This window comes from Tinamus guttatus, unplaced genomic scaffold (genome assembly GCF_059628265.1).
Source record: "Tinamus guttatus ecotype Peru unplaced genomic scaffold, ASM5962826v1 Tinamus_guttatus_pri_ptg000367l, whole genome shotgun sequence".
Lineage (NCBI taxonomy): Eukaryota > Metazoa > Chordata > Aves > Tinamiformes > Tinamidae > Tinamus > Tinamus guttatus.
In genome coordinates this window covers 304952-375802 of record NW_028288901.1, presented here as the reverse complement: position 1 = coordinate 375802, position 70851 = coordinate 304952, and the positions used below count along the sequence as shown (strand labels likewise).

Below are 70851 nucleotides of genomic sequence, written 5' to 3'. Positions count from 1 at the left end.
CAATGCTCCTATGATTTCTTCCTCCATTCTGTTTTCATAGACACAGATTGAGATCCTCATCTTCTCATGGTGCTTGCTTCAAAGATGAATGTTTTTTCAGGAAAGAAAAAGCTACATTCAAAGAAAAACACCTAACAAATCCAAACAGAACAAAATTGCGCAGCTCCAAAGGTTAAGATCTCCCAGGCTCTGGGATCTGTCAGCTCCTGTGTCGCTCAGGAAGGACAGAAAGCACGGTTCTGTGGTGCTCTCAATAAGAAATCAGGAAAACTCAATGTGAGAAATTGTCCTGATTGAGGGTTTATTAACGCATGGAAGCGAGAGCATCGCCTTGTGAATGCCGCAATCATGAGCAATGCAAAGTGATGAATGAGGGGAAATGAGGAGCCCTGAGCAACGTTTCACACCCCAGCCCAGCCACCCTGACTCAAAAACATGGCAAATGGGTCCGCTCCTTTACATGCTGTTCTTCCTCTCTGTAATACTGATGCATTTTTATCCTTTCTTGCCAGCCGCTGGGAATGTCCCATGGGTCTGCCATTCGCAGACCAGCAGACACATCAGCAGCTCTTTAAGGGGAATTCAGCATTCTCTGTCCTAAAACATTTCTCTGAAGTTCTTCATCTCCCAAAACTTCAAGCAAATAACACTTGGCTAAATAAAAGCGGGCAGCAATGATGATGCAGGATAGTGAAGTTTTGTCAGGGTGAGCAATGCTAATAGCTGTTTTTTGGAGACATTCATTCACCTAATGGCACCTGAGAGGGACCCTCTCTTGATTGTATATCAAAGCAAATGCCTGGTAGGGTCAACCCTCACAGAGTATGTGGCAATAAAAGGGAGCTGGAAGACTAATCAGCTTGGGAGATTGTGGAAATCCCTCTAAGCGGTCTCCCAGATCTCTGAGCCTCACAGAAATCTTGGAAAATCTATCCTTGGGCTTTTCAGAAACCCTTCCCCGCTATCCTTCATCAAAGCTGTCCTGTGCGACAGAAATTACTGGAAAGTTCAGAGCTCTCAGATTTCTCACCCTGGCCATGATGGTCAAATATAGGAACCCAGAAAAGTGAAATTTAACAGGATGTGAGTTGCTAACCCTTCGGCTTGACCTAGAAAACAAGTGATTGTCTCAGAGAGAAGAGAAAGGTGGATTTTTTTTTAAATGAAGTAGTATCTCATCCTCCTTGTTTTTGTACCATGCAATGTGCTAAATCTCAGCAACAGAAAAAAAGGGGCAACACCATGATGATGCCCATTACAAGCTAAGATTTCCGATGATAAAAAGCAGGAATTTCATGGATCTACAAAGGCATCCCGAAGTTTTCAATGCAGACTGAGAGCCCATGATCCTGGTATACGTAGTTATTTCAGAAATGCCAACAAAAAGCTTGCCTGTAAATGAGGAAAAGCTCCTTTGCCAGCCTCTCCCATTGCCTATTTCTGGACAATTCTGGTACAAATCTATAGGGTCCAGGTGCAAAGAGCATCCTGAGCAAGGATGCAAGGGGTCCATCCCCACATTTGCCCTGGACACCAATGTCTCTATTAGCAGCAGTGCCCTGCTCCGAAGAGGGAGCTGAAGCCCGGGAATGTTGCAGCAGAGCAGGAGATGCTCCCCATGGGCTGCAGATGCTGCTCAGGCATCATCTGCATCTTGTAATGGCAACACTGCCACATCCATGTGTCTCCACAGCACTTCATCTCAGAGGCATATCCTTGCCTTTTTCTGTCACCCATAGCTTTAACAAACTGCCTATAGCTGGCAAAACTTGGGAAAAAATGCAGCTGGGCAGAGCACGGATTATTATCGTGATGAGGACAGGAGGACCTCCAAGAGTTGAATTCTTCATGTTCACTGGTGACCAAAAAGAATCCACATGGAAGATTTATATCAGCTCTTGTTTTATAGCCTGAATTGCCCAAGGTCCTACAGCACCATGTGCAACAGATTACCAACTACCCCTCCAAATGCAGGAAAACAATACCAAAAAAAAAAAAAAAAGAAAAAAGAAAAAGAAAACCTGCTCTGATCACTCCCTTCTTGTCAAGATTTATTTCATGTTTTAAAAATCTGGAGCACCCATAAACATCCCCTATACTTCCAAATGTCTAAGGAAGTCTGAGGTAGCTCCAGCATCTCTCCTGGAGATGATCTTGGAGATGGTAGAGCACCACCAAGGCCCTTAGGAAAGTACTGAAAACTCTGTGGCTTGCAGTGCAAGAGGACACAAATGTGCCTTTCTGGGAGGTGGGAATCCTGACGGAAGAGCCAGTCCCAGGTGCATTTAGCCTTTTGCCACAAGCCCAGCTCTCTGAGGGAAAAAATACTGCTCTGAGTACATATAAATATTTGCCTGCCATATATTTATATAAATCACCTCTCTACCTGTAATTCACAGCTTTAGGAATCATCCAAAGATTTGCAATGTTAGATACCCGCCCAGCACAGATGCATGATTATAATTCGGTACAGCAACTGAATAGTCAAAGTAAACAGATTCCTATGGGTAAGCAATAGCCTGTTGAGTGCATGAAATGGACCAGTAATGCAGCTGAAGGTTCATATCACAACCTATAACTCTGTGGTGGATACAGGCTCCAAACTGTTTTTTCCCCATCCTAACTGAAGAAATGAACTTCCTTATGTGTTGCACTAATTTTACACTCACGCTCTCTCTCTCTCTCTCTCCAGAAGCACGTGATCTTGGTTTTCTGTTTTCTCTCCTAAAATTGCAGACAGAGAAAGGAAAGAAGAACAGACTGCTAATTTGCTCATGGCACCCAAGAACGTAAATGTTGTTTCACTTGGGGGTCTGCCATGTTTTCTGTCCAAATCCTACTATCTCACTGATGTTACGATGACTTTAAATACTCACGTGGTCTCTGCAGAGGTGAAATTTCATCACAGCCCTGTTAAATGTGGTACAGGTCCTCAATGCACATGGAGCCTCCAGCCCTTGCAGGATATTCCAGCCCGATGACAGAGCACCCACTAAGCCAGGAGCTGTCCCGATTTCATGTCCACCAACAGTGGGTTTCCCCATCTAATCACCTCTTAATCCCACTTACATCTGTGTTTTCCTCCACATCCTGCAGCAGTGGGTTGAATGATGCAGTTATAAGCTATGAAGGAAGTGTTCCCTTGCATTGGCCTTAAAAATCACTCCAGGAGCCTTTTCCAAAGCCAAGGGCAGCTGCAACTCAGGATTTCTGTGATTCATCCTGATCTGAAATGGTCTGGAGCTTTCGTCAACCCCTAAAGCTTCAGGCTCACTCTTAATCCCCTTAAAAACGTCCAGCTTTGAGTTATTTACACCAAGCTCCCTTTCTAAGGCACTGTCAAAGCGGAGGGGCTTTCCAGGAACTGGAAACAGATTTTAGGCTGCTTCCTGTTTTTTTTTTTTTCATATTACCACAGCAATGGAAAAGACTTTCACAGTCAGCCTTCTCTTTTTGAAAGGCTGATAGGCATAATTAGAAACAAAACTCCAGTCTTCACAGTGCAACACTTTCTTGCTTAGAAAAAAATAGTGAAGAATACTTGCAGGAAGACAAGTTGCACCACTTCCTACTGTTCTGAGCCACAAGCACTTGAGGCAAAATAACAGGTATTTCTAAAGCTTGCAATTTTGATATTCATTTGTGAAAGTGTAATTTATGAGGCAGCTGAAGAGAAAGCTGCTGACTTAGGAAATTCATCCCCAGTCTCTGCAATAGCATAAGTCTACTGCACTAAATCCAATTCACATGCAGGCAAACCCAGCTCTGGGTGCAAAGGAAGGACTGACTTTGCTATTTACCTGCTGCTTGTGCTCCTGTAGCCAAGCAGCACCAACCCAGTCTGCACCCCTGCTGTCCATAATTGGACAATTTCCCTCTACTCCAAAGATGTTTTGGAGTAAACAGTTGCCATGAGATGTTTACATGGTCAAAATACAGCTTTGTTCGACTGCCAGCTGAAGTGAGAACTCAAAATTTATCAGAGCCAGGAAAAGCTCCCACGGGACAAGGCGCTGTCTTTGATTGAAGAAGTCCTGACAGCAATTTGTCTCCAAATCTCTATTTCCAGTGGAGGAGGTGAAAAGAACCCAACTCTCTGGAGGAACTAGAGAACAGGAAGGCAACTTTAGGAATCCCACAAGGACTCATCTGGCCTGTCCTATCTTCCTCCAGGCCTGGACAGCTCCATAGCAAGGCTGACCTGGTTCACTACCTGCTCCTCACACAGGCTCAGCAAGACTTGGACAACTTTTTGGTACAATATTGAAATGTTTTTAAAAATGAACTAAAATAACCCAACCAACACTTCTTCCAACAAACACTTCTTCCTAGAGAAAATTATATTGAGGTGTATTTTAGTGGAGGCAGGAAATGATTTTGAAACTGAGATCTGCCACCCTATGACCACCAATATGGGACAGAGAGAGAGCTGCAGCCTACATCTTTAAGCAAAGATTCCCCAGAAACTATTATCTCTATAAATCAGATCATTTTTAATTCATTGCTCAAATGGGCTTCTAAAATGGGAAACTAGGATCTTGCCAATTCTGCCCTAATTTCCACATGTTGAGATTTCTGAACATGTACATATACAGCCTTAAGCTAATTCACCTTTAATTCATTAGTATTTACACATGAACTGAAAATAATCCAAGCACGTTTCCAAATAACTATGGACTATTGTAGTATGTTCTTCATATTATCCATCCTTAAAATGCTACTTTTAGAAGCAGCATAGCCTGTAACTTGAGTGTTTGATTTGAGATGTTTGCAAGATATTTATGGATTCGTTTTTTAATGTTGGAATTACTGTCTTTTCTGGATATTGTATAAGTCAATGAAAATTAGCAGTGTCTTTCGCAAGGACTCCTAGCATAATTTCTGGTTACCAAGGAGTTTCCCTTGGGGAATTTTCTGTTGATGAAGAGTAAAAATAGCTTTAAAAGAGAAATAAGGCCTACAGTAAACTGCCTGAACGCAAGGGTGTTTCCACACCGAATGATTTGCAGACATTCTGTTGCTAGTTGCACTTTAAACAGAAGTAATGGAAAATATTTGCATTCAAATTTATGTTGTCTTGGTACCTGCTGGGCGCTTCAAGTGGGAAAACTCAACATGACTTTTTTTCTTGCAGGCCTGTCCATGACGTACGAGCACTACAGGGTGCGCGCAGGAGCCCGGGGAAGCACTGTTTGCTGCAATTTTATGACCCAAAACTTTATCAGGTTTGGGGTTTTGGAGGGTTCAAACAGCATCCCCGAAACATTATCAAAAAGCCAAATGGCCCCTGAAAAGTCCATTTTGAGACAGTCCCCCAAAATCCACTCCATAACTTCTGCTTGTGCACCCTGGGAGACATTGCAGGGCCTATGAATAAGGACACTTTCATATAGAGCTAGTAAAAATTGTCCCCAAAACAACCCTCTTTGGCAATCATTTTCTGATGAACCCATAAATCACAAGGAATCTGGCAAAAGTCCCTGCTCGATGAATCAGGCAGGAAAAGGGATAAGAGGTTGTAAGAAAGTCTGAAGCTGTAGAAAAGGGGACTAAATGAGCAGCAACTTACTCATCACTCATGAATGTTGCTCCTCAACATTTATAAGCACTTAAAAAAAAAAGAAAGCTCTTTTTTGCTAAATAAGGTAATTTTCAGCATTTAGGAAAGAATAAGAGACATTCCTTCTGACTTACAACTTCATCTATTTTGCGGACTGCGAAAGTGAACCAAGGCACTAGAAACCATCCAAGCCATGGCAAGCAGAGAAGCAGAGCCTAGGCTGAGAGAGATGTTTTTCCTTATGGTTTACTACAAGCAAGAAGAGTCCAGGAACAAGAATAGACCCCCAATTGTACTCAAAGATGGAAAAAACTCTTCTGCAACATATGTGACCTTACGCAAGCTAAAACTGCACGTAGTGGTCAGATTTAAAAGCAATACCAATTGTTAAAGGCAAGTCTAATGAAACCTTTCTAATTGCACTGTCTACTCGCAACTCTTCCAAATGCAGGTGTGTGGCCTGCCAAATCTTAACTTGAATTTCGCTGAAGTAAGGGTGTAATTTTGAACCCCATTCTGTCTCATGTTGAATGATTTACTAAACAATCAGTCCAAATCTCCCTGGAGAGTCGAGTCTGGGCTGTCATAAAGAGAAGGAGAAAGATTTGGGCACCTTCAAACCCTTGGAAAGCAAGTGGAACATAGAGAACTGTATGTGCCTTACAGGATCTCAGAAGCCAAAACACCACAAAAAAAATCCTTGAGAGATGATAGACTGAACAGGCAGGGTATTTAGAAATATTGCAGTGGATATATCTTCACTGGGGGGTGGTACCCTGCCAAGAGGACAGCAGCCTGGATGAACATGAGCTATAAAGGGCACAACAACCAAAGGCAAAGGCTGAACTTCTGCTGTGATCTTTCATCTCCCCCTCCCTGAAATGTCCTCACTTTCAACACTCCACAGAGAGCAGTTTTGCAGTCTGATGCTTCTCAGCTCTTATTCTTTGCTGGTAGGTTCCTGAGGCTATTCCACCTCTGGTGACCCTGACAGATATGTCACCAGATGCAAGGCGCAGTGTGCAAGGCAGCTGCTGCTCTATTTTGCTGGCCAATGTAAAATATCCAAAAGGCTCGCTGGGTTTGAAGGAGCAAAAACTTCAGGACAGCAAGATAACTTCAGATCAAACTCCCCAGAGAGATGTGGATGCTTTGCATAGGGGGTGTTTCTTGGGTTGGTTTTTGGTCCGTATCAGTTGCACATTGCCTAGGATAGAGCATGTGCAGCATGCAAACACAAGCAGGCAGTCACTCATTTGTTTAATAAAGTATTTCCTGTTTTTTTTTTAGAGCAGGAAGGTGCACTAGCAGGGATTACTTGTGCTGGGTCATAAAGTATAAGAGAGCAGGACCCCAAGTGATTCCTCTGGTTGATATGGAACAATTCAAATTTGATTGCAATCCAATTATTAAACAGGTACAGTTCCAATCCAATTAATGAGTATTAAAGAGGATGCAGCCCTATATTCCCACTGGCTAAGTGGTGGGAAAACTTTACCCAAATCCTGCCTTTTCCTGCAGGTTAAGTGCTTGAAGGATGAGGAAATGCCGGTTCTCATATGGAATTTAAGCATGTCTTTGGCTCCCAATGCCTGTTTTATGTTCTCAGGCATGTTGAAAGCATATGGAAATAGTCACATAGCATCCATTTCAAATCAGATAGGACAATACACTCTGCTAAGACTACCTGACTGCCTCTAGTAAAGTTGCTTTCCATGTTATTGAAGGAAGGAAGCCAAGTTGCACACAGGTTGGCATCTCTTTCCCATTTTTCAGAGAAGAAGGTTGCAGTAAGCTTTGGGGACACTGTAGATCAAAAGTACTTGAGTAACTACGGACACTTCCCTTGTGCATTTACAGTTTTCTAAATTCAAAGCAGCCATAAGAAGAAAAAAATCAAATGCCACAGTCCACGGCAACCTAGAGGCTGAAGCTTGCAAAGATAATATTTGAGACTCCAAAAACATGAAAACCAGAAAATAGGCCAGCTTCCCTTGCACTAAAAAAAAAAAAAATTAAGCTACTGCAAAATAAAATAAAATAAAATAATTAAAAAACCCAGCTTATATATGAAGGCAGTGAGATAAGGAGAATGTATAATTGGATGCTGTGGTATTACGGTGTAATTCTTAACAGCTATGCGGAGCTACCCAAAGATAAAAGAGCTGTCAGATAAACTTCATGATTAATATCAAAAAAAGCTTTGCATTAAATTCTATTGCTCTTACAGGAGACCAAATAACAAATGAGACTGCAAACCAAAAATCCAGAAAACTTCCAGAAAAATCCAAAGGAACTTTGTTCCTTTCTTTTCCTACAATCCTTTCAAAGAGAAATAAGGAAAAAAAAGGATTTCACCGCAGTTTAACCTTTGACTCCAGGAGATTTTTGAAAGCAGAAATTTGAAAAAGTAAATCCACGTGGTGTTTGCTTTGAATCAAGAAAGATGAAGCAGACAATGCGCCAGACCATCGGCTCCAAAAGCTATACAGATCCAGCTTTTGAGACAAAATTAAACAAGGTGAGCATCTGAGGTTCAATTCCTAGTGGAATCCATTCCTTTACATCCACTACTTCAAAAACTATTGCTTCAAAACTAAGGCCAACCACAAAATTCTTCAGAAAAGCTTTCTGCCCCTTGCCATCACGAGGTGCAGCTCAGCAGATTTCCCTCTAACCCTGCAAAGATGCCTAATGCTTTTTGAAAGGACCATGGTCTGTAACTCTCAGCAGCTCAATCATCTTCTGAAGCCATTTCCAAAACACCCTGTTGATGAAGAGGAGTAGCCACAAGATAACGCTTCATCCAGTGATCCAGCACCCAGATGGGCAGGTTGCAGGTGAGAGCGAGGATCAGACTGCTGGTGGCCCAAGGTGGTCACCCATGCAAAGCAGATAGAGGAGACACCTCAGCACACCAGCCCATACGAAAGTGTTTTAACACAGGACACCCATCTTCATTTTGAGAGTATTACTGGGGAAGTGGAACAGGAAAATTCTAATGATCTGGATCCCACCAGAGATGACATGAAGCAATGGAGCTGTGGAAGCATGTGGTCCTCTTGGTCTGTGGGCACTCAAACTCTCCCCAACATTTTCTGTTGAATTCCATCCCACACGACCCAGGGCTCTGAGCTGGCACCTCAGCTATGGTGGTCTCATCCGTTCCTTTTGTCCCTTTGCTTCTTTGCTGCCCCCTCGCTCACCCAGAGCAGGACCAGCAGATGGGAATGTGTGCCCATGTCCCAGCCGGGCCAGCTCAGGGTGCAGGGCTTTGGGCCACATTTGCCACGGCAGGCTCGGTGGTGATGGGATGATGACCTACAAGAGCCAACGTATCGGGCACACGTTCCCGACACCGGCGCTGGGAAGGGATGGAGCAGCATCGTAGGCTGCCCTGCAAGATGCACCAGCGCTCACCGCTGACAAGCACCCAGCAGCAGGACTGCTCACCAGGGCGATGCTGCTTTACGCCTTGTTGCTTTAAACATTGACTCAATGTCAGCTCCGCTTTGGGGCCGTAGGGAGAGAAATGCCACAAGAATTCTTCCAGCATGGATTTGTTATTTTCAGTTACATAAAAAGGCTGGTTTGGCCTCTCGAAATGAGTCCCATCTCTACCACAGGGCTCGCATGAGAGGCTCTCTGTGCAAACCATCTGCGACTGGTTCACTCACTAACTTTTCCATCCACCCGGAAAGGAGAGATTAAAAATACTGTGCAGCACCAAGGAAAGTACCTTCTTGTCAAAATTAGGAACCAAAATGGGATGATCCCGTCCTTGCTGTCAGCATCCTGGTGTCCAGGGCCAATAGAGCAGAGAGAAATGAGTCTGATTAGAAATTCTTGAACTTACAGCAAGAAATAAGCATTGCTCTTAGTGCAGAGTCTGGGTCTTCTTGGTAAACGGCCAATGGGCCACTCACAACCTGCACTTGGCTTTCTCTTCTGTTTCTGATGAGCAGCCCTCTGCTCTATATGTATCATTTGCATTTATCGTATGCATATATCATATGCTCATATGCATCTATACCCTGCTGTCCTGGGAAACAGTCTCTCACGAGCAAAGCTTTGGAAACCAGGCTGGACAAAGCCGGACCAGCCAAAGCCTCTCCAGCAATACTACACTAGAAGGGAACAGGACCCGATTTGTCAATGGATCTTCTCTCACTTCTCGTTGATGGTAACAGTAGGTGCCAGATCTTTCCAACCGTGACTCTGTTTTTCTGAAAGAACCAAACACCCTTCTGTAGCAGCAGCTTTGCTAATGATTCACTCGTTTTCCATTCAACAATGGAAAAATTCCCCTTAAAGAAGCTCAGACAAAGTGATATTCACTTAGGAATATTTATTACTAAATGAAGAACGAGGAAGGCATATGTGTTTTATCAGTAAGTCAAGGAGAAACTATTGCTGTCATGAAATTCTAATGTAAACTATAATTGTAAGAAATAGCTCAGAGTGTTTATGGACTGTGGGAGAAGCAAGAGAGTTCTTTGCTATAAACAGAAAAGCAAACAAGGTAATGAGAATGAGCATCTTGCTTTCTAAGCTATGTTTTTTTACCTATCCTAAAAGTTTTCCATGGACACTGCACAGAACAGCCACCTTCGATATGAGCAGTTTAATGCAGATATATGCTTTTTAAAGTCCAGAAAGTCATACTGCGTGATAAACAGGATGGGATACCACTCATAGATATGTAAACAAAAAGAGATAGCATGCACTCCCTAAATGACATAATCCATCTGAAAAGCAAACAGGGATGTTTTTATAAGATGAGCCAACATGTTTCATTATGTGTTGTGGTACTAGTTACTTTTCTTTTGTCAGCTGTCTTTTATGTGGAAATTTCCAGACTTGCTTCTGTAGATCACTGAGTCACCTATGTTTCCAAACAACAAATCAGACAGATTCCTGTGATCTTAGAGGGGAAACTTTAATATAGAACAAAATCCATTGGTCTTTTTTTTTAAAAAAAAAAAATTGCAATACTTCAGGATTTGCAAGCTTTAGCTTTTCCACCTAGATCTGGAATTCTGAAAGCAGCAAAATGCAAAACCCTGAGACTGGAGAATACAAGCTACAAGTCAGATAACCTTGCAAAGTCAGTTCTCTGGCAGGTAGGAGATGCTGAGTTCAACTGCAAGAGTGTTTCTAATTCAGCTCCCATCCACGGCTATATCAAGGGCATGGAGAGGGCACAGGTTTGCTCCAGGTTATTGCACAGGAGCTACACACAAACAGCAAGTGACGTGGGCGAAAGCCAGCAGCGAGCACGCTGCCTTGTGCTCAAGGAGCCTCTTTAGGAGCAGAGCTGGATTTCAACTCTGACTTCACAGAAACTATTGCAACACATGCAAAAAAAAAAAAAAGAAAAGAACATCCAAAAAACAGTTAGGATTATATAAACTTCATAAACTTTACCATAGTAGCTTCAATACCAAGAGTATTTGACTTCGTGACCTTAGGGTTTTTTTTCCAGCAGAGTTTTAGTATGCAATAAATTTATTAAAAAGCATATAAAATCAATTTTTGTATAAATCAAGTTTTTTATTTTCCAACGTGGTTTCAGAAAAACAAAGGGGTACCTCTGGTTCTCCTTGTTAGAAAACTGTTCCTGCAAAGGCTACCCAGAAAATGCTGTGATTTATCCATCACTTGAGCCGCTTCAGCATATGCGTGTAACTGCTTTCATGATGTGCTCATCATCATTTTAAAGAAACCCAGGCTGGAATTCTGAGGGAATCTGAGGGAAGATATTTCCAGCAGTACTTTCCATTGCTATCCTGCTAAACAACATCTGCTGTAAATAAGCTTGTTCCATCAATAATACATAAAGAATGTATTCAGCAGGGGTTGTAAAACAGATGTATACACTGAACTATTCAATAAATATGAAATTTCCATAAAGAACAAATGTAGTCAAGTAGCAGTGAGGCAGAAACTCAGCCCTTCATCATGCATTCTGTGAAAGCCACCAGAAATAGTTTTATAACTTGGGAATATATATATTTTTTCTCTGCTTAAATATGGCGTTGTCCTTGTTTTCTGACGTTTTTGTTATTCCTTTTTTTCACTCGATCATTTTCTGTGCTTTCCACAGAAAGAACGCTTGATCACTTCTTCTAAAAACCACCGATAAGAAAATTAAATCCCTTTGGCATCACTGCACAGCGTAGTTGCATAACAAGCTGAGTATATATAGAAATTGCATTCCAAGTGTTTACATAAGAGCTCAGAATAACATAGATGCAAAAAAAAAAGCAAACCCCCAACTACTCAATTTGTAATGAACCCTTTAGTGCTTTTCTGTCTGATAACTTTGAGCAAGGGAATCAGCTTACTAATGGTACATGCTTAATATTATTCTTATGCTGTTTACATAACTGGGAAAGAAAGAGTAAAAATGAGGAAGGTAAATGGAAAAAGGTGATTTACTTATTTAAGATTTGCTTCCAGGCCAGAAAGAGTTGCTGGTGCTTTAAAATTTCCAAATCTGAAATCTTTCGTAAATACTTGTGTTTGTGTAAAGCAACTATCTTCTTAGAGCAGGCTTCTACAGATAATTTTTCTTCATTATTTTTATCATTATAAAAAAATACAGATAATTTCTTTATTATTATTTTACGAATAATCTTTATTTAGTGCTTGTGACACAGAAAAGGCAAACCCAAATCCATTGCACAAAGTTTGATGTACCTACGCTTCCTAAAGCAGCTGTCTGGGGCAAAACGTCCAGGCTTCCAAATAATGTAAAGCTTTTTGCATTGCTATTGCAAAAAGCAGAAAAACTTGTGATGCCCTGGGCAACAGAAAGGCAGAAGCTTGCAGTGGGGCAGGTATTGGGTGTAAAGTTATAGGAACTGAAACCTGTTGTTTAGACCTGTCACCTGAAGGCAGGTAAATTGAAAAAAAAAAAAATCAGTAATTGTGAAAAACACATAATCTCACTGAGTACATTTTTTTTTTTTTTTTTTTTTTTTTTACTAACTCAGAACCACCCAATTCAGTGCTGCTGCCATTTGATGTTACTGCTACTACCTAATTCCTTCTTTGCTTAGAAGCCGTTTCATCCCTTTTGGGAATAAACACCTTATATTTGGCCATGTAGAGAGATAAGGATTGGGAGACTCTACATCAAACCAAGTTGGAACTGTGGCTCTGGCCATAGGAACCAAAGGGGAAGGAGGAAGAAAAGGAGGAGGAAGAAGAGGGGAAAAGAGCCTGCTTGAAGGACCTCCTGAGGTTACCAAAAGAGGGAAGACAAGTACAAGCCACTTGTGCCTTTTTTCCACATGCGCATTGCCAAAAATGCCCAGCAAGGGTGGTCAGGTCTCGGGACAGCAAGGTTTTATGGCACTAGCCTGATGCCACGTGGCTTCTGCCCTGGAGAAGCAGTTTAAGGGAAGATTCATGGACTCAATAAGCAGCCTCGGGAAAGCTGCAGAGAAGATGAATACGAGGGAAGGTTATGAAATGGTGTGATTCACTCTGAGGAGACTTTCTCTTTCCATGTATTTGTTTAGTGCTTCCAGTAATAAGTCCCCAGAGCAGGACAGCAATAGCAAACACGCCATCGCTTAGGTAACAGCATGCACCGTTTCTCTTAGCTGTGCAAAACTATCCCTCTGAGAAAGGGAGGAATGCTCGGCAGCGTGAAAAGGTTGTGCATAGCTGGAGAGGGGCATCAGGCAGGGAACGGCCTCTGGGTCAACCCACAGAAGAGGGAAGAGAGCGGAAGAAGGATGAGATGAAACGGGGACTGGTTTCCAGAAAGCTGCAGGGGGTAAACGGGGAGGAAGAAAATGATATGGTCCGTTCATCCATAGGGAAAATAGGAAGCGTGGGAAGGAAGAAAAAAATAGGTGGCAAAACAAATCTGAGGACACCAGGGAGAAGTGATCTGCTGCAGATGGAGCCTCTTGCCATCAGCCATCTATCATGGGCCAACAGAGATGCCCATCTTGGACCGCTTGGACGCAGCCCTGTGCCACGTGCTCTAGGTGACCCCGCGTGTGCAGGGGGGTTGGACTAGATGGTCTCTAGAGGTCCCTTCCAACCTTAAGCATTCTATGATTCTATGATCTGTGCCCCAGCACAGTGGGTGCTGTAACCCAAGGCAGAGTCCATCATCCCGCAGAGCCAGTTAAGTCAGTTACCACCACTGCTTTTCTGGAGTCTGAAAAAAAAATCGCACCTCTACGTCAATGAAGCGGTAAAAAAAACCCTTCCAAATCATTTAAAGGTGAGGGCTCCAAAGCTAACCCCATATCCTCTCCATGCTCGCACGGAGGAGTCCTTGAAAAGGCAAGCGGAGCGTCCAGAAGACTGCGAGCCGTCTGCCAGTGCCCTACAAAGAAGCCACAGAGTAATTGTAAAGAATGACAAAGCAAGGGGAAACGAACTTCAAGAAATCCCACTTCACGCAGTCTTTTTCTTGGGACTCCCTGGGTCATCTGGCTTTTTGCATTTTAAAGCTCTGGCTAATAATTGTCAGCAGGGAAGTCCACAAAGGGAAGCGTAATGTTTTCTCCCTGTGCCCAGCGTGGTGTCAACAAAGTCCCCAAATAGGACAAATATGCAGAATTGTTTTCCTTCTCTAATTAAAAAAAAATGGAGCAAAATCTCATATGATTTCAAATTAAATGTTTTAAAGCAAAATCTTTTACAGACTATTATTGGGGTAGATGAACAAACTGCTTCCAAAACAATATAATTCATAGATCTCCCAGAAAGACCAAAATCTTTTTCTCTTCTCTGTCAACTCAGATACAGCACCAGAATATTTAACCAAATCCTTCTACTCCTCACCACAAGAAAACTTTGCCAAAAAAGAACAACCCTCAGTACTCGTTGTCTTCCACACACCTACCCAAAAAGAAGCAATGAGATGGGGTGGCCTTCTGGAGACCGGCTGAGATGCAAAAGAGGGATTTCCCAAATACAAAATTCCCAAATACAAAGTTTTCCCAAACACCTCTTTTCCTAGGTCTAACTACTTCTTCATGGCAAGGCTCTGTTCAACAGAGCAGCTGGTGGACCAGCAAATGACAAGTTATTCCCCTCAGCACCAACCACCAGGATGATTCCTGCATCCCGGTGTAAGGCGAGACAGGATGTGGGGACATCTGTGTTATTTTGGCTCGCAATTCAAGGGTCTTTTCAGAGCAACAGGGGCAAAAAGTGAAGTGGGAAGTAACAAACCAGACACACAGAAACAAGAACCTGGTAGACATGGGGCAAGGAGGAAAATGGCCAAGAGCAAGTCCTTCAGTGTGGTGGGCTGTCAAGGAAGTGCAGACATGGCCAGCCCATGGGTGGTAAGGACAAAGTGATGTGACATAGCAGCTGTCCAACCTTCATTTCAGTTAGAAAGTGGCTGAAAATGCAAGCTAGCAAATGATTTTAGGCTGCATTTCTTCATGTCATCTCTCTCTATAAAACGAAGCCTTCAGGTCATACTCTGGTACTAATTGCACATCTAAGTTTACTTAGGATGAATAATAATAAAATAAAATGAGCAAAGCCAGCTTACAGGGTTTTGCTAGTAGTTTACATCCTCTGCCTGTGATACAGGGACATAATTTTAGACTCTTATTGTTCTTAAAACTCCAGATACCCAAATGGGTTGCTGTGGGGTGAGATGTTACAACCGCTGCTTTTCTGGAGTCTGAAAAAATTCACACCTTTAGGCCAATGACAGGGTAAACAAACCCTTTCAATTCAGTTAAGTGTGCTGGTCTTGTCATCCTGTTGTCCCTCCTGTTTCAATTTTTGCTGTTCAGACATTGTTTTCCCCTCATTCTGGTCCTCTCTGCTGGTACCAGGCCAAATAAAACCATCATAAGCATTAAAATAAGACACAGAAGGAAAAGTACTATTACCTAAAGAACATGTGAAAAGCAGGCTCTGTCACTGCTAGAGACAGCACCAAAACCTCCTCCTTTCAAAAGCAGTGCACAGAAGGAGCAGAAAGATATATATATTTTTTAAAGGCATGCGACTGTGGCCTTAATATCCCAAGCTGCTTCAACCACATCTCCGCCTGCAAGGCAGCGTCACGCAGAGCAGCTGTTGGGAGCTGCCGCGACAGCCGCACGCTTTGGAAAGGATGCAGATTGCAAAGCTGGAAGAGAGCCCGTGAGATCTGGGAACGCTCAGCCATGGATACCTGGGCTATGGAATGAACCTCTTCCAGCTCCCCATCTGGCATTCTCGGTGTAAGCAAAATGCCACCCATGATGTTCACCCTCCACGGCTCGGCTAGCAGGAAAATCAGGAATGGGGTGTTATGCTTTCCATAAGGAATGACAGCTTTGGGGTTCTGAGCTCAGTTCCTCCTGGAAAAGGCCAGGAAAGATGCACGGGAATCGCTTTCAGCCTGCAAACAACTTTCATCACCATGTCGGGTGTATTTAATGAACCCAAGTGAGGACCATTGTGGTTCAATGTGGAGAGGCAGCAGTGGGCAAAAACAAGGGGGGAAAATAAAGGAAGAGAATGGATTTAGCAAATTCCGTCCTCAAAAACTAGCCTAAGAAGTTTCCAGTGCATCACCAGCACTGCTGTGATCAATATCTTCTCACATTTGTAGGCAGACAGTTCTCTTCCCCCATTCTCATCCTTTATTAATAAAGCTTCAAGTATGATGAATGTGCTTCTTGCCTCCAAGATACCATGCATATGAAACATCAGAAAGCAGAAGGCAAGTAATCAAGATAATTACATTTTAGGTTAGTTCTATATTGTAAAATATTTTAGACCAACTGCACCGGCACTGTGCAATGGATCACATCATTCCAAGACAATCCCGCATTCCTCCCTAAAGCAAAATTGCAAACTGAAGCAATGCCATCTTTGGGGAATCTAAATGCCTCCAGCAAGATTGCATTCAAGGTGTGAAGTGACAGAAGAATTAAAAAAAAAAAAGGTGTTGGTTTTCTTCACCTTCAGCAGAGAAATTGGTCTTGCCTGCAAAGTTATGAGCACTTTTTTAAAGCTTAAATGAATATTCATCTGGAATTCATTTAATGAATTTGCAATAACAGAGATCCTCCTGCCATTTAAAATAAAAATCAGTTAAATCTCGGTCTTAAGAAGATCCTCTCTCATTCCAAACACTGGTCACTGATAGTCCCAAGGAGCATTATATTATTATTATTTATTCCTTTATCATACCGAGCATATACATCATGCTTTGCAGGGCAGCTGAAGACAGGTTCAGCTGCAAAGACCTGTTCTAATGTTTCATTCTTCTGATCTTTTCTACTACAGTGTCCAGTTCTAAAATATGGTCTAAAATAGAATTTAATTTATTTCCTTCTGAACAGTAATGGAACTAATGGGCCCATGGAGATCAGTTCAGCCTTCTATTACTGTACATGCATTAAACATTAAAACTGCTATACTCCTTCCCTTAGCAGAAGTATTAAAAATGCAGAGAACATTCCCAATTTAAATTCCATAGTTATCCATAATGCTTTCAAAGGTTTTTTTATTTTTGAATAGATACCATGTCACCTCCTCACGCACCCTCTAAAACCTCCTCTCCTGCCATCTCTGTCTTACTTCTCCAAATTCCTTCCAAACAGACCCTTTCATCGGGCCAGTCTTCCCCGAAACAGGATATAAATGTGCAACAACAAACTTTAATGAGAGAACAGAGAAATTTGTTGCTTTTCTAGCATTGGCCTCAGCAACAGGTGATTTTTATCAGTTTCTTGAATGCAGGTTCTTTATGGGTGTCGGTAGATGACATTTGCATACAAAAGCATATGCAAAGGATAAGTTCAAGCAATAATGGAATGTTTCATTATTTTATCTCTTAGGTCTTCTGCTCCTCTGCCCTGTCCTAGAGAGACCCTTCACAGCTCATCAGCACTCCCTGTTTAAAAGCCACAAGAAACATGGAATACAAAACTAGACCTTCATGACTGCCTTACATAGTCGTGTATCTTTACATTTGCGTATGAATTAAGAAAACAAACGGACAAATAAGCAAAAAATAAGACAATACTTCTCTCTCATCCAGTACACTGAACATATCTACACCAGGATCAGACTAGTAGGGCTGTACTGACCTGCAGCCAAAGACATATCATCAAATAGTCTTCCACACAGCAGAACTATCCCATATCCTCCTCCTGTGTCACTTCCCTACTCTTTAAGAATGCAAGGGGTACTTATTCACATTAAACTTGTAGGAACTTAAACCCTTGGAAACCTTGACCTGTTGCCAAATCTGACTGAAAGCAGTTTGCCTGTCCACTAGTTATTGAGGGAAAAGCTCATTGCCCAGAGAAAACAGGCTGAAACAGTTCTCTCTTCCCCAAACTGCACCATAGGTATGTTTAGGGTGACCATCAGATGAGAGAAACTAGATGATCTTCTCAATCATCTAACTTAATTGGCTGGATGATGCAGACCCAGGAATGCGAGTATTTGTATTATTTCTACAGGTCCTGGTTTTATCTATGAAAAATCAAGTACTGCCCAATATTACCCAAATGGGATGCATCCAGCTTCAAAAAGGAATTCTCTGAAATTGCTTCACAAATTAAAGTTAGAAACTGTAGTGTTTCTGCTTTGTACTAAACTATTAACAAATACCCTTCTGTTTTCTCCATCATAACCAAGAATGAAACAGAACACCTGATCTACCCCCATACTCGAAGACTATTTGTTAAAACACACATTATTTTGAAGTTGTCCATACGGCTATTGCACATTCAGCTGATTTACTCATATTCTCACGAAGTGCTTCAATTAATTTCCTTAACAAAGTGTATTCACTATTATCAAGCTTGGAATAGAATCACTGCACACTCATATTGGCCCTTGGCAATTTTATATTTTTACATTTCTTCCTCAATTTCTAATCTTTGGTTTTATTTTGCCTTTCAAGCAACATTCTTTGTATGAAGATGTGGGAAAAAGGTGTTTTGACACCTCAATTAAAGCTCAATTAAATGTCATCTCTTTTTGTATTATACCATTCACGTTATAATAGATTTGCAAATCACAAGTCTTCACAAAAGGCTCATCATTCAGCAGGTCCTGATGGTTTGAGAGATTTCTGTTTCACTTTATATATTACTTTTCTAATCTCATTTTGTCAGCATTACGTTAAGCAGTGCATGATGGCTTATTTATCTCTTCTTGTTTAAGTAGAAAGCAGAAATTTCTAAAAAAAAAGCAAAACAAAACAAAAAAGCTCACTGTTGCTTTAATTCCCACCCTACAAGGAAATCCACGTGTTGTATGCTAGCAAAAAGAAATAAAGTGGGGAGAGGAAAGAACGTGACAAGTTTAAATTCAGTTCTTCTTCATCCCACATCTTGCCTGATGAAGGAGAGATGGTGGCATGTGTCAAATAACTTTGAGAAAGGAGCTCTGCGAGTGTCATAAAGAGCAGTGCCTCTGATGCTACATGTTAAGGTCCCAAAATGAGCTAGAAAAGATACCCAGCAAGAGTTAAAGGAACTGCTGTTTCAGGTAAACAGGGTTCCTGGAAGTGTGGCATAGGGAGAACAGGGTCACAGACTAGTTGAGCTTGAAAGGGACCTCTCTGTGGAGACCATCTGGTCCAACCATCCTGCTCAAGCAAGGTCACCTACAACAGGATGCCCAGGACTGTCCCCAGTGAATATCCGCAAGGTTGGCCACTCCACAACCTCCTTGGCCTGCCCCAAGTCTTACAGTTAAGGACAAATATTTTCAGTGTATATTCCTCTGTTTTATATTACTTCTGATCTCTTGCAGAAGCAGATAAACTAACCATTAATAAAACACAGTTTATGAGAGTATTCCAGTGTTTATCTCCTCTCAAGAGCAAATATTTTATGGACCGATGTGATCTACAGAAGTGGAATGAAAACACAAATACTATAAATCCCTCCTAAAAAGTAACCTATAAACAAAAAACAAATAAAAGCCAACTTCAAGAAACATAACATGCAGAATTAAGACCCAGAAAACACAAAATATGTTCTAAAAAGATGTGTGTGTATATATATATACACGTATATATAAAGACTGAAGATACAGAAATAATGGCATAGAGTACATTTCCAACAGCAACTGCTCCTAAGTTGGTTGGCCCTTCAAATCAGTCACAGAAAATTGCACCATAAAACAAGCGTCATCAGGGAACAAATATTTATCTCTAATTTTACAATGGAATCAGGTCCTGTTTTAATAAATAATTCTATGAACAGGACTACTTTTCAGTGGTTGTTCTGAAATGAGTTCAGCCTAATTCCCAAAGTCTTTTTTCCTTTGTGGATTCCCCACTGTCTAATAAAAGACGAGCAGAGTTTTTTCCTTTGTGGAAAGGGAAGCAGAGGGGTTTTTATTCAGTGGGGTGTTCCTCCTGTTTTTTTTTTTTCCTCTTCACTGCTAGACTTTCTCCAGCAGGAAAGTTTCTTCTCCATATAATCTGGTGATAAATCTCAGCAGGTCAGGTGAGAGCCAGGAGGATTCTTGGGTTTCCTAACTTAAAAGTTTACATCCTGGACTTCTTCAGAAATGAGGTAAACAGACATAAAACAAACGGCCTAAAATATTTTAACACTTATTCCAAAGCACAAATCAGAGAGATGACAGAGGGTACCAGAAGTCAAACAGAAAAGCATCCAGTGCTTCACACTTACATAAGACATTGCAGGACACCTAACACTGGCGGCCAAGAGAAGAAAAGCTGCAGAGAAGGATGCTTTAGCAATAGCACAGCTTGAAGTCTCACCAGCCCAAACACAAATGGAGTATTTGCTGCTGCATGAGATGCATAAGCAGAGAAAGGATCTGCTGTGATATATATGAGGAGAAAGGAGAGGACCTTTTCCCCTCCCTTCCGTAATAAATGTAATTAGAGAGTTAAATAAAATGTGGAAGAGTGTAAGGCATTTCACTTGTCACATTATTTTTCTTATATGCATATGTTAACTAATAAACTTCAGCGAAAAGCAGATTCCGTGGATAATAACCTACAAAGGAAACAATTCAGGCACATTTAGTATTTATGAATTTATACCTTGAGAACAGAACTCCAAAACAGAAGAAAAATGAATCAAAGCAGCACCACCAGGCAGACTTACAGTATAGGAGAAAAAAATAGGAAGAGAATGACTTTTCTCCCTTTTTATGGATTGGAAAGGCCACATATTTTGAAAATACTGCTGAGTTCAAAGTGCAGAAGTCACTGTTGAACTAACTTGGGTGCCAGATTTTAAGCACGATTTGATTAAAAAGCAATAAATACCTTTTCACTCCTGCATATATACTGAATGTTTTTAAGACAGACCTCACATCCTCTCCTTGCTACAACCTACAGTTCTCCCTATAATTTTATATTTAGGCATACTCATCTGGAAGAAATCCCAAAGATATATCCAAAACCCACCTATTTGCTCCTGTGAATATGTTGCTCTGCTATTTTCCCCTCTGTTATTGCCTTGCTAGTTTGTGAAATTCAGGTCATGGTTTTTGTTCTAATATGCAATTAATACTCCATGAGGTTGTCTATAAACACTGCAGAAATAATTTCTTGCTACATGCAACCACAGACTGGCCTTGCACTGCAGAACTCATCTCCAAGAAGGAATATTACCATCTAAGGAGCTTTTAGCTCTCTGAGCTAATTGAGAATCTCAAATTCTTGGCCAGCAAAGTGCCCTCTGAAGAGAAGGACGCAGCATGCCCATAAAACAAATGAGCAATGAAGAGAAAAGAAAGTCTTAATAAAACTAATCAATATATTCTTTCTATATTTAATGAGAAAAGAAGGAAAACCAAGTTCATTTCTATTTGGAAATGCGTAGGAGGACCTCAGATGCTACAGTAGCTTGTGGGAAAGGGAATGGCTGAGCACTGCCTCATCAAGGCATCTATAACTAATGTTATACAGATCCAGGTCTGTAGTTAATTTACAAAAATGTATGTTACAACTAGCTGGACATTATATTCCTTTCTAAAATTATCCATGCTATACAAGCGTGTGTAAAATACATACTACATATTATATTAAAATCCATAGTCATATGAAATCAAATAATTACAAATAATTGTAATTAATTATATAATTCATATATATGCATACACACAGCAAAACCCTCCACATTTACTTTTCATGTGCACTTTATAAGGACAGAAGTGGTTCTACACATCCTTCATATTCTCAATGAGTGTCATTTATCATCAGAGCAAATTGCCACCAAAAGATGGTGCTGGTGGTTGATGCATCCTCTGAGCCTGTGTGGATAAATCTCTGCCAGTGTTACCCAGCAATGACTTACATCTGCTTGAAAAACTACCTGTTTAAAGTCTTTTTGTGTTAAATTTGTCCAGTAAGCAAACGTTATCTTTTCTGATAACTTCAAAAGAGGCAAGAAAAGAACAATGTTTTGGAAGGAGAAAAATCTGGCTCAGTATATCTAGGCTAAGTTGGCCAACACAAGCTGCATATTTAGAGACTTGAACAGCTTGAACAGAAGGTCTGGCTTGATGCACAAAACATTGACTCAGTGTCTGGCGACACTGGGCTTTGTGCAGACTCTCCCTCAACTCCGGATCCTTTCCGAAAGGTGGATTTTGAGGAGAAAGAAGGGAAGAGGCCACGTGACTGGTACCTTCACAGGCCTTGGTGCCTTCAGCGCTGTGACACAGTGATGAGGCTCTGCTCGAGTCCACATAGAATGGTGACAAGAGAGCTACATTCAGCAAGATAAGAATAAAAATACCAGCAACTATGCATTGCTTTTTTTTCAGTGAGATTCTCAAGGAAAACAAACAAACAAAAAAATCTCAACCAAATTCATCTCCCAAAGCATTTAATGTGCTATACATAAAATCAGTTATCCATCTATTCTGATGATTTAGCAGTAATTTAGCCCTACTTAATACCCGGGACACAATTGTAAAGTACCACTTAATAAAACTGATTTGGGTAGGGATAATAACCTTCAAACCATGTTTAGTTATTTTTCAGGCAACAGTCCTCCTCTTAAGGTTCTAAAATCACCATCTGCACTGTAGCAGGTTTGCAAAAGTTAAAACGAAAGTTTAAAAATAATCATAAAGCTAGATTTTTCATTTTCTTTGAAAAGCATGGAACAGCACATCACTGCTTGTCATGTCAAACAGGGAATAGTACAGGTGCTTTGAAAAATTAAAATGTACCTCTTAATGATTTCACTAGCGCTAATCCTCGTTTTCCAAGACATTTTCCAAAACAAGACTTTACTAGTACAACAGAAGTTATGAGACACTCAAAATACTTTCCGATTACCAAGCTATCCAAATACCGCTTCGGATCTGTTTAATGAGAACAACTGCTTTTTTTCTGACTGCTTCTGCAAGGGTTTAGTCTTTGTGCTTGTGAAGGGTTTCGTCTTTGTGGTTTGTGCTCCTCCCTTCCTCTCTTTTTCCATGAAAGTTCATTTCACAGGACCTCTATGGAAAATATAGAAATTTCTTTAGAAAGGTGATAGTTACTATGAGCTCTCCTATCTCCATATGCCCATCCAGTGACAGCTGTAGCACATGACAGCTTTGGAAAGAAGAACCTTTCCATTTCCATTACTTCTCACTTCCTTAGTTCCACTGCAACACGAAGTCACCCTGAGTCCAGCAGCCCCCACCGCTGATACTCCACAGCACAGCATGATGTTTCTAAATGCCATGGTAGCCACATTTTCATTACTAATTTTGAAGGAATCAAGTACACAGGTTCTAGATTATTCTTAAGAACAGAGCTTCCAGGAAAATGACATCTCATGTGACTTAGAAATTGGGGTCAGGCACTTCAAGTTCTAGAAGGTCTGATTGGAAGAATGACCTGTGCAGGTTAGAAAGAGCTGAAACCTGTCATTTGAGTCTTCCTTCTAGTGGAGCAACAGGATTTCCCCAGTGGGTGGCTGCATCATTTTATTCAATCTATTTTTACAAAGCCTCTCCAGCTAGAGCCCATTCCCACAGTACTCAGGGTGAGCAGGGCAGATCTGGAAGTGGTAGTTGTGCTCAACGAAGAGTCCAGATCATCAGGCAAGTTCTTAGTGATGAGGTAGGCCAAGGTCATGCTAGGAAGTCAATCTGCAGGTCAAGCTAAAGATTGAGTGCAGTGATGCTCAACAGGGTCAGACACAGCCCCTCTGGGCAGGTAGATGGTGAGAAGACCAGTCTGAGGTCAGGTAGTCAGTCCATGGGTCAGTATTAGATGGATGCTCCTACAGCAGAGCTTATGCAAGGACTGAATGCCCAGGACTGAGCTCCAGGGGAGCCCCTAGGCCGATGGTTGGGTTGTGAGTGAAGGCTGCAAGGGAGATCAGTCCAGACAAATAAGACACTTGAGGCTCTGTCATCTTAACCTTTCACTGCTTATCTACAGGATGGATGTATTTCCAAAAAAAAAAAAAAAAAACCCAACAACAAAAACAAACAAATAAGAGCAGATGCTAAGCATCATTCAAGGTCTGACAAACTGTTAAGAAAAATAATAATAACAAAACATATTTGAAAATTAGATGAAAATACAGATGGAATAAGCATAATGCAAAACTGCAAGTCATGGATATTCTTTTGACCAACCATCCAGCTTTTACCAATTGATTAAAACTTCATTAATTAAACCACCATTGATTAAAACAGCAATTTTGGTGCAAATTTCACCAACAATTATTTGAACTACTTCTTTACTTCCCTTCAACAGAAATCTGACCCCAATTCAGTGATGTAAAATTGATGGGTTTCCTCAATTCTCTCACAGGGGAATATCACAGGAAAGAAACTAAACCACTGTCTTGTACTGGAGCATTTAAAACAGCCAAACAGCTGTCAAAAAAAAAAAATACAGGTCAAATAAGGGATCCAAATATGCTGGGCAGAGGGCATCTGAGTCCCTGTGAAGCTAGATCAGGAGTGGGTTGGCACTGGAAAACCTCACGGGAGACAGACATATTTTTAATGTGCTATTTAACTCAACATCATTTTTTGACATGTATGCTGTAATTTCATGTCAGACTCATTTCACAGGGCACTTTGCAAAGCAGAAAGAAGCAGTGGCACTTGTCTGGCAGGGGAAAAGGGAGAAGGCAGGGAAAAAAATTGAAAAACTAGAGTCAACTATAAGCAAAATCTTGAGTATTAACTTGGCTTTTGTTCACTGTGCCTCAGAAAAAGCTACAGCAAGAAATCAAGAAGGCCAGAAAGTGGAATAAAACTCACCATCCTGCAGAAATGCTCAGAAGAACAAAAAACATTCAACTTAAGGAACTGAATCAACCAAGAGCAGCAGCACAGTGAGATACAGGTAATGTAATGAATTTGAGGGGAAAGCGTAAAAGTGGAAACTTTGCAATTCCTAAGGAGCAGCATCATTAAATGACTCCAAGTGCCTTCCAGGCACCATTTGGACGTTGTCGGGACTGCTCGTTATGGTATTACTTACAAAGACACATGCCATGTCCAGCAGGACCTGACATCTATGAGGATCTCAGCAGTTATTGCCCCGACATAAGAACACAGACTTACCTGCTTCCAATGACTGAAGCATCCTTGGTACAGTGCAAACATTTGTGGGATTTGCAAAAAATAAACAGATCTTTACCAAAATAAATAACATAGAAGTTAATCTTGTACGTCAGAGAGGTTTCACTTATGTAAGTCAGAGAGGTTTCCACTTCTCTGTGGAGGTTGACATCCATTGGAGTTTGGGGAGCTGTACAGAAAGCCTCAATGCCGTGTAAATTATCTTTCTTCTATGGAAACCATGATGTTGGTTATCACCCCTTCACCTAACTGAAGAGCACAGGTATGGCCAGCCTCTTTGCTTGCTGTATTGCTGTTTATAGCTACTAAAAAGTGACAGTCCTTGCAAAGTGCTACTCCCAGGGCCATGGCTTACCAAAACACAGAACTTCAAGGTCTTCAGATCACAATGATGGAATTAAGAGACATGATAACCATAATACGTCATCGATAAAACAACTATGGTCCTGTCAACAGATTTTAACAAGTCTTCTCAATCATCAAGCAATTAGTAGGGTGAATCCATGCATTCCTTCTAGCCACTAGCAGATAGGCTTGATTTTTTTGTAAATATGTTCAATATGCCTCATGATGAAACAAGAAAGAAAGTTGCTATTAAATAAAGAAGTGATGCATTTATTTTTTTTCCTTTGTGCTGTAAACTGAAATCACATGAGAAATCAGTGATGTCTAAAATGCTGTATTATCTTTGCTTCCAGAAGAGTGCTGGAAGGGAACATCTCTTTCTCAGCTTTCTTGCTATCAACAGCAAATGAAAACAGGTTATCTATCGCCCATGATTTTGTCTTATGAAATGTCCAGCCTTCAATATTGAAGGTGCAGTCACCAAAAACTGAATTCCTTTTGGCAGCATCCTTTCCCTGTGGCCTGGGTATTTCGCAGTTGGTTTCTCTTAAGGATCTTGTTGCCAGATGCTATTTCCTACTCATTGAATCTTGAATCTACTCCAAGGCCAGCAAAAATACTGGCAGACCACTTTAATAATGCTTCAGAAGTCAGAAGTTTGCAAGGGGACAAATGTACTGCAGTGGATACCTGGAAAGCTGAGCCTTATTAGACTTGGCATGCCAACTTTTGAGGTATGAAGAAGATCAATACTGAAATCACGGCAGGAGAACTTATGTCTTCTGCTCACACCGCAACACAAAGGGCCCAAACTCTTAGAGAGCATAAGATCCCTGGCACAAAGTGCCATATAGGTATATAGGTATCTCACTTTTTTTTTTTCCCAAGGAAAACAGAGCAAATACTGTGTTCATTTTTCCCTCTGGAAATAACAGATCCCCTTTCATCTCGTAGACACTCTGGGCTACACATTGCTCATTTTTACTTTTGACTCAGCATACACACTCTCTGACAGAGCATTACCTGGCAGTATTATAAATATACAGAAATACACCTCTGTTATGCCTCTGTTAATGTCTGTTTAGCAAACAAATGTCTTAGAAAGGTTTTGAAATGTCTATGCCTTTCTCTATGGTGCAACAGTGAACCGTCCTCACAGATCTGGGTGATGAAGCTTGCTATCTAGCAACCCATAGACTTCAAATGGCTTTCACTTAGGGGCACCTGGACAGCAAGAGCTTTGACCAACGTTGAAACAAAAGCTTTTGACTTTTTTGATCCCCTAGAGTCAAACTGCAGGCCAAAAGGATCAGTTAGAAATAAAACAGCAGCGTTACTCCAGTTACAAGCAGTTGCAAAGTGACAGCGGGTTACTGTGAGCCTACAAGGGGACAAAATTAGCCATCCAGAGACAAAGAATGGAGATACTTTTAGCTTCTGGAAGGACTGTAGAGAATCATTAGACAAAGACCATCTTGAAAGTCCAATGTTCCATTTTAGACGTTCCTGCTATGTTTGCCTTTTGTTAATCCCTAGTATTGGCAAATGGACACTCAATCTTAGTAAATAATGCTAAGTAGCTGCTGAATTACAAAAAGACCACTCTCTTCAGAGACGTTTTGGAAAGTTCTTTTAATAAACTTCCAGAAAATTTGTATGTGAACAGGAGAACACTGTTCTTTGGAGCTTCCCTCCATCAGCTACTGTCAAACTTCTTCAACTTACGCTACAAGATCTAATGAAGAGATTTAAATCCAGCTCAGTATCGTTGCAGCCCTTGGGTTGTTTCTTCCTTATCCGAGTCATTAAAAACTTGAATACGTAGGAGATGCATCATCACAAGCTTTGTCACCCCGTCCTATGAAACAGAAGTATGACATGTTTGAACCTGGGAGTAGATTTTGCTAGCAACGGTCTCACAGGGCTTGTTACAGTATAGTATTAGTGAAAGAGATAGATTGCATGCACTTGGCAGAGTTTCAGACTCATCATGACTTTAAGAAAGCTAACTGCCCTTTTGTGAAGAAAACCACATTATACAACAACATATTTTCAAAAGAATCGTAGTAACCACACTGATATTTTAGTATTAATAATATAAAAGCAATGATGACTACCTTACTAAAAGAATTCCTAAAACCCTCTGATTCAAAAGTTGTTATGGGAATGTTCAAATCACCCTCACGAGCTTCTATCAGGCATGCACATTTGCACTTAAGTACACAATAATTTAGTCATGAAAAGAAAACAAAAACTTTTAAATATTTTCATTGACTTTCAGCATTTCAGTTTCCACATCTCCTCCATCATATGAAGACAGATATGGAGACCAGTGGAGACCACTGTACAATACTATGCCCAAAGCCTAATGATAATAACAAGCTGAGTAAAATAAATAAATAAATATTGGCACCAGGCCCTTCTCAACTCTCAACTAAAAGCAAAAGAGGGAATGACTATGACTGGCTCTAATGCTCAGTGATAACTTCTGGGGTTATATGTAGTATTCCAGCCTTAAATAACCACTGACTAAAGAAATGAGTTACTTTGGCTGGACCATAGGAGACCACCTGCAGATCCTGGAATGGCCCCTGAGCCTGCTGCAAGCTACATGAGCACTTGAGCATTTCCACCACCTCCAAGGTGACTGTGCACAACAAAGGGCCTTGCAGGGTGACAGCAACCAAGAGCACACCAAGATGTCACTACAACCTGCAACCACATGATGCAACCACAGGCATCATGGCCCAGTGGACTCATCTCCTGTAAAGAAGAAATCTTTGAGAACCATTTTCTGAAATCTGAAAAGACTTATCTGTGAGCAAGACAGACAAAAAAAAGAAAGCCGACATCACCCATCCCATGGCCCATGACAGAGCTATTCAAGGGAACTAAAGCAGCCTTCCATTGTTTTTATTGGTGATATCTCAGGCTTTTAAAAGCTGTCTAACGAGTTTGGTTTTTTCCTATCTCCTTAGAAGTAATTCAATCAATAGAGATATCAAAACCTGATATATGCAGAGAAGAACATCTTAAAGCAATTACTATTAAACTTTGTAAGATGTCCAAATACAATTATCGCTGTGCTTGTATCTACTGTCAAAAAGAAACAGAAGTCTAAGCTTGGAACAGGGCAACATTCAGCAGTACAGAAGCTACCAGGAAGTTATTGTATCATATATATTTAGCTGAACTTGTTCTGGAATAAAAATCTCCTATTTGCTTTGCAAGCTGTCCTTACAGCTGGAATAGAAACAAGGTACAAAACTGACTGCAGCCTGAGAAATTAAACCTGTTACAGTGCCATTAGTGCTCTGAAGGCTAGGAAAGTTGAACTACAACAGATGTTTTGTTCAGCATTACAGGCCAGATTGTCTATTACAGATGTTTTATGGCTTCAACAGAAACGCTAAACTAAATCTTGAGGATTCAGATTACAAACAGGTAAATGTGGAATAGCTCCGGGAGGCCAGAGAAGATGTCAGAACATTTGTCATGCAGAAGATCACTTTGCATGAAAAGGGGATTCTCCTGCCAATTTACACCCAGCAAGAAAAGGCACCATACCTCATTTCACATATGGAATTTGATCTGCCCCATCCTGCCGTTGGGCTGGGTGATGGCACAGGGGACTTCTACAGGTCACTGACCTGCACTCCATGAGTTTGAAAAGTGACATTTATTGATTTTCTTCCTCACTCCAGCACTGAGGAGAAAGGGGAGATTGTATATGAGAGCCTAAGAGATTAGAAACGCCAAACGCTTAAGCTATTACATTAGCACCAGGATCAGCAGGCTTCAGTTTTTATCTGATGTTCTTCATTCAACTTCTGCTTGCAAAGTAATCGCCACCCTCACTTTCAGCTCAGGAGAAATCACTGGTCAGTGTAGCTCTGCTGTAGCTAATTGAGAAAATCCTTAATGCATTTGAGATAAGATGGGCAAAATAGGAGAGTTAATCTGGAGAATATTATTTCAGACTTCAGCTAGTCTCACTGTGCCATCACTAGTCATCACGAAGCCCAGAGACCCACTGAGCAAGCTCAGAGTCACCAGGTTGCCCTGAGAACACTCTCTCTTCCAGCTCTTTCAATGTAAGCATTTTTTTTTTCCTGACAGCAGCCTCTTTCAATAACAGCAATTCACAATTTTGAGGAAAAACAACCATGGGAGAGAGGCCTCTTTAGGGCTTCCCATCCTCTCTTCCCATTAGGCCCCACAGGTGATCACTATGATATTTTTCAATATGCGTATGCTCCTGGACATACACAGTTCCCAGGATTTCTCAGCCTCTGTTAGGAGAAAAGTACTGATACCAAACAGATATCAAAAGCAGAAAAAAAAAAGAACCCAAAAACGCATACTATCTAAAAAGTACATTACAGATTTTTCTAAGGGACTGACTTGAATAAAAGGACAAAATGCTCTTTTCCCTCTTCTCTTCTCTTCTCTTTCCTTTTATTTCTTTTTTTTTAATCTTGCATAACTGAAGCTATTTTTTGCCATAGACTTTGGCATCCTTAGCTTGCCTGTGGTGCTGTGCTTCAGAATAATCGCATTTCTATTTTAGTATTTTGCTGTCAATCTTAATCTATGCAAGCGGCCTCTTTTTGGGGTCAGTGGTGAGAACTATAGTCAGAACTCGCTATTTTGTACATGAAAATGTGATGTTCAGCAGCTCAGGCTGTAGCTTGTCATTAGCAGAGCAGTCCACAATACAAGAATCAAATTGTGCTTGCAAAGTGACAGAATCTGGACAAATTAAAAGAGATTGCTGAGGGCTCACCAATCAGTAATGCACGCCTTCATTACTAAAGCAGAGAGGTAAAGCAATCATTCCAAACCAGAAACACAACAGGATTTCTTGCTTTTGATCCCTTGCCCAGAGCATGAAAATGGTATTTTGCACAGGTTAATTTTTGGGGATTTCTTTTAGAATATGAATTGCAACATTATATACATGCTGCAGCCTGCATTTCCATACAAAAGGCAGATGTAAGGGATATTTAGGTGACAGTGACATCTTGACGATGGTGATGACTCTCAGAGCTGATCTTTAGATCTGTCAGTATTAATATAAAATAATATCCACCTTGGATTTAAAGCTTTCCCATGAGTCAGCCAACTGAGTGTGCACTTCAAAATAGACCCAGATATGATGAGCAAAACACTCTGTTTCTTTTTTTGACACATCTGTGCAAAAGAATCTTCTGTAGATTATATGCAGCTGCTGGCCATGCAGGGTGTGAGGGGGCCCAGCTGAGACTTGAGACCCAAAGTCCCAGAGCCCTGGGGCACTCAGTGGAGATCGGGCATTCCCGTAGGCAGTGCAAGGCAGAGGCCTCAGGAAGAGCCAGAGAAGAGCCTAGGAAGATGCCCCAACCTCTACCAGCTCCTCTCCAGGCTGCAGAGTCCAGGCTTGCTCAGCCTCTTCTTCTGGGAGAGTTGCTGCAGGATCTTCCTCCCCTTTGTGGCCCTTGCAGGACTTACCCAACTCTGTCCATGTTCATGTGGACCTGGGGAACCTAGAACTACAGCCAGGACGCCCTGTGGGGCCTTCCCAGAGCCATGGAGGTGATGAAGGCACCGGAGCATCTCTCCTAGGAAGAGGAGCAAGCTGGGACTTACACCTATGTGATATCTTTGCTTATGATTTTTGGCTCTAGGGTGGTTTCCTGCTTGGGAACCTGCTATCCCATGACCTATATCATCTGCCCTCAGAGGATTCCTCCACACTGCCATGGGGGGACTCCATGAAGATCCCTGAGGCATTGCATAGGACCACCCAAGCCTCCAAAGCACTCCCTGACTCCTGGGGCCCCACATGCTGCTGCTGACCTGTGCTAGGGCCAAGTCCATTCTCCACATACCACGTTGCACCAACCAAAAGGCACTTGGGTGATTCCCAACCCTCCACAGTAGCCCTTGTCCCCTGGGGATCAGCATGTGCCACTCACCTTGGCTGTGGTCAGGAGCCCCTCCAGACACCAACGCTGGGGCTCTCCTGCACCCTGCACCGCACGGGATGTCCTCTGGAGCTGCTCACAGCCATGCTCGCATACCCAGCCAAAGGAAAGCAGGAGTGAGGCCATTAGCAGGAGGCAGCAGGCCGCACACCCCCAGCAAACAAGACACCTTCACCCTGACCCAGCCATAGCCAAAGAGAACCGGGGCCTTGTTGATGACCTCAAGGGCCAACGCAAAAAAGCCTCTCCTGACCTAAATTCGCCAACCCCAGGGAAATCCATCCATGCAGCTGTACAGCAGCCCATGAGCATCCCAAGGCACCAGCATTGAGCACCCAAAGGGCCCTGGGGTCCCATCCAGGCCTGCCCAACACCCCCTGATTCCTGGGGCCCCACACGCACCTGCTGACCTGCGCTGTGGCCAAGTGCACCCTCCACACACCAATCCTTGGGACATCCTCGCGACTTGCTCCCCACAGGGCTCAGACACCGGGCAAGGAAAAAGGAGGAATGAGGCCATCAGTAAAGGATGTCAATGCTGCTCCCAAGAAACAAGCACACCTGGCTCCTAATTCCCTAGCCCCAGCCATGCAGACATTACTCTGCCAACGGGTACTACATGTTGAACCACGCAGAAAGCTCTTGAGCATATCCCAAAATTCCCAGCAGCCCCTGTCCTCTGAAGATCTGCACGTGCCACTCACCCTTCGCACACCAACCTCCATGCTCTCCTGCACTGCACTGCGGCAGGACGTCCTCTGGAGCTGCTCACAGCCACGCTCACATACCCAGCAAAGGGAAAGGAGGAGCAAGGCCTTCAGGAGATGCCAGTGGGACACACATCCCCAGGAAAAAAAAACCCTGCACCACAACATCCCTGTGGCCCAAGACCTCCCTCACTCCTCTGCTGGGGAGGACTCCAGCCAGACACCCCTCAACGCTGCAGTCACAGCTTCACACAAGGGTCTCCAGGTGCCTCCCAAACCTCCCAGCAATGTCAAGACACAAGACTCCTGTCAACCAAAGTAGCCAGCTCCCAGAACTCCTGTCCCCCACCCTAGGGGCATCTGAGCACCACCAAAAACACGCCCAGGCATCTCCCAAACTTCCCCAGCATGCCCTGACTCCAGGGGCCCGCACGTCGCCAATGACCTTGGCTGTGGTCAGGAGCACCTCCAGACACCAACGCTGGGGCTCTCCTGCACCCTGCACCGCACCTGCATGGCATGTCCTCGGGAGCTGCTCAGAGCCACGCTCAAATACCCAGCAAAGGGAAAGCAGGAGCGGGGCCACCAGCACCAGGAGGCAGCAGGCTGCACAACCACAACATACAAGACACCTTCACCATGACCCAGCCATTACCCAAAAGCACCGGGGCCTTGCTAATGACCTCAAGGCCTCTGGGAAAAAAGAATCTCCTGACCTAAATTCACCAGCCCCAGGGAAATCCATCCATGCAGCTCTACAGCATCCCAGCAACATCCCAAAGCACCAGCACTGAGCACCCAGAGGGTGCAGGGGTCCCACTCAGGCCTCCCCAGCACCCCCTGACTCCTGGGCCCCACACGCACCTGCTGACCTGCGCTGTGGACAAGTGCAGCCTCCACACACCAATCCTTGGGACATCCTCGCGACTTGCTCCCCACAGGGCTCAGACACCGGACAAGGAAAAAGGAGGAGCGAGGTCCACAGGGACAAGGAGGCAATACCCAAAGGGGCCCTTGGGAGTCTCCCTTCCTTCCCAGCTGCCAACACAGACTCCTGACACGAGTACCCTTACCTCTGCTGTCATAGAGACCCCTCTGCACGCTGTGGCCAGTGCCCTTCAGTGGAGCTGCTTGGTCCCAGGACATCCTCAATGGCTGCTCCTTGCTGCCACACTCACCCAGTATTCAAAGAAGAAAGAGCGAGGCCATCAGTGGATGATGGCTGTGCAGCCCCCATGAACCCAGGACCCAAATTCCCAACCGCAGGCCTTGAAGCCCTGCCTATGCCCTCAGGAACTCCATGGAGATGCCCAAGACCACCTTGCACCATCCAAAAGGCACTTGGGTGATTCCCAACCCTACACAGCAGCCCTTTTCCCCTGGGACTCTGCATCTGCCACTCACCTTGGCTGTGGTCAGGGGCCCCTCCAGACACCAATGCTGGGGCTCTCCTGCATCCTGCACCGCACCAGCACAGGATGTCCTCAATAGCTGCTCACAGCCACGCTCACATAACCAGCAAAGGGAAAGGAGGAGCAAGGCCATCAGCAGAAGGCAGCAGGCTGCACACCCCCAACAAACAAGACACCTTCACCCTGATCCAGCCATAGCCAAAGAGAACTAGAGCCTTGCTGATGACCTCAAGGGCCAACGCCAAAAAGCCTCTCCTGACGTAAATTCACCAGTCCCAGGGAAATCCATCCATGCAGCTCTACAGCAGCCCTTCGTCATCCCAAGGCACCAGCATTGAGCACTCAAAGGGCCCTGGGGTCCCACTCGAGCCTGCCCACCACCCCCTCACTCCTGGGGCCCCACACGCACCTGCTGACCTGTGCTGTGGCCAAGTGCAGCCTCCACACACCAATCAGTCGGACGTCCTCATGAGTTGCTCCCCACAGGGCTCAGACACCAGGCAAGGAAAAATGTGGAGCAAGGCCATCAGTGGAGGATGCCAGTGCCACCCCCAAGAAATAAGACCACTTGGGCCCAAATTCCCCAGCCCCAGGCCTTGAAGCTCTTCCTCTCCTAGGAACACTCCATGGAAAATCACAGGGACCATGTGGCACCACCCAAAGGGCCCTTGGGTGACTCCCAAACCTTCCCAGCAGCCCCTGTCCCCTCGGGATCTGCACGTGCCACTCACCTGTGTTGCGGCCAAGGGCCCTTCGCACACCAACACCAGTGCTCACCCGCATGCCGCACCGCACTGCAGCGGGACCTCATCGGGAGGGACTCTAACCCAAGCTCGGCCACCGAGCAAAGGGAAAGGAGGAGCGAGGCCATCAGCAGGTGCTGTTGGGACACACCCCCCCAGGAAAAAAGCCCTCCACCCCACAACATCCCCATGGACCAAGACCTCCCTCAGCCCTCTGCTGGGGAGGACTCCAGCCAGACACCCCTCAACGCTGCAGTCACAGCTTCACACAAGGGTCCCCAGGTGGCTCCCAAACCTCCCAGTGACGTCAAGACACAAGACCCCTGTCACCCTAAGTAGCCAGCTCCCAGAACTCCTGTCCCCTGTCCTAGGGGCCCCTGAGGGCACCACCAAAAAGACTCCTGGGCCCCTCCCAAATTTCCCCAGCACTCCCTGACTCCAGGGGCCCGCACGTCACCACTCACCTTGTCTGTGGCCAAGGGCCCCTCCAGACACCAACTCTGGGGCTCTCCTGCACCCTGCACCGCACCACCACGGGACGTCTTTGGGAGCTGCTCACAGCCATGCTCACATACCCAGCAAAGGGAAAGGAGGAGCGAGGCCATCAGCAGCAGGAGGCCGCACACCCCCAAGATACAAGACACCTTCACCATGACTCAGCCATAGCCAAAGAGAACTAGGGCCTTGCTGATGACCTCAAGGCCCCACACAAAAAAGCCAGGAGGAGCGAGGCCATCAGCAGGTGCTGTTGGGCCACACCCCCCCAGGAAAAAAGCCCTCCACCCCACAACAAGCCTCTCCTGACCTAAACTCACCAACCCCAGGGAAATCCATCCATGCCGCTCTACAGTGACACACCAACATCCCAAGGCACCAGCACTGAGCACCCAAAGGGCCCTGGGATCCCACTCAGGCCTGCCGAACACCCCCTGACTCCTAAGATCCCCACACGCACCTGCTGACCCGTGCTGTGGCCAAGTGCACCCTCCATACACCAATCCTTGGGACATCCTCACGACTTGCTGCCCATGGGGCTCAGACACCAGACAAGGAAAAAGGGGGAGCGAGGCCATCAGTGCAGGATGCCTGTGCTGCCGTCTGCATCTGCCACTCACCTTGGCTGTGGTCAGGGGCCACTCCAGACACCAATGCTGGGGCTCTCCTGCACCCTGCACCGCACCGGCACGGGACGTCCTCGGGAGCTGCTCACAGCCACGCTCACATACCCAGCAAAGGGAAAGCAGGAGCGAGGCCCTCAGCAGCAGGAGGCAGCAGGCCGCACACCCACAACATACAAGACACTTTCGCCATGACTCAGCCACTACCCAAAAGAACTGGGGACTTGCTGATGACCTCCACGCCTCGGGGAAAGAAGACTCTCGGAACCTAAATTCATCAGCCCCAGGGAAATCCATCCATGCTGCTCTACAGTGGCTCATCACCATCCCAAGGCACCAGCACTGAGCACCCAAAGGGCCCTGGGGTCCCACTCAGGCCTGCTCAGCACCCCCTGACTCCTGGAGCCCCACACGCACCTGCTGACCTGTGTTGTGGACAAGTCCACCCTCCACACAGTGATCAGTGGGACATCCTCGTGAGTTGCTCCCCATGGGCCTCAGACACCAGACAAGGAAAAAGGAGGAGCGAGGCCATCAGTGGAGGATGCCTGTGCTACCATCCATGAAACCAGGTCCCAAATTCCACAGCCCCGCACCATGATGACCTTCCTCTGTCCTTGAGCACTCTTTGGAGATCCACAGGGACAAGGAGGGAACACCCAAAGAGCCCTTGGGAGTCTCCCTTCCTTCCCAGCTGCCAACACACACTCCTCACACGAGTACCCTTACCTCTGCTGCCACAGAGACCCCTCTGCACGCTGTGGCCAGTGCCCTTAAGCGGAGCTGCTTGGTCCCAGGACATCCTCAATGGCTGATCCTCGCTGCCACACTCACCCAGTATTCAAAGCAGAAAGAGCAAGCCATCAGTGGATGATGGCTGTGCAAGCTCCCATGAACCCAGGACCCAAATTCCCAACCGCAGGCCATGAAGCCCTGCCTATGCCCTCAGGAACTCCCTGGAGATGCCCAAGTCCATGTTGCACTAACCAAAGGTCCTTTGGGTGATTCCCAACCCTCCACAGCAGCCCTTGTCCCCTGGGGCTCTGCATGTGCCACTCACCTTGGCTGTGGTCAGAGGCCCCTCCAGACACCAATGCTGGGGCTCTCCTGCACCCTACCAGCACGGGACGTCCTCCGGAGCTGCTCACAGCCACACTCACATACCCAGCAAAGGGAAAGCAGGAGCGAGGCCATTAGCAGGAGGCAGCAGGCCGCACACCCACAACATACAAGACACCTTCACCATGACCCAGCCATTACCCAAAAGCACCGGGGCCTTGCTAATGACCTCAAGGGCCCACACAAAAAAGCCTCTCCTGACGTAAATTCACCAGCCCCAGGGAAATCCATCCATGCCGCTTTACAGTGGCCCACCAACATCCCAAGGCACCAGCACTGAGCACCCACAGGGCCCTGGGGTGCCACCTAGGCCTGACCACCACCCCCTGACTCCTAAGACCCCACACGCCCCTGCTGACCTGTGTTGTGGACAAGTCCACCCTCCACACACCAATCCTTGGGACATCCTCGTGAGTTGCTCCCCACGGGGCTCAGACACCAGGTGAGGAAAAAGTAGGAGCGAAGCCATCAGTGGAGGATGCCAGTGCCACCCCCAAGAAATAAGCCCACCTGGGCCCACATTCCCCAGCCCCAGGCCATGAAGCCCTTCCTCTCCCAGGAACACTCCATGGAAATCCACAGGGACCACGTTACACAACCCAAAAGTCCCTTGGGTGACTCCCAAGCCTCCCTAGTTGCCCCTGTCCTCTGAGGATCTGCATGTGCTACTCACCTGTGCTGCGGCCAAGGACCCTTCGCACACCAACACCAGTGCTCACCCGCATGCTGCAGCGCACCACGGCGGGAACTCATCGGGAGGGACTCTCGCCCCAGCTCGGCCACCGAGCAAAAAGGGAAAGGAGGAGCGAGGCCATAAGCAGGTGCCCGTGGGACACACACCCCCAGGAAACTAGTTCCCCATCCCACAACATCCCCATGGACCAAGACCTCCCTCAGCCCTCTGCTGGGGAGGACTCCAGCCAGACACCCCTCAACGCTGCAGTCACAGTTTCACATGAGGGTCCTCAGGTGCCTCCCAAACCTCCCGGCGACAACCCACCCAATTGGGTCACCTCGTTCCTCCTGTCCTCTGTCACACCACAGGGACCTCCACACACACCCACGTGTGTGCTCCCCTCCACCGACAAGTCCTCGGGAGCTACTTGGCAGTTGGGCAACGCAAAAAGAGGAGTGAGGCCACCACTGGAGGATGCCAATGCCACCCCTGAAGAAACAGGGCACCCAGCACACAAGTTCCACAGCCCCAAACCATGACAAACTTCCTCTGTCCTCAGGCACTCTTTGGAGATGCCCAGGGACAAGGAGGCAACAGCCAAAAGGGTCCTTGGGTTCTCCCTTCATTCCCAACTGCCAACACACACTCCTAACACAAGGCCATTTACCTCTGCAGTGGTGGAAATGCCTCTGTAACACAGGAGTGGAGGTGCTTGGTTCCAGGACATCCTCAATTGCAGCTCCTTGGTGCCACGCTCGCCCAGCATTCAAAGAAGAAAGAGCGAGGCCATCACCGCAGGATGCCAGTGCTGCCCCCTATGAACCCAGGACTCAAACTCCCCACCCCCAGGCCATGAAGCCCTGTCTATGCCCTCGGGAACTACCTGGAGATGCCCAAGACCATGTTGAACCACTCGGAGGGCTCTTGGGCATCTCCCAGAATTCTCCAGCACTCCCTGACACCAGGGGCCCCCTCAAGGTCTCACACAAAAAAAGCCTCTCCTGACCTAAATTCACCAGCCCCAGGGAAATCCATCCATGCGGCTCTACAGCAGCCCAGCAACATCCCGAAGCACCAGCACTGAGGACCCGGAGGGTGCAGGGGTCCCACTCAGGCCTCCCCAGCACCCCCTGACTCCTGGGGCCCCACACGCACCTGCTGACCTGTGCTGTGGACAAGTCCACCCTCCACACACCAATCCTTGGGACATCCTTGTGAGTTGCTCCCCACAGGGCTCAGACACCGGACAAGGAAAAAGGAGGAGCGAGGTCATCAGTGGAGGATGCCAGTGCTACCATCCATGAACCCAGGAGCCAAATTCCACAGCCCCACACCATGATGACCTTCCTCCGCCCTTGAGCACTCTTTGGAGATCCACAGGGACAAGGAGGGAATACCCAAAGAGCCCTTGGGAGTCTCCCTTCCTTCCCAGCTGCCAACACACACTCCTCACACGAGTACCCTTACCTCTGCTGCCACAGAGACCCCTCTGCATGCTGTGGTCAGTGCCCTTAAGTGGAGCTGCTTGGTCCCAGGACATCCTCAATGGCTGCTCCTCGCTGCCACACTCACCCAGTATTCAAAGCAGAAAGAGCAAGGCCATCAGTGGATGATGGCTGTGCAAGCCCCCATGAACCCAGGACCCAAATTCCCAACCGCAGGCCATGAAGCCCTGCCTATGCCCTCAGGAACTCCATGGAGATGCCCAAGTCCATGTTGCACTAACCAAAGGGCCCTTGGGTGATTCCCAACCCTCCACAGCAGCCCTTTTCCCCTGGGGCTCTGCATGTGCCACTCACCTTGGCTGTGGTCAGGAGCCCCTCCAGACACCAATGCTGGGGCTCTCCTGCACCCTACCAGCACGGGATGTCCTCGATAGTTGCTCACAGTCACGCTCACATACCCAGCAAAAGGAAAGCAGGAGCGAGGCCATTAGCAGGAGGCAGCAGGCCGCACACCCCCAGCAAACAAGACACCTTCACCCTGACCCAGCCATGGCCAAAGAGGACTAGAGCCTTGCTGATGACCTGAAGGCCCCACGCAAAAAAGCCTCTCCTGACCTAAATTCACCAGCCCCAGGGAAATCCATCCATGTGGCTCTACAGCAGCCCAGGAGCATCCCAAGGCACCAGCACTGAGCACCCAAAGGGTCCTGATGTCCCACTCAGGCCTGCCCAACACACCCGACTCCTGGGGCCCCACACGCACCTGCTGACCTGTGCTGTGGCCAAGTGCACCCTCCACACACCAATCCTTGGGACATCCTCGCGACTTGCTCTCCATAGGGCTCAGACACCACGCAAGGAAAAAGTAGGAGCGAGGTCATCAGTGGAGGATGCCAGTGCCACCCCCAAGTAACAAACCCACCTGGGCCCAAACCCCCCAGCCCCAGGCCATGAAGGCCTTCCTTTCCTACGAACCCTCCATGGAGATCCCCAGGGAACACGTTGCACCACCCACAGGGCCCTTGGGTGACTCCCAAGTCTCCCCAGCAGCCCCGGTCCCCTCGGGATCTGCACGTGCCACTCACCTGCGTTGGGGCCAAGGCCCCTTCGCACACCAACGCCGCTGCTCACCCGCATGCTGCACCGCACCGGGACCTCATCGGGAGGGACACTCACCCCAGGTCGGCCACTGAGCAAAGGGAAAGGAGGGGCAAGGCCATCAGCAGGTGCCAGTGGGACACACACCCCCAGGGAACAAGCCCTCCCACCCAACAACATGCCAATGGCCCAGGACCTCCATCAGTCCTCTGCTGGGGAGGACTCCAGCCAGACACCCCTCAATGCTGCAGTCACAGCTTCATACAAGTGTCCCCAGGGGCCTCCCAGCCCTCTCAAGGAGGATGAGCCCTTTAGCCTTCCCCTGGGGCTCCTAACCTCTGCCACAGCACAGAGCCCTCCACACACTGACCATGGGGTGCTCCCCTTCACCAATGCATCTTCTGGAGTTGCTTCCCACCATGTGCTCTGTTCCAGGGAGCGCAAAGCAGGAGAGAAGGTGTCAGCGGTTGCTCCCACCACCCATGGCCTCCACTGTGTCCGCAGGCTCCCTCTGCCTCAGGCAAGCGCAGGGCCCCTATGCTGTCCCCATCCATACTGGGTCAACACATGGGGGTTCCTCTGCCAATACTGGCCCTGCAGACCGGAACACAGAGCTTCTTTTCACCCCGGCCAACAGTTACCGTGGCATCAGCTATTGTCACCTCATGACAACGGCAACAGGGGCATCGGAGCATCTCTCCCACCACAGGAGGCCAAGCCAGGTCCATACTCTTAGCTGCACAGGTTATAGCTTCACCTGGTTTACGTCTGTAACCGGTCCTTTGGTGTGGCCCCTGCTCTACCAGGGTGACTGTTAACACAGCGACACAAACAGGCACTGAGCTGGCATCATTTCTTTTATTAAAGTCTTCCCTGCTTTTAAAAAAAGGTTACAAGATGCGTGTTTCACAGGAGAAATGACTGGTGGCCAATTTGTTCATTTAATATCTGAACCCATGCAGAAAGAGTGGATGCCCTACCGTGGTGGCACACAGCAGCTGAAGAGCACCACAAAATATACACAGACACACACACGGTCATGGACATGGCAGCACACGACACTGAGAATCACAGCACAAGCTCGCTTGAGAGTTTTCAGAATTCAAGTGTATATTTAAGGGAAAAAAAAAAAAAAAAACCTGATTTCTTTCTGAAATGGAGCGTGTGGAATAGCAGAGACTGTTCTGCTACAACGTGCCTCCAGTCCTCCTTCGTTCAGCACTCATGGAAATACACAAATGTTACTAGTCCTTTTTCACTAGTGAAGCTACACATTGATGGCTGAATCTGAGCACATTACTTCGGTTGTGTCAGAACAGAATGAGACCAGTTTCTATTGTCTTCATGCTGCTTTCCCATTTTTCATTTCTTTCCAAAGTCCCAGGCGAGTGGTGCTGAGGTGAATGTCTTTAAGGTCTTTCTCCAAAAATCCAGTGTAGCTTTTGTACAAGAACCTGTTGAAGGCAAACAACCAGGAACATTATCAGAAAGAGAGCAAAAAGTGCAGAATTCTGCAGCTTATATGAAAAAGAGCATCTTTACTTACTGTCACAGCATGAAAAAAAATCAATGTTAAATTAGCAGCATATAACATTCCTCAGGTCAACAGATTTTCAAATACTATTGAAAGAGCTCAGGCTGATCCAAGTATTGCAGCAGGCACATGAATTCCTGTCCTCCAAAACTTCCCTATTTCAACACATAAGCCATAAAATTCAGATGTGGACTTTGCCTAGGGAATTTTGCTGTGTGGTTGAGCGGGGTTTCTGCGGCTTTAGAGAGGGGTGGCAGCTCCCTACCTGAGCCTGCTACGGCTCCCGCTCCGACGACACGTCTCCTTCTGCTCCGCTGCTTGCGCTGGGATCGTCCTTGCTCCGCGGGGCATTTCTTTCTCGACTGGATTCAGAGGGCACCTTGGTTCTGGTCTTCTCTTTTCTTTGTTGTTGTTTTTCAAGTTTCGTCAGCTATTCATAAGACAAGGGGAAGGACAAAATGCTTCATGGAATAGAACAAAGTATTTCTGAAAGACCCTATAATTGGGCATTTGTAGAAAAACAGCAACTCAGACTCCCAATACATAGCCGAATCGAAACAGATTAAAAAAGCCCAAGGCTTCAATTTTCACATATCTGGCAAGACAGTGAACTGTTACAAAATAGAATGATCATTCCCCAAGCATCAAGGGGAAGTGCCCTTATTCAGAGGGCTACTCTCTGCATTTCAGAGCTCTTTCTACCTCACACAACCCGCCAGAGAGGCCCTTCACAGTTCAAATGCTCTATCACAGAGACAAGAAACATGGAATACCAAAACAATAGATTTCTAACTAGCTTACATATAGTCTTAAGTTTGCATATGATGGAAGGAAGCACTAAGCAGACACATCTCTTACCCAGGGACAATTCTGCAATCATATCCATAACCAGATCAGACTTACTTGTCTCTACCATCAGCCAAAAAGGTTATCAGCAAATTGCTCTCTGCACAGCAGTTCCTATAGCCTCTCCAAGGGCATTTCCAGCACCATTCTCCTGTGACAATCCACTGTATTTTCAGGGAAGGAAAGGACACCAGTTGCCACGAGACTAGCTTTCTACAAGTCAGCAGCAGATGCATGAGCTTTTTTCTTAATCCTAATTGGGGATGCTGTTGTTGGACCAGGAATGCAGCTGGTGGTATGATTTCTACAGGCCCTCTCCTCATCCATGAGAATTAAATACTATTCAGTATTCTCTAAATGAATGCACTTAAATGTCAAAAAGTACCCGACATGTCTTCACAGATTAAGGCTAGAAAGTACAGTGCCTGTGATTTGTACAAGAATATTAACACAAATCCACTTTTTTGGTATGTCATTACACAGAATGAAATGAAATACCCAATTTACCCTCAAAGACAACTCGTTACAGTACACTTCATAATCAAATTTTCCATACTGAAGTTACACAGGCAGTCAATTTGCCTACAATCCTGGGAAGTGTATTCTATTTTTGTTCAGTTCTTGTCAAAAGAAAAAAAAAATATTATTACTGGTATGAATCCCACAGTCTTGCTGCTAAGTGCCCAGCATTTCCCCAATGAAATGCAATCACTATCATCAAGTCACAGCATCCTTATATGGACCCTGTGCCAATTTAGGCCTTAGTGTTTCCACTTTTCTTTACCCAGTTTATAATCCATGGCTTTCATTTGTCTCACCGACAAAACTCTTAGTATGACAAACTCGCAAAAAGGTGCATTGACAGCTCAGTTAAGTGTCATCTGTTCCTTCTTTTTCTGTTATTCCATTCACATACCCTCAAAAACTCTAGATTACAAGTCTTCAGAAGAGACCCAGCAATCAGCAAGTACCAACAGTGCAAGAGCTTCTTTTCACTTTATACTTCGAAATCATTTACTATTCAATATGTCCAAAACAGAAGGGAGCAGTTTACAACAAATCAAACTGCAGTAGCTACTGATGCTCACTGAGATTTCATGAGCAACTCAAACTGCTAAAAATAAATAAAAACACTATCATATCCAAAGAAAAAAAAAAAAATCATCAGCTCTTACTTGCCTAATCTCTTTTTGTCAACACTAAATAAACCATCACACAACATTTAACATAACTCTTTTTCCTAATGTAAAGAGCTTGAAGGAGTGAAGGAAGGCGATGAGGAAGAGAGATTAAAGCGGATCAGACATTCCCAGTAATCAGAAATCTCTCCCTAACACCTCCTCTCACAGCTCACTGCTGCCTCCTCCTGCCATGGGATGAGGGATGCTGAGACACCCTGAGTAACTCGAGCTTCTCTTGCCTATTCCTGGATGCAGAACTAGCTGTGTGGCCTGACAAGCACACAAGCATTGCAGTATGTCAATATATATAAAACATACATGTCACATGAAAAGTACCTGGAGCGGGGCACATACTAGTCAGCAGCCCCTCATTTTTCAATTCTACCTGCTCGAATAGTTAGGACCACGGATAAATACTTTGAGTATGAGAGTCCTCTGTTTCTCTTACTTTTGAGCTCTCACAGAAGCAGATAAGGCTTCCACCAAAGGTGCACCTTGCATGCAAAAGGGGGCTCTTCTGACAACTTGCAAACATCAAGAAGGAACATCACTCCTCTCTTCACACACATGAAGAAGCCATATCAAACATGCAGCAAGTCACTTATGACCATGTGGAACATAAAATTAATTACATGTTCAAAGAGCACAGGAGTTTTCAAGTTTTTCTTTGATTTTTTCCTAAGAGTAAAGTTGTAAAGAACCAAAATTAGCATTTCCATCCCTGGAGGTTTTTGAGGAGAGGAGAGGCAAGTCCTGTCACAGACAAGTCTGACTGTTGGACAGGGTGATAGAATGGGTGATCTCTATTGGTCACCAGTCTTTCTTAAATGAAAAAAAAGCAATAGTAGATATTTACTGATTTTGCTTCTTTGCTCAAGCATTGAGGAGGAAAGGGAAATTTACAGTAGAGTCTAAATGTTTAGAAATACCACATGCCCAAACACCAAGTAATCCTTTACATTAGCACTAGGATCAACTCGTTTCTATTTTTATCCCATTTCTTCATTCAAATTCTACTCTTCTCTCTAGGATCAAATGCTACCCTTGCTTTCAGCAAAGACAGCTCAAGGTAAATTATTTGTCAGCATAGCATTGCTTTATTCTGTGATGAATATTTTTAATTGAGAAAACCATTAATAGGTTTGAGATAAGAGGTGCAAAATTAGGCAGTTGATCTTGACAATATGAATTATTTCAGATTTCAGCTAGACTTACTGTCTACACATCATAAACTCAAAGACTCACTGAGTAGGCCAAAAAAGGCCTGCCAGTCACCAGATTGCCCTGTGGACACTCTCTCCTCTAGTGCTTGCCCTTTCAATACAGACCTTTTCTTCTCCCCTATTGGCAACATCTTTTAATGCAGTAATTCCTAAATCCAAGGAGAAAGTACTGTGAAAGAGATGCTTCCTTAGGTTTCCCATGCTCCCTTCCTACTAGATTCACTGAAATCCCAGTACATGCCGAATTCCCCATTTTTCACCATCTCTGTAAGAACAGAGGACAAACTTGTGCTAGAACACACAACTTCTGAAGAAATGACTCTGCTGCCACCCAGTGCCATACATGCCATCCAACATCCTCAAGAAAACAAGCAGTTTATATGCAACCAGATAGCAACAACCTTTTTGTGTTTCTTTTTGGAACAAACTTGTGTTGGATGGACTCAAGCAGTTCAGTGAAGTGTTGTATGGGGTTATGTGCCCTCTCTTAAGCATAGCTGGGAATGAAAGAGAAGGGTGAGGGAAGGGCTTTTTACATAGGAAAATCGGCCACTACCGCCTTTTGGAGAAGGCAGAGCCTCTACCAAGGTCCCCTCCAGACAGATCCATCACTAATTTACCTGTTTAGGGTCAACAGTAGCAGCTGGGGACTCCAGTTCAATTGTTACAGGACCATCGTTCTGGATGTGGACCTGCATGTAGGCACCAAACTTGCCATCTGAAAAGAGACAAAACCGGAAGCACTGAGGGTTCTGCAAAGCTTTTAGAAAAATATATAAAAGGCTACCCAAATAAAAAACTGCACAAAGTTACTATGGAGGGAAGGAAAAAAAAAACCCAACTTTCAAAGCTTGTTTCTCTTCATGCAAGCATCCTTGTTCTTTGCTCTAGTCCAACTTTCTGCCCCTTGAATTCACCCCCTCCCTGGCTGAGTCCATGTGATTGCTCATTCCACATATCCTGCTCTCCTACCCAATAGGCACATCTCCCGTTTCCACACCTTCCCTTTAGAGACAGGAACAACACTGCATAACAGATACCAAAGTATGAAAGAAGAAAAGGAACGTGGCAGCAAGCAGACAGCAGTGATCCGCAGACTGGAGCAGTCTCGTTCATTGGAAATGTGGGCTCTGCAATAGAACCAAACCTCCTCCAGTACTGCCTGGGACAGTGAGCAAGAACAAGCTGAAAATAGAAGACTCAAACTTAAGAAGAGCCACTGGGGATATTTGCACTGGACTTTATATAGTCAAATGGCAGCTTTATCACAGAATGGTTGAGGTTGGAAGGTCCTATAGAGATCATCTAGTCCAATCCCTCCAGCAGGAAAGCTAGAGCACATGGCACAGGGTCACATCCAGGCAGGTCTGGAAGATCTCCAGAGAAGGAGACTCCACAGCCTCTCTGGGCAGCCTGTTCCAGGGCTCTGTCACCCTCACAGCAAAGTTGTTCTTCCTCACATGGAGGTGGAACTTCCTGTGTTTCAACTTGTACCCATTACCCCTTGTCCTACCACCAACCACCACCGAGAAGAGTTTGGCCCTATCTACTTTACATTCTCCCCTCGCTTACTTAGGCATATTGATCAGATCCCCTCTCCGTCTTCTCTTCTCTAGGCTAAACAGGCCCAGCTCACTTAGTCCGTCCCCACATAAGAGATGCTCTGGTCCCTTAATCATCTTTGTCGCTCTACGCTGGACCCTCTCCAGAAGCTCCACGTCCCTCTGGTCCTGGGGAGCCCAGGACTACATCCAGTATCCCAGGTGCAACCTCACCAGAGCTGGTGACCTGCTGGCCACGCTCCTCCTGATGCAGCCAGGAACGTATTGGCCTTCTTGGCCACGAGGGCACATTGCTGCCTCATGGTTAACCTGTTGTCAACCAGGACTCCCAGATCCCTCTCCATGGAGCTACTTCCCAGCAGGTCAACCCCTAATCTGTACTTGTGCCTGGGGTTATTCCTGCCGAGGTCCAGGACCCTGCACTTGTCCTTGTTGAACCTCATGAGGTTGCTCTCTGCCCAACTCTCCAACCTGTCTAGGTCCCTGTGAATATGAGTTCATGTGGCAACGTGTGATATGTCTGAGAGAACAGAGGTCAAACCAACAGTTTTTCCCCAGGAACATGTTCACGAAGAACAAAAACTCCCCTAAAAGAGGCTTTGGTTTCTCTCCAGCATGTTCCACGCTGTGTTTACTATCCAACTGCTTTTCAAGGATTGCACACCACAGGCCACCACGGGAGCAAGAGCTACCAGCTCTGGCAGAGCCAAATACTGCAGCACTGCAGAAGAGACTGCTAGCAATGGTCCAGCAGTCAAGGAAAAGGAAGATGATGCCAGCAGGATGGGAAAACATCTTCCTACCTACCAGCTCCACCGTGGGAAGTAGACTCTGGCAGCGAGGGGACCACCAAGGCTATGGAGACGTCAAAGAAAGGCACATCAGGAGGCTGTTGGAGTTGTCAGGTGTAGTGAAGCTGATGCTCTCTGGTGAGACAGATGCACCTGGCTCCAAAATGATGTGCCAAATTTTTCTTAAAATAAAAACTAACAGTTTTCCCCAGGAGCTGTCAACAGATGCAGCTTTTCTAAGCAGTATCAGACTTGACTTACCATTCGCCCAGAGACACCAAGACACTATCACTATTCTGTGAAAGGTTCAATATATTCTGATTACTAGCTAACAGCGCAGATGAAAAAGAGCGTTACTAAACAGCAGAAAATAACAGAAAGTTTAGGAGACAAAAATGATGTAAAGCAGGCAAGATTCCAAGGTGGAGCAGAAAATTTGATAAACTAAGATATAATGGAAATAGTATTTAAAAGTAGAAGTGTTTGTTAGTGCTGTCCTCTATACCCAATTCCTCTTCTAAAAGAGAGAAAGATCTCAGTGCCTTGGGACTCCACAACATGAAAGGCAGGGTACAAGGCAGATTACACTGCCTGTGATCGCAAATTCTGAAACTCTGATGCAGACAAATCTCTCCTGTGCACAGAAACTGAGGAGTCAATCTCTTCCACATGTTTGTCCCAAAGCCAAATTAACACTGCCTGGATTGATTTTCATTTTTTTAAGTCAGAAGAGGAGAAAGAATCCACACTACTAGAAACAAGGGGAAACGCACCAGGTCCTTGCACACTGCCACATGCCAACGACACCTTTGCCGTGTGGACTGACAGAAATGCACAGAACAAGGGAAGAGCAAGGAGGAGCGCGTGCAGACGAGGCCCTTCGTTGCATCAAGGGCCTTACCCTCCGCCCTTACCTTTAATAAGCTCTGGCTTGTAGGCCTTTCTTAGCTGCTCTAGGAAGTTGTTGTAAAAACACTCCGCCTGCTCTGTGGGCATTGCCATGTGGTAGTCAGGCTTGTTTCCTTTCAGGATGCACTGGAGAGTAAACTGGCTGACACACAACACTTCGTACTGCTTATCCATCACACTTTTGGACCAGTGCTTCCCACTTTCATCTTCAAACACTCGTAAGTTTAAGATCTTTCGGACCCTAGGAGGAAAACAGATAGTATTAAATTGTCCTATGCCAGCGGATTGGGTACAAGTAATGCCTACCCCACAGAAAGAGCCAAAAGGGAAGGCAGATTCATAGTTATTCTGCCTACAAATCTGAAGATATCTCATTCTTTCACAAAGAAATCTCCTTGCATTAGGCAGTTATAAGCAAGAAAGCTCTTATGCACACACATAACATCGTCAGACAATTCATTAAGGTCTTCTTTTAAGCATTTTTTTTAATAGAGCATGAAATCAGTATAGAATGACATAGCTGTGGTTTAGAGGCTGACATAAGAATAATAGAAGTAATAAGGAAGCTTACTCTTTACTTCCAGATTTGATGTGTCACAACATTATATAAGACGTGTATTAGCTTTAGGGATTGAAATCATCCCTTAGCACTGGCAAATCCCACTCAGTTTTGAACCGAGACTGGTCTGAACTGTGCTTCTTTCTGACCATCGCTCCTGCACACTCCTCCAGCTCTGTCACTCCTGGTGCTCTCCCAAATGAGACCCCACAACCCAGACACAGGCAGCATTTCTTTCCCAGAACAAGTGCGGGGAAAGCAGGGAAGAGTGCAGATCCACAGGTGGCATCAAAGAGGTGACCAGAAGCTGTCATGGAGATTTTTATTAGGACTAATCTTTGGAAGCAGGGGAGGGGTGCAGAAATGACTGGCTTGAATTCAAGAAAGGACAAGGACAAGAGGACTTTCACAAATGGATCCCAAAAAAAGCACACTTGCAAACCAGTCTATGGTTGGGCTTGGATCCATAACAACACTGCACGCCTACCACTCTCCAGTCTTTGGTTTCTTCTTTTAGTTTCTCCTCCGCATCTGCGGCATCTAGAAACAACGGAGCGTATCAAGGGCAAAGCATTTCAACTGCAGCCATCAGCCAGACATTTTATGCTGCACCAGGGATGAGGCAGTTTGCATAAAATACAGCTGAGACTTTGTTATGGTCTGGCTTAAGGCTTTACCGTCACTAAGGCACAGTCACCATCCTCACCAATTCACGCGTGTCAAAGAAATAGAAATGACTCCTGAATGAAGTGGAGCCTTGCAAATCGTGGCATGTACACCAAAATCATCATTACTCCTGTGATTTAATAATAAAAATGGCATCAACCTTGTTTACTTTCAGGACCATTAAAGGTTCACGCAAAAAGCACCTGAAGAGCCTGCTTAGACCAATTTCTTGTTATTCCTTTTTTTTTTCTCCCTTCTGTTTCACAATTCCTAGCAGAGTTTAAATTAGTAAGTCTCCTGTTATTAAGACATGAGCTTCCTGTCTTTCCTGTGTCAATCATCCTAGCAGTCTGGTGCTGACAGTACAAGAGTTACTGATCACTCACTTGTAATCAGCAGCAGCAGCTTTCACACTCATCCAGGCAGGAACAAGAAATTATGGTAAAGCAAATGTCACACACTTGAACACAAAACAGGACAGCAAGCCAGCAGAGAGTGTTGTATGAAAAACAGCCCCAGATTTGCTGCCATTTTCCACAAGTTTTAGCTGTTCATATGAGACCTACAGCTGGACCTAGAGTTTAGGTCCCCACTCACTACTTTTTCCTAAAATTTCCGCTAGAAATTGTTTTCACCCTCAGTCACATTCTTCTCTCTTCCCTCCTCAAGCTGTTTCTCTTATTGACACAGTTTAGCTCCGTTAGTTGTTCCTTCCTAAAAACTGACATCAGTCCCAGCACAACCAACAGCCAAAAGGCGAAGGGACAATCACAGAGGGGATCTTTCTCTTGAACATGTTTCCTGGCTGAATCATGGCATTTTGTGGCCAAGAAAGGGATGGCCAAAGTCCTCCAGACCCCCAAAACTGGTTCATCTTTAGAGAAAAGCAAACAATGTGATTATCCAGCTTTTCAGAAGCAGAAATATTTTCATGTGTGAACTAAACCAATGGTGTGAGGTTTCCAAGATGCCATGTACTAGATGGGAGGATTCCTGCTAAGCCTCTTATAAAGCTAAGGAGGACTCTTAGTAAAAGGGGCAGGCATTTTTAAAAAGAGTATCAGTAAAACCTCAACACATTGATTCTCTTCTTGGCAAGAACATAGAAAGGAGTGTGAAGGAGGAAAGAAGAAGAGATTTTCTTAGTAGGACATAAAAAGAAACCTCTAAGATGTTGGCATTCAAAGTATGGTCTGAAGAGGACTTCACAAGAGGCAAACACAGCTTTCCCCACATAAGGAACGGGGCAAACACAGCTTTCCCCTCCACTACTTTGGCTACAGCTCAGGTATCACCAATTCAGTGTTCAAAAAGCATAAATAAGGAGAGGCAAAGGGAAAAAGATAAATAAGAGGCAAAAGGAAATGCATGACTTACATGTGCTCCAGCTCCCTCTGCGTATCTTCCAAGGAGATGCCCAGCAGCACACAGAGCCCTCGTCCTATGCAGCTTATTTGTTCACCACCCACTGAGGAAGGTGAAAACAAAACAAGTAAGAAAAAGCAAAAAGAGGCGACCGCCTCGTTAAAGGCCACGGCTAAGGAGTGATTCCAGACAGCATCAAACCCCAACCCAAACCTTTCCTCTGTATCTTAAGGTAGCTTTAAGAGGCCTTCAGGGTGAGATCCGTTAAGCCTGCACCCAGGTTCATGTTGGCGGGGTGGGGGAGGGAAGAATTCAAAGAGGCCCAAAATCCCGCAGAAGGAGGGAGCGCAGCAGGCCTCGGCGCACCGCGAAGCCGGGGGGGGCCTCCAAGCGCCCGCCCCGCTGCCCGCCGCCCCCTCGGGCCCTTCAGGGCGGCACCAGGGCGCGTTCCGGGGGCCGCTCCGCGAGGGGCAGCCCCGGGGCTGGAGGAGGAGGGAGCGGGATGGGGGGGTCCGGCCCGGCGCCCCGCGCTCACCCGTGACGCTGGCCTGGGCCACCCGCTGCACCACGGCCTTCATGGCGGCGCCGGGGCGGGGAGCGCCCGCGCCAACGGCCGCCCCGCCCCGCCCCCTGGCGGCGGCGCGCGCAGCGCCCCCTGCCGCGGCCCTGCGGAGACGGCGGGGAGAGCCTGTAGGGACGGCCGCGGCCGTGGGGGCCCTATAGAACCGGGCACCGGAGGGGGAGCCCTATAGAGACAGGGGGTTCCGTGAGGACAGCGGAAGCCCTGTGGAAACGAGCAGGTGTCTGTAAGGGCAGGGGAAGCCTCTAAGAACCGGGGTGGGGGGCATCCTAACATGGGGGTGTCTGTAGGGGTTAGGGGAAGCCCTATAGATATGAGGGGGAGAGGGAAGTGTGCTGTGGGGTAGGGGAAAACCTACAGAAATAAAGGGAGGCGCTTGGAAGGGTAGAGCAAACCCTATAGAAACATGAAGGTGCTCTGGGGGCAGGGGAAGCCCTATAGAGACGTGTGTGGGGCAGGGAAAGGCAGAAAGGTGGGACTGCAGGACGGGCCAGGGGCAGTGTCCTACAAAAGGCCCCAAATAAATGACCATCTGCAGATAGAGAGGCTGGCAGCAGCATCTGCAGAGGCCCTATAGAAAAGGGCTATGGACTCGAGGGGCAGGGAAAGCCCCTGCACATGCGGAGGCTGCTCCCGGGCCCCACGGTAAAAGGGGGTGATGGAGGGGACACCTACAGAAATGAGGCTTAGCAGGTACAGCTGTGGGGGCAGCATCCCATTAGGCTGACAGCATGTATAAGGACCAGGGCCTGGGTGCAACCTCTTATAAAAGGACACAGTATTCTTAAGAATATGGGGGAGCCCCTGTAATAAAATGAGGGTCAGCAGACATGGGGGAAAGGGGAATGTCTACAGGGATGGCTCATGAAAGGGGAGAGAGCTGAATTCACCTCTCAGTTGTTGCACTTACTGTTGTCTTTTATATATACTAAGGTATTAGAGCGCAATCGTATTAATTTGTCTCCGCAGCTGCTCAGAAGACAAGTTCACTTCCTCTAAAAATGAGCAGCCTTTAGCTGAGTGATGCTTTGCAGTAGGAAACAGTAGTGCTTTACCCAGGGCCCAGGTTTTCCCTGAGGAATGTGCTGTTTTAGCACAGAAAACAGAAAGGGTTTTTTTTGTTTGCTTAAGAGCATAATGGAAAATCTTTGGTCTGCTTCTCCCTTAAAATACAAAATAAGCCCCAAAGCAAAGCAGGGATGTTTGACCAAATAAAAGGGGTACCAGCCTGAGGTACCCCTCAGCCTGAGAACTGCAGTCATAGTCCAGAACATAAGGACTGCAGAAAATGTGCGGACACTTGTCCAAAGACTCAGTTAATACCGAAAAAAAAATCTAAAAATAAAGTTTATGTTTGTGATATGTTCTCTTAATTACAAAGCACTAGGACTGTTAACAGTCCTGCATCACTTTTGCCACTAGACCGCTACCACAGACTGGTAAACAGAGATTCAGTGAGACTTGTTAACCTCAAAAGCTGGGAGTGAGGCACAAAGCTTTTAAGCTCTACCCAGCTAACTAGCTTGGGTTCCCTGTCAGAAGCTGCCACCAGTTCACAGCAGTAACATCTGGAAGAGGAAGCAGCTAAGGAAAAGGAAGCAGTGGCAGTTACAGGGGTTGCCTTACAAAATCCATTGGGAGTCACTAGTGAAAACTTTTGTCTTAAGATAAGTTGTCATCTGAAAGGTTATTTCAGCCACAGAATTCTTAAATTACTCATTGATACTCAGGACCTTTTATGGTTCTTAGGACTAGGTGTTACAAAGACAAGGAAAAAAAAAGTGCAAAGAGTTTTTGATGTATTTTGGAAAATGCTCCAGGCTTGCAAGGGAATGAACATCTTTCATGGGAACTAAACACATTCACAGATAGGTTAGCTGTGTTCTTAAAATGTCAGAGAAATTAGCAGCTTCACTGCCTTTGCAATGCAAGTGTTTCCAGCAACAGCATCTCTACCTCTGCAGTTCACATTTCACCGAAGTCATTTGCCTTGTAAAGATCTGAAGGACAACACAACTCTCCTACCCCAAAGGACAAACTACGCTCCCTCCAGTTCACCAGTTTACCGAATCGGCAGAGGACCAGGTCCCCACATAGGTCCTGGCATGCCACCAAATCCAGGCCAGCGAAACGCAGCCTCTGCTGACGCTGGACACGAAGCAGCAATGCAGTTTCACTAACACCTCACAGCGTGTTGAGCTGAGGACAGTTTGGGTTTAATAACCTGAATACACATGCGCCGAAAATCATTGATCTGAGCAGATGAGAAGGTGCACTAAGCTTTGCAAGGTTACTTCGGACGTGGATCTCTTGTTCTAACAACTCAAGAGTTTTCCAGCCCATCCTGCTATGGGGCATCACGATGAACGGCCTCGATCTGCCACAGGATTCCTGTCTTCCTGACACTAACTTTCGGAAGGACCCCCAACCTGGGACTTAAAGTATGTCCGCAGCCGATAGGCCAGGCGAGCCAGGGGCGTTTCGGGCTTCTCCTGGTAGGTGACCACGGTGGTGATCTGGAGGCCAAACGGTGCGTTGGTGACAGTCACTTCCTTGTGGGGTCCTGGGCTCAGGTCTGGATCGCTCTCCGTCTCTAGGAAAAGGAAGAAAAGCTTCAGCCATGCAGGATTTCACATGCACACGGGCTGCGTCCGCTGGGTGCTTTGTAAATCTTGAGAAACGGGTGGAAAACGGGGAGGCCCGCGAGGCAGCACCGCACACGCAGCACTCCCAGGCCCCGCCCCTCGACCACAGGCTCCGCCCCCTCGGCCCAGGCTCCGCCCCAGCCACCTTCCCCAGCAAGCCCCGCCCCTCGGCCCAGGCCCCGCCCCCTCGGCCCAGGCTCCGCCCCAGCCACCTTCCCCAGCAAGCCCCGCCCCTCGGCCCCGGGCCCCGCCCCTCAGCCGCTCCCCCGCCCTCAGGCCCAGGCCCCGCCCCTCGCCGCCTCCCCCGCCCCGGCAGTCCCCGAGGTGACCCGAGCGCCGCCCCGCTGGCGCGAGCCGCCGCGCTCGCCTGTACCGGCCCCGCCACCGCCGTCGCCTTCGCGGCGGTAGCTGATCTGCGTGTGGTGGAGCAGCGCCCCCAGCATCGTCCAGCCGCCCACCGAGTAGAGCAGCGCCGAGCGCGCCGTCCACACGGCCGCCCGCATCGCCCCCCAGCAACGCGCGCCCTCATTGGCCGCGCCCCGCCGCCAATCGGCGCCCAGGCGCTGGCCCCGCGGGGCGGCGCAGGCGCACGCGCCGGGAAGATGGCGGCGGCGGCCGTTAGGTCACGGTAGCAACCGTTACTTTCAAACCGTCCTTCCCCTCGCGCCGCCCTTCGAGAAGCACCGGGTTCTGCCACGTCGGGAACAGCACAAGGACTACTGCGCTTAGCTAGTTTTATTTTCCATTAATATAGTCCCTGCTGCCTGAGAGATCTGCAAACAGAAACGTTTTAAGAACACAGCACTTTTAAAAATTTATGCTCGAGGCGTAAGATCTGTATTAGTTAGAACATCCTGCGACTTTGATTACCGTGTACAGAAAAAAAAATTAACTGAGCAGGGGCAAAAAGGCATAGAAATAAATAGCTAAAAGAGCCTGGTACAAAACTCTCTGGGAATATTTATTACATGTAATATTTTAAAGTCTTAGTCTAAGGAGGGAATGCAGTGAGCTGTTCCCGCTTCCATGACCAACGTGATCCATGTAACTGCTGCTCCTGCTTTTCGGTTAGATCCGTTTACGACGCACTTGACACTGCCAGCTTTTTCAGGTGATCCATGAATACCTGGAGGCTGACATCGTCCGTTAGGATCGGAGCTCCCGATTCCTGCAGGAAAACGAAGAAATAGCCCCAAATAGCACTGTTAACAATGGGGTGCTGCTTAAAGCAAACTAGGTGTCAGCCTCCTGAGGTGAGCACTTGGTAAAACCACCACATTTACTTTTCCGTAAAGGACAGGTCTAGTGGAAAAATGCCAGTTTTTGACATTGCTCCTGAAAATACCCTTCTGTGCAATCTGCAGATCTGGGGGAAAAAAAAACTCTTCTTTCTAAAGTAGTGGGATCTTTCTCTGTCCAGAGCACTACGCAAACAAGATCAAGGAAGAGGATTTAAAAGTCTTGTATTCTCAGATAAACTATATCTGCATGTACTTCTAGTAGTTGATGGGTTTTTTTTTTCCCCACAATACCTCATAAATTAATTTTGACCTAAAAGTTTTAGGCAAGATATGTAGGAAATGGTGAAGATCATCAATTTCTAAATGAGGTCATCTAAAACTCCCCAGAGGTCCCTTATAACCCAGGTATTCTGTGGTTTTCAAAGGCAGCCAAAGGGGAGGATCACCAGGACACATGCATCACTCTCAGCCTAAAACCATGGGATGAAACAGAAGGGCTAAAAATACGGACAAATATGTACGGTGTGCGTTTTCCAGCATTCCCAGTCATGAGCTTCCCTTGCTTACCTGTCCCCATGCGTAGAGGTTGTTGTGGGTCTGAGAAGGGTTCACTTTAGACAAGAGGAACCGGGCCTATTAAAACAAAACATTATAGAGAGGTAAGACATTAAAGACATCTGTATCCCTCTTCACCACACAGTTCCTTGTGTGGTGTGTGCAGCTTCATAGCCCCCCAACACCCTCCTTCCCCACTGCCTTTGTTAACCTGCTGTACAGATAATTTTAGAGCAAGAACCTGCTTGCTTTAACTTGGCAGTGTGTTCTGTGAGGGTGAAAGAAAGGGGATGTTATGGCCCAGCTGTGACTCCCAAAGGGCAGAGAAAACTGCTGCCAAAATGCCTTCTAATTTTACAAATTGCTTTGAGATATTCTGGAACCTTGTAATAAGGTTGGGAGGAATCCTTGGGAGAGGGAAAAGGGGGAAAACGACTCAAACACTTCAGGCATCTTCCCATCCTCTCAGAATGGGTGCAGAAGTTTGTGCAGGATGTGTTTCCTGCCCTGCTGGATTTTGGAGGTAGTTTACCACCAGTGGCAGCACTAGGGACACCTCCATTTGCACAGCACACGTAACCTCTTGCAGGTCTCCCACAGTGGCAAGGACGGCTCTGCCACAGCAAGAAGTGCTCGCCTGGCAGGGCAGGTTTGGTGCCCCATGACATGGACATGTCACCAGCGCTGTCCCTCCCATGTCCTCAGCTGTTCTTGGATACAGAGTTCTGTGGAGAACCAGCATAATGTGGCCACACCAGAAATTAAGTATTTTGGAGCACAAATTCTCACCTCTTTGCTGCACAGAGAAGCCCTAAACAACTGTAATTCCAGGAAGGACGAAATAGGAACTATTTTATATCCTTCCACGATATCCAAGAATAAAGGGACAGATGCTCAATCATTAAGAACTTAGAAAACTTACTGTACTTTTTACATCTCGGATAAGCTTTGATACTTAGCCAGATCATTTTTTTCTCACCCCTAGTAGTAATATATTCAAAAGACATTTAATCTAGCTGTATTTTTTAGCAAATTTCTATTTCAAAACCATGTGCAATGAGCTACTGGCTTATTAAAAGACATACATTTGCAATAAAAGCTCATGAGGGTTATTTAATAGTGTATGTAATGTACAGAACCATCCTTTTAGTAAAGCAGAACAGAGAGGCTTTCACGCTATTGAGCAGCACTGAGAGCTCTGGGATAAAGCTCCTTACCTGGCTGCCCCCGTGTTCAGTGTTGACGTAACGTGGCATCGGGAATCTGGTCTGCAAGATTTCCTGAGCATCATCCAGCGGGGCTTGCAGTAGGTGCTTGAAGTTCTCATACTCGGGCATGTCTTGGTAACCAGCTTTCTGCCACTGTGCAATAGTCTAATCGACAGGAAAGAGGAAATAAGAGCTAGTAGGTACCCTCTCTACAAGCCTCTCCCTTTTAACTTGCACATCTTTAAGTCAGCAGAGCATTACATGGACAAATACATGCTTTTACTACTCTGCCAACAGACTGAAATCCATTTTTGCATTGTTTCTGAATCTATATTAAAAACAGGCACACAGAAGTTGGTATCCGTTTCTGCACTGCAAGATCAGTTTGTTGAAAATCAATTTGTGTTGATTTTCACTGTGTTTCAAGCTGTACCAACACAGAAACAAGGAGCATTTATAAAGCACGGATACAGTGATTTTGACTTGATCTTAAACGGTAAGAGAAAGAGAACACATTTCACTGTACCTCACCCAGGTAGATAACTATCTGGAAGAAAGTATCCATCAGAAGGATCCTGTCTGGAAGAATGCTGCTGCTGTCCAAAAGCACTGGCTGGAGAAAATAAACAAGAAAAAAACGGTCAGTCATCCCTGCTAATTGCTCCAAGTATGATCCCAGCAGCTTCTGCATCTCTTTCCTGCCAAGTGCTCTCCTTCCAAGGAGGCTGCTGGTATAAGGTGATCTGTATCTGACCCTCGACTACTCACATGTAGTTTAATCCTCCTGCATGAACAGCTGAGAACAAGGAGCTGGTGGGAGTCAGGGCCCCAAGGGGCTGAGGTTTGCTGATTTATGTGGTGCAGATGGCAGTCTCTGACACAGCAGCACAGCAACATTGATGACTGTAGGACTCATCGCTTTTTTTTTTTTTTTTTAAATCAAAGCTGTAAGTTTACTGAAATCACAAACTATATTTCACACTACCACATCTCCCACCTCATCCTTCAATGATTACTCTGATTAAGATTTATAAAATTAGAACCTTTTTGAAGAAGCAGTTTTTCTTTGACCGAATACTCATCATTTCGGATCATTCTGCCACTGCTGCCTAAAGAGAGACTCACCTCAGGAGGTCCATAGAAAGAGTAAGCATAAAGGATGGGCTGGATCATGATGAGAGACTGGGTCAGATCTTGCCTAGCAAAGTGGTGACGGTAATAAGAAGATTCATCTGGGCTGTTATTGAAGACCTGCAGGAATGGGGAGCGTCGCAAGTGGAACATGAACTGCACCAGAGAGATGAGAGAGGAGCGAAGTATCAGTAAATTGCTGAAACTTTTTCACCAAATGTTTCTGAACAAATTCTTCTAAAAAATCTCAGTAACTCCTCCAACATCTTACCTTACCCATCATTTGCAATGCTGACCTACAGAACCAGCTCGCCAAATTTAAAAAGAATCTGTTCTTCCCCTCATCATTCTGATAAATGCAACGGGAGGCTTTATTATCACTCCTGTCCTTGTGCACTTTCCCTGTGTCTACAGAAAGTGAAGTTCTTACCTGAGGATACAAAGAAAATGATTCCGACAATCTGAAGGAGTTAGGATCATCTTTGTTGTACTGTCCAAATTTCTGACACTGTTGGAGACAACATGGATGTTCTTGGTGAGCTTCTTTTTAGAATGAAAACAGGTGATTTGTATCAAGTGACTTTGGTGTCTTACTGGAATAAAAATGACTGGATCTCGTCATCTTACTTAATATATAAAATCTTTACTCAAAATTATCTAAGAATGAAAGAAATAGGGCTACTACTACTGTTTCTTTTTTTTTCACTAAATCAGAGATACTATGTTATACCTAATACTTATATATATATACCTCTGCAAATTGTGGAACACTTCTGCAGTAACTGCATCCCTCTAGAGCAGCAGCAGACTGGATTTTCAGCCGCTGCTTCACTGAAAATAAGCAGCTTCCAACCTTTAGCTATAAATGACTCCATAGTCATTTCAGTGTGCAACATAATGTGTGTGTTGGTACTTGTATCTCTATTGCACGCTGCCCCTGCATTTTTTGCCAGTGTCTGGTGTATTTTAACTGCTAGTATCAACTCCACATGATTAACAGCCCCCTCCATTCCTGGAAAAGTGAGGGAACAACTCATCCTGGATGTCATCTCCAAACATGTAGAGGAAAAGGCGGTGATCAGGGATAGTCAGCATGGATTCACCAAAGGGAAATCATGCTTACCCAATCCGATAGGCTTCTCTGATGGGATGCCTGGCTGAGCAGATGAGGGGAGAGCAGTGATGTTGTCTGCCCTGCCTTCAGCAAGGCTTTTGACACCGTCTCCCACGAGCTGCTCCTAGGCAAGCTCGGGGAGCGTGAGTTTGGTGAGTGCATGGTGAGGTGGACTGAGAACTGGCAGAACGGCAGAGCTCAGAGCGGGGTGATCGGCAGCTCAGAGTGAGGCCCCATCAGCAGTGCTGTGTCCAGTGCTGGGCTCCCCAGTACAAGAGGGACATGGAGCCATGGAGAGAGGCCAGCGCAGGGCTACAAAGATGATTGGGGAACTGGAGCACCTCTCCTATGAGGAGAGGCTGAGAGCAGGGCCTGTTTAGTCTGGAGAAGACTGAGAGGGGATCTTATCACGATGCACAGATAGGAAGGGGTCCAAGGAGGGTGTCAAGAGCATGAGGCCAGACCATTTTCAGTGGTGGCCCGTGACAGGACAAGAGGCAACGGCCACAAACTGAAGCACAGGAAGGTCCACCTGAATATGAGGAAAAAGTTCCTGACTGCAAGGGTCACAGAGCACCTGCTTCACTCTGTGATTCTGTGTTTCACTGTCGCTTCTTTAATCGCAGGTTTAACCTTTTCAACCTGATGGGATGCTTACCTACCCCATCACAAACACACTGATCATCCTGGCTTCTGAGTCAACACGTACTACAACGATGGGGCCCTGATCAGAGCCCAAATGAAGTGAATCACTTGGGGGAAAAAAAAAATTACCATTTTATTTCCAGAGACCGTTTTTACTAAAATCAAGAACGCATTCCCTCGACTGCCATCCCCCAGCCTTACCAGTCTGATGAGCTGTCTGTCCAGCCACCGCAGCACGTCGGGCCCCTCCTCGGATTCGGCTCTGTACACTCCCAGCCGCGCCATCAGCACGGCGGCTGCCTCCTGGTCGAACGCAGCTTCTATGTGCTGGAGCTGGCTCTGTGCATCTGCCCAACTAAAGAGCACGTCAGAGGTGAGCGCTGTGTGCAGTCCTCTCCAGCAACACCCACGCCAGGTTCATCCCCCGGCTGCCACACACTGTAACTCGTACACATAACAAAAGGCTCTAGAAAATCTGACACAGACAGGCAAGAGTTTCTGCCAAAGAACTGATGTGAAATACTCACTTTCTGGCTATGGTGGTGACTCGAATGCGTTTCTGCATACTGGAGTGTTGGTACTGAGTGACAAACTGAACCGCTCCTCTTCCTCCCTGAGGTATCGGTGCATTGTGCTGCAAACGAAACAAGGCAAGCCTTCAAAACAGGGTAGCTTTTCAGTGGCTATGTAAACCACAGACACATTCCAGGGCATCAACCAAGCACTCAGGGAGTAAGTACAAGATCAGAGAAGAAAGAGGTGCCTTCTAATATTGTGCTTTTCAGCAGCCCTAAAGGTCAAGCAGTGCTGGAGCATTTAATGGTGCACCTGACACGTCATCAGCTGGTCCCTTAAAGGACAGCAGCAAACTTATCTTTACAGCAAATATTTTGTTTTATAAAAATTAACAGAGAGAGAGGAGGGAGAGGAGGGAGAGGAGGGAAAGGAGAAGAGCCAGAACTAACCTGATTTACCACTTCAAAGTAAATGGCCAGCGTTGTGCTTGGATCCAGGCTACAAATTTTCCATTGCGACGTTCCTCCGATTCCAAGCTCCTGCACAGAATTGTACAGAAAATGCATTTTTGCCGGTAGCAGTGGGTAATGCAAGTTTATGTTAAATTCAGAACAGAGGTACAAGGCATGGAAGACCTTCTGTATTCCTATCTTCTGGATATGCTGGATTGTTACTGAGGTGACATACAGTTAAAAGAGGCTTTACAGGGCAAGGATTTCATCTAGATGAGACTGTCTTTTCTTAGGGATGTTTCCATGTTGCTGCTCTCTAAAAACCTCACATTCCAGCTGAGCTGCAGGTCTAGATACAACTTTGCACTGTTTATTTACTTATTTAATAACAGTTATTCCATGTTCCTTTATAAACTTACATTTTCAGAGACACATGGCCCTTTAGCATTCAGGGATATGCATGGTCCAATAGCTCCAGCAATCTTCAGCTCCCTAGAAGTCTAGAAAAGGGTCAAAAAGAATTTTAAAAAATCAAAATAGTCAAACAGAGCACAAAGAGAATAAACCAGCTGCTCAACTTTGATGAGAATGTGCATACATGTGGCTGTCAGGTAAAGGGGCTCCGAGGAATGTGCCGAGTCACTCATTGCTACAGATGCTGAAGGTAAGAGAATCAACAGTCACATAGTAATAACGACAACATATCCATAGTCACCACTAGTGTGTATGAAATGTTCCTTGCAGGATGAGATGCAGAGCTCTTTTTTCCTTTTTTTTTTTTTTTAAAAAAAACCCCACAAATTTATTAAACTTTCAAACAAAAATGCCTCCACTCCATCTGGTCTGTAGCTTCTTCTAAAGTATGCACTAAAGCTCAGCTCTCAAGTGTAGCATTTTCTACAACCAAAACAATTAATCAACTCGCCATTTAACAGCACTTGCATTTCTCAATTAATGCCATCCAATGAGATGAATCTCTCACCTTCACTTCCAAACTGGCACCAAAAGCCATGCGAAACTCCCCATTGAACCCTTTGTTAAACACTCGCTGGAACGTCTGCTTGAAGAGAGAAGTGTTGAAGGAGTCTCCCATCACCATGTGACCTCTAGGAAGGAAAAACAGATACCCGGGGGACTGAGACAGCCAAGAACTGGAAATAAAGCACAAAGGATACTCCCCTCCAATTCCTACGCATGCAAACACAGGCAGAAAGTGCTTTTAGACATGTCTTTGTTTATGTGGAGTCTGCATCCGGCAACACAGATTCACAATCGCCTCTAAAGCCAGACAGGTTAATGCTCCATCATTACCAGTTTGTTTTCTCAACTGCATTTCTTGGCAGCCCTTTAGTAGCCTTCAAAAGGATCACGTTCCACTGGTTCCAAACTTCTTTACAAAGCCTTGCATTTGTCCAAACCACACTTTGGCTCTCTGACTGAATAGCTTGAGTCCCTAATAGGCACTGTTTCGCACACAGCCCTTTTTGCAGAGATTACAGGATTTCCATCAGTATGCAGCAAGGATACCTGCTGCGTACAGGTGTCACGTAAAACGGAGGAACAACAAGCGAGCTGTTAAGCAAAGAAAATCCATCTTGACCCCAACAAAGAAAGTTTCTAAGAGCCATGCCTGAAGCTCTTCTGATGGCACTTTGGTCATGCACACACTATGAACCAGGGCTTCTGTAGCCCTTCTCCTCTGGGAAGGACACTTGCTACCTCTCAAAAAGGCAGAAAGCATTTGCAAAAGATGAGTTGCAGCATGCTTTTGAATACCTTTCTCAAAGCAGAACATCAAGTTTTTTTTTTACCAGCAGTGTTAAGTCACATGCTGTTTTGAGACTTCAGAAATGTGGACTGGAATCAGGGTAGGTTTGTCATATACTTCCTGGCAAATTCAAACCACAGTTTAGAACAAAATGACCAAACAAACAACAACAACAACAACAAAACCACCCTTTTGCCCCAGATGAACCCTCCTCTGAAGGAGACGGCTGGGTTTGTGCTCTCCTGCTGCAGACCTACCCGGTGAGGTTGGCACAACACTTCATCTCCAGCAGGCCGGTCTGGTCCAGGGCACAGGCGTAGATGTCGATGCAGTGCCCGTTGGCTGCCGTGCGATTAGCCAAAGTCTCGTAGTGCTGGGGAGAACAGACAACACACACACGGGGTAAACTTAGGATACACTGATAGACAAGCTGTCTTCTGCTCTCCAAATGGGGCCAGCCTATGATATGCAAGTCACAAATGAAGCAGTTGCCAGTGCTGCAAGAGGCAATGCTCTCTCCTTCGCTCCGTTTTGCCCCCTTGAACTGTTTTGCATTTGCATGAGCTTGAGTTGTAAGTCACAAATGCAGAGAGGACATGAATTGCTACCCTGAGCCAAGTATGGGCTTTCTGCCTGTGATCACTTAAGGGGATCACTTAAGAGGTTTCCAGTTAAGAGGACACACGTCCTACTGCTTTCTCTGTCAGGCATATTTAATGCCTGCCATTTTAATTATTTTAATTATTCTGCCTTATGTCAAGAAGACTACTGGGAAGTCACCAGTTCTTGACAGATAGGCAATTTTCACCCACCGTCAGATAGACACTAAGAAACAGCACCAAATTATCTCACTCTCTCAGAACACACAGGACTCCCGGAGAAGTAACTAGCAGCTCTTTTATCCTTTTCCTGGGGCCTACTGTCACACCTTAACACAGAGAAGGGTTTTGGCTCTTCATGGACACCCACGTCTGTCTGGATACACGTTTACATATCAGGAGAGCAGGACATACTTGTTCCCTGGAGGAGGCCTGGGCAGCTGTTTACCCAGCCGCATACGTAGGTTTGTGTCACTTCTCCCTCCATTTAGTGTTCTGAATTCCACAATGTTCACTTTGCCTTCACTGTGTCAAGCCCACATGGAAACCCAGTTGCTGAGCATGGCCTTTGCCCACAGCAGACATGAGCACCTACTTTGGTGGCCTTCTTCATGAACCTTGCATTGTCCTTCTCTATGTCGTGCCAGGAACGGATGGGTGTTTTCAGTTCATCTCCTACCACCATGCCAGGTCCTTGTGTTGGTGGCCCGCCTGTAAACAACATTATCCTGGCGCCAGTGTTTGGAAAGGTGCCCTAAAATAAGAACGAAGCCTCATATTAAAGATATATATAGAGAGATAGATATAAAATTTCATTAAAGAACAGCAATGCTTTTCTTTAGAGAAGAGCCCGACGTGCCCTTCTGCACAACAGAGCTAACAGTACCTCCAGCAAGCCAACAGCAATAGAAAGAGCCACCCCAGTGGACCGTAAAGGCCTCTTTCCCTGGGTCACTGGCCATGGGTCCCTCTGCAGTTCTCCAAGCAGATCTGTTAAATTCATGTCAATCTTGTGTACTGGCTGCAGAAACCTGCCAAAATGCACCAGAAATGTTTTACTGTTTTCAAGCCTCTTTAGTTCAGGGAAGAAAGAAGGTGCCCGTTTGTTCCTGGCCCACACAGATTGCACAGGCAGTATTATCAGAAGGAGAGAGTCATGTGGCCTGCTCCCGTCTTATATCCCAATTTTCTAAGATAAGAGATCTACAAAACACGAACAATTTGAACAAAGCCAGACATCAGGAATAAACAAGGCAGCTAAGTCACAATAAAATAGAGAAGGAAAAAAAAAAAAGACTTCAGTGGCGATTTAGTTTACCAAAACATGCAAGAGCTGCCACAGCAAAAGAAGGGCTGAGAAAGAACTGTATTCAACAAAGACAAATGGGGCTTTACTATTTGGGGATGCCAGCCAGATTTTGGACATGACTAGGCAGAGGATAGAGGGCGATACCTACAACTGTTATATACAGACCAAGACCCCATCAGCTGGACAGTCAAAAAGACAGACCCTTGCTCCGAACACACACAGCCTTGAAGAATTGCACTTTCCAAAGACTGCTGCTCTACAGCTTTTCAAGTAAAAAACCTACTCTGAACAGCAACTCTGTTCTTGCAACTGCAAAAACAGGATACTACAGAAGTCTAATATGTTTCCTGCTACTCTAGTAAAATCCATCCACACATACCTTCTTTTTATTGTAGGGAAATAATTTTGGCAAGACAAAACCACCCAAGTCTTTTTAACAAGACTCCTTTTAAGAAACCTAGGTTTAGAAGTGTGGGGCCAACCGGGCACACAGCACCTGGGCTGCCCTTCTGCTGTGCTGGTGCAACCAACAGACTCACCTGCTTGAAATAACAGGTTGTTCCTGAGGTTGAAGAGGTCTTCCCTGCTGAACGGGGACAGCTGGCCTTGAAAGCCCAAGCATATCCTATGGAATAGCAAAGAGGAGAAGGAGCACTGAAATCCTAAACACGTTATTTGCTGTCAAGGAATACACACTGAGGCCCCCAGTGTGGCAGAACTGAATTTGTTAAAATCTGTGAAATTATTAAGCTTTGCATTTCCCCTGGTAATGGATCGATGGGTCCATGTGTGAGGATTAGCCCAACTGCACCTTGGGGAAGCTTTCAGGGAGTTTATAAAAAGCACAACAGAGGTTGGGAGCAAAACAGGGTAGCAAACAATCAAGAGCACTGAATACTTCCTCCCTGCAAGCCCAGAGCTTGAAAGACCAGCGGTGGCATCGCTGGAGCTACGAGGCACAAGCCACGGGCCTAACAGGTGGCAGGACATACCTGTATTTGCTTAGCTGTGAGGTCCTTTGTGCCCCTAAACACGTAGCTCTTGGAGATCCCTTCGCAGCTCAGCTCGTGCACCTGGACCATCCTGCCGAAGGTGATGAGCCCCACGAGCGCGTCAGCAGGCAGCAGGCTCAGGGACATCTGCAGAGACTCCTTCAGAGCCTGCAAGTCCTCCTCCTCCAGGCACGTGTCCACCACGTACAGGAAGATCAGTGGTGTCTGGGCACCTCGCTAACATGGGATGAGACAGTTACCAGGCATGAGCGTAAGTGACACTTAAGTTCTCCAGGCGAAGAATAAAATGAGGCTTGTCTTAAGCCTCCTGTGGAAATCATATTTGCACTGTCTTAAGCGAAAGAAGAGCCTGCCACAGCTGCCACAAATAAGATATTTTGGGGAACATCAAACTTGCCCGTGTTTCACCTACCTGCACTATATATTCAATTGTTGAAAACTGAGGCATGAGTTCTGCTGGCTGATTGAGCTCTGATATGCCTGCATATGCTGGAGGGAACTGAAAAAGAGAACCAGAAATGAGGACAAGGAAGTTGCAGGGCAGAAATGTAGGGCTCTGCTCTACACTGCCCTGCTTATGCTCTTTATTTACCAGCACTGCACCCACTTGATTAATGCACAACACGAGTGCAGTGCTGCTGCTTCCCTAAGAACAGACAACAGCGGCCAGCAGGATGGGCAGCCACTCACTTTGCTAGAGCTAAAAGGCACAACTAAAGCAGAGGCTACATGTTGGCTGAAACTTGTTTGGCCATATGGCATTTTTTGATGGCAAACATCTAGTACAATCTAATGAAATTCATATTTGGCAAGAACAGGAAACAATATGCAAGGAATGTGCTGGAAACACGTGAAACAAAATAGCTTTGCATCTCTTTTCTGTGCCCTGCACGCTGGCAAAAAAAAAAAAAAAAAGCGGGGGGGCAAAAGTGAACTAAACAGACAAGATATCAGGCAAAATGGCTTAAGTAACAAGTAATTCTGGCCTGGATGAGCAGGAGGAGAAATCTAGAAAGGTGAGATTTCTGCTTCTTTTAACATCCTTTTCCAGGGGAGGCCATAAATATTATGCTCACTGAAGAGAAAACAGGCTGGATACAGAGGAGAAAGGGCTGAAACTTTTTTCAACCTACCTGATTTCTCTGAAAACAGAAATTACAAGCCCAGAGCTTGGCCCGATAGTCAACCTGGCTGCAAGAAGGGAAGAGGAAGTGTTTTAGTACAACTACAGCAACAACATCACAGCCCAGCTTCTCAGATCCCTCTGCTGCTTCGCAGCACGGATCGAGAAACAAAATATCAGAAACTTTTAAATGACAGAGTTCCAGGGTTCCAGCCTCTCAGTCCAATGCCAGAAAGGCCCCTTTGCTCATCCAGCCCAGCCATTTCCCAGCTCGTCAGCCCAGTGGACAAGACCTGCCTCTAATCGTCCCTCCTTCAAGGTCGGGCTTATCTCAGCAGTCTTATTATTTGTACAGCTGTGGCACACAAGAAGTGCAGTCACAGAGCAAGAGCCATTCACCCAGATCCTGTTCAAGCCCAGAACAAACAGGCTGTTCCTGCCCCACAGAGTTTACTTTCCTCAGCCCACTGGAACATGCTATAACTGCTAGTTAAGAGGCACATGCGTGTTCGTGTTTCTCAGGCTTGAACCCTTCTCACTTTCTGTTCCTTTTACTGGCAGGAGCACCCTTCCCTGCTATTTCTCAGGCCGCAGTGTGCTCTGGGTGTGTATCATCATCATCTGGTTTTGGATCAGAGATCATTCCTCTTTAATCCTCAGCAGAATGGCAGAGAAAATGTCAGTGCTTAGGCTGGAATCGACCTGTGAGCAGTGGGATCTGTAGGAAGCAGGAAACCAACATCACAGCCCCGAGGACAGTAGCTGTATCACCAGTATCTTGGTTTAGTTTAGTTTAATGGCTCAGCACAGAATTCCCTGGGGTGGTTATGGGACTGGCAATTTCCATGTTAACTGATTTAAAAGTCTCCCTGAAGGTTTCCTTTTCTCCTCTGCTTCTGGCAGCTCTAGTCTAGGCTGGCATTCAACACACCCCACTAAGCACACACGGAGCTTAATGCCACTGTGCTTAAGAAAAAGAGGCTGACAGGCACTGGGCTGAGTAGAAAGGGGAAAAGAAAGTAGTGAAGAATGGATTAAAAAATAGGTATCTTCCATTTCTTAACACCCCGAGCTGAACAGTTCGTACCAGAGCGGGTTGAGCACCGCCTTGCAAGTCAGTCTGCTGCAAAGCACCGGTTCATATTGCACAGGAGGCAGGTCGAGACGCTCCTTCAGCGGGGTCAGCAGACAGGCCAGGGGGACAACCATCCTTGTGGCCTCCAGCCTGCTGGAGGGCCACACGTTCCAGCTGAAACGCACCCCATCCCGCTCCTCGTTCTGTTGGATGAACTCCAGGTACGTCGCCATGGGAAGCTCTGAAAGGAAGGGCAACATGAGACACCAGATGTTGCACGACACGGCTAATGTGTTGTAACGAGTTAATCTCATTATCAAATGACCCATAAGACTTCATTAACCCTTTCCATCCAGCGCTCTGATCAACATCCCGGACAAGCGATTAAAACCCAACCTGATCCAACACAGAAGCATGAAAATCTGATGCTCAAAGCCAGAATACAAGTTGTTTTATAATCGTGCAGATACCACATTTAACATCCCAATGCCCAGACAGCCTCAGGCCTCAAGACGCTCCAGCCTGAAGGGGACCAGCAAAATAAAACCGGGCGAATTTGCAACATATCCTGCAGCCTTTGGCAAAGCCCTTGGGGAGGGGCCATGGAGGCCAAGTCTGGGAGCAAAACACACGCTGCAGATGCCACCAGGCAACAGGTCTGCACTCCCTGCAGAGGGAAGGGCCCCCAGGGACTGCAGATGCCCCCGCACACGGCATAAAGGGGACCCCTCGGTGCCCCGGCCTCCTGTGCCACCACGGACCCCCAGCGCTGCCCTAAGGGGGCACTGACAAACCCACAGCCATGGGGGACCCTGCGACCCCAGCACAACCATAGGGAATGATGCTGACCCCACGGAGCCACAGGGGACACTGTGACCCCCAGGACACCCATAGGGGATGATGCTGACCCCACACAGCCATAGGGGAAGCTGCACCCCCAGCAGATCCATAGGGGACCCCAGCAGATCCATAGGGGAACACCACCGACCCCACACATCCATAGGGGACCCCGTCATCCTCCAGCAGATCCATAGGGGGACCCCGCCATCCTCCAGTAGATCCATAGGGGTCCCGCCGCCCCCAGACATCCATAGGGGACCCCGCCATCCTCCAGCAGATCCATAGGGGGACCCCACCATCCCCCAGCAGATCCATAGGGAGACACCGCCGCCCCCACACATCCATAGGGGACCCCGCCATCCCCCAGCAGATCCATAGGGAGACACCGCCGCCCCCACACATCCATAGGGGACCCCGCCATCCCCCCCGCAGTTCCATAGGGGTCCCGCCGCCCCCACAGAGCCCCGCCAGGGGGCGCCCCCGCCCGCCCCGGGGCCCCGCGATGGCGCCCACCTGCCCGCGCCGCTCCCGCCGCCGCCGCCACCTGCTCCCGGCACCCCACGCGCGCCCGGGAAGGCCAGCTCAGCCGTACGGGGTGCCCGCAAGCAAGATGGCGGCCTCAGCACGCCTCGCCATCCCCAAGGCGCGGCTCCGCCGCCATACCGGCTAAGGGCACCTGGCGCACTATCACGCAGGCGGACAGAGCCGGCGGGTGCCCTTCCTTGACATGGCGGTGAAGACGTCGAGCGGGCCATCTTGGGTGAGGGCACGCTGCAGCAGCTGGTGGGCACCGTTTTCCCCCTCACGGTAAGGCGGGTTTGGAAACGCGGCTGCCCGTGCTTACCCACTAAAATACATAAACCTTAAACTGCTCAGCCCCAGGAGGATATTTCTTCTCTCCCAGCAATACCGGTAAGATGCTAAGCTCCTCTGCACTTACAAATTTGGTCTTCATTTTGCACGTTCGCCACATATTTCAAAAGCAAAGCACGCTGCTTTAAGGGGATGCAGGGCTTCAGGACAGCTCCTGCCCATCCTGGATTAATCCGCATTTGGACCAACTCCAACGTTGGGCAACTATCACAAATTTACAGGAAAAGCAAAATCCTGAAGTACTTTATTTCTATACAAAGCATCAGTAAGGAAAGTAGCTTTCCTATTCCTGAATTTACCTGGAACGATCACGGGCTTGCTCTGTCACCCTCCAAAAACTACTGCACCTCTAGACAGAACAGCAGACCGAGCAGCATTTAGAATTTTCTGTGTTTATTCCCTCTTGGAGACTCGTAGCAGCCACACCAAAACCAGGCAGAAGACGGCGCTCGAGCAGCACTGCATGAACAACCCTCCCACCGCAGGGGTCGAGTTAGAAAACTAAGGATAAAAACCAAAAGCAGGGGAAGAAAACAAACAGTGAACCACAGGGTAAATATTTCAACTATCAAAGCTTAAAGTTTGTCATTAATGTTAATGTTTTAAACTTTGGACTGCAAAGGGTAGTGGTGTTGAGCAGGATCTGCTGGCTGGGCTCTGTTTCAGTTCACCATGCGGCCGGCGCCGGTCGTTAATGTTCCTCTCCCACACTAAAGCAATCTTGCACTTGATTTCATGTGAAAATAACATTTGGGGGTGCAACTACCTGCAGTGTCTCTGCTGCTCCTGTAACTTCTGAACTGTGACATCTTGGCTGGCGCTTGCATAAAGAAGGGAGCAGACGGTGCTTCCCAGTTCATTTGTAAAGGAAACAGCTTTGTCAAAGAGAAAAAAAAAACGCTGAAGGAAGTCAAGGAGGAAAGGAGAATAAAGAATTGATACTACCCTTTAGCATTCAATCCTCTCTTTTTTACAAAGAATTACAGACACTAATAGGTTAACTTCATAGAAAAAATAGATCGGAATGATAGCTTACAAATAGCTTAACGTATTGATATGCATTGTCAATATATGGTTATTTTTTAAATATGTTTCATTTTCATGGAGAGGGAAGTGAAATTGCTTTACTTTTCTCCATAGCCACGTTCTTCTCCCCAGACTTGAGAGGTCATGCTACAACTGCACTGCCAGGAAGCTGCCGGGACTACAGAGCTCGGATCATGCTGGGTAAGTTACCAAATAAACCCAGTACAAACCAGGCATGATTCAAAGAGCTGAGGAAACCAGCTATCCACTTCCTAAGCCTGTTCACTGGCCACCATCAATCTCTTTTTCTTACTGCAAGCAAATATAGTCACACCGCATAAGGTGACACTCCTGGCTATTCAGGATGTGTTGTTTCCCTGGAAGTCATCTTCTAGGTGAAGTGGAGCATATTCCTTCAGGTTATTCCTTCAGGACTTGGGATCCCTCTGAAAACGGGGAGACTAAGACGCCCCACACTTCAATTAAAGTTGTCATTGGCAACACAATGGACACCTGAAGGCTTTCCTTGTGCTTCAGCACACCATGGACAGAGAAACAAACATCTCAGTTGTGCCCTCACCTTCCGTTATGACTCTTCTGCCTCTCTGGATAGACATGTGCACCCTCAGCACTCAAAAGGCAGCTCTGCAACCAGAGAAAGGGCAGGCTCTGGGGTTAGGCACCACAGCTAATGCCATGTTATCGCACCCACTCCAGGGACATGCCAGATTAAACGATCCTAGTTGTCTGCTCCTGAGACAACCCGCT

At 46.1% G+C, this 70851-nt stretch overlaps 3 protein-coding genes across 4 annotated transcripts; all 3 read right to left on the bottom strand.

Moving 5' to 3' along the window:
- Window positions 1–41049: 41049 nt before the first annotated feature.
- DTD1 (D-aminoacyl-tRNA deacylase 1) lies at window positions 41050–51002 on the bottom strand. Its single transcript, XM_088530349.1, has 6 exons — window positions 50906–51002; window positions 50383–50473; window positions 47786–48021; window positions 45139–45236; window positions 41534–41698; window positions 41050–41188 (listed from the first exon to the last, which is right to left on the bottom strand). Exons 1-5 carry the CDS (start codon window positions 50946–50948, stop codon window positions 41543–41545), a joined length of 624 nt encoding a protein of 207 aa, XP_088386475.1. The 5' UTR covers window positions 50949–51002; the 3' UTR covers window positions 41050–41188; window positions 41534–41542.
- A 2114-nt stretch (window positions 51003–53116) lies between these two features.
- Window positions 53117–54098, bottom strand: SMIM26 (small integral membrane protein 26). The gene is made up of 2 exons (XM_088530337.1): window positions 53969–54098; window positions 53117–53543 (listed from the first exon to the last, which is right to left on the bottom strand). The coding sequence occupies exons 1-2, from the start codon at window positions 54096–54098 to the stop codon at window positions 53356–53358; spliced, it is 318 nt and encodes a 105-aa protein (XP_088386463.1). The 3' UTR covers window positions 53117–53355.
- Window positions 54099–54638: 540 nt separating this feature from the next.
- Window positions 54639–68714, bottom strand: SEC23B (SEC23 homolog B, COPII component). 2 transcript variants are annotated; one of them, XM_010227436.2, is made up of 20 exons: window positions 68698–68714; window positions 67357–67585; window positions 66280–66337; window positions 65559–65645; window positions 65126–65362; window positions 64673–64758; window positions 63711–63855; window positions 63420–63578; window positions 62483–62598; window positions 61440–61563; window positions 60877–60957; window positions 60455–60544; window positions 60017–60123; window positions 59691–59844; window positions 58161–58238; window positions 57725–57886; window positions 57126–57212; window positions 56609–56764; window positions 55404–55469; window positions 54639–54763 (listed from the first exon to the last, which is right to left on the bottom strand). In XM_010227436.2, exons 2-20 carry the CDS (start codon window positions 67575–67577, stop codon window positions 54674–54676), a joined length of 2304 nt encoding a protein of 767 aa, XP_010225738.2. In that variant the 5' UTR covers window positions 67578–67585; window positions 68698–68714; the 3' UTR covers window positions 54639–54673. The 2 variants fall into 2 exon arrangements, with proteins under 2 accessions (XP_010225738.2, XP_088386474.1); XM_088530348.1 differs by lacking the exon at window positions 68698–68714 and having other exon boundaries at window positions 67357–67696.
- Window positions 68715–70851: the final 2137 nt, after the last annotated feature.

Excerpts from the sequence above, each read along its gene's own strand:
- SMIM26 (XM_088530337.1), bottom strand. The coding sequence starts at position 54,098 with ATGCGGGCGGCCGTGTGGACGGCGCGCTCGGCGCTGCTCTACTCGGTG. Across the intron at positions 53,544-53,968 it reads CGACGGCGGTGGCGGGGCCG|AGACGGAGAGCGATCCAGAC; the intron begins GTACAGGCGAGC and ends TCCTTTTCCTAG.
- SEC23B (XM_088530348.1), bottom strand. The coding sequence starts at position 67,673 with ATGGGTCATTTGATAATGAGATTAACTCGTTACAACACATTAGCCGTG. Across the intron at positions 66,338-67,356 it reads GCGGTGCTCAACCCGCTCTG|CCAGGTTGACTATCGGGCCA; the intron begins GTACGAACTGTT and ends CCCTTCTTGCAG. Across the intron at positions 60,545-60,876 it reads GGCCATGTGTCTCTGAAAAT|GAGCTTGGAATCGGAGGAAC; the intron begins GTAAGTTTATAA and ends AATTCTGTGCAG.
- DTD1 (XM_088530349.1), bottom strand. The coding sequence starts at position 50,948 with ATGAAGGCCGTGGTGCAGCGGGTGGCCCAGGCCAGCGTCACGG. Across the intron at positions 50,474-50,905 it reads GGCCCAGGCCAGCGTCACGG|TGGGTGGTGAACAAATAAGC; the intron begins GTGAGCGCGGGG and ends CACCTTCCTCAG. Across the intron at positions 45,237-47,785 it reads CAAGCCAGAGCTTATTAAAG|ATGGCAAGTTTGGTGCCTAC; the intron begins GTAAGGGCGGAG and ends GTCTCTTTTCAG.